This window comes from Ceratotherium simum, chromosome 33 (genome assembly GCF_057802395.1).
Source record: "Ceratotherium simum simum isolate JZ-2026a chromosome 33, ASM5780239v1, whole genome shotgun sequence".
In the NCBI taxonomy this organism is placed as follows: Eukaryota; Metazoa; Chordata; class Mammalia; order Perissodactyla; family Rhinocerotidae; genus Ceratotherium; species Ceratotherium simum.
Window position 1 is genome coordinate 12,886,658 of NC_141932.1, and position 66,471 is coordinate 12,953,128.

Here is a 66,471-nt window from a genome sequence, read left to right on the forward strand (position 1 = left end):
GGAATGGGAGAGACTGACTGTGTTGGTTTCCTGTTGCTGCTGTAACAAATTACCACAAACTTAGTGGCTTAAAACAACACACATTTATTATCATACAGTTCTGGAAGTCAGAAGTCCAAAATGAGTCCATAGGGCTGGTTCCTCCTGGAAGCTCTACAAGAGAATTCATTTCCTTGCCTTTTCCAGCTTCTAGAGCCCCCTGCATTCCTTGGCTCATGGCCCCGTCCTCCGTCTTCAAAGCCAGCAATGTAGCATCTTCTCTCCTCTCTGACCTCCACTTCAATCTTCACATCTTCTACGAATCTGAGCTTCCTACCTCTCTCTTATAAAGACCCTCATTGGGTCCCACCCAGATCGTACGGGATAATCTCCCCAACTCAAGAGCCTTAATTTAATCACATTCAGAAAGTCCCTTTTGTCATAGAAGGTAACATATTCAAAGGTTCCAGGGATTAGGAAGTGGACATCTTTGGGGGTGGGGGGCGATCATTCTGCCTCCCACACTGATGATACAAGAGAATTAGGAGTGATGACAGGAGCAGAGTCTGCGGGTGGAACCGGGAGATGGGATCCAGGACACAAGGCAAGATGTTGGGCTTGGACTGGGGGGGGGACAGATGAAAAGCAGAGCATCTAGGCAGATGATAGAATGGGCTGTTGGAAGGTGAAGCGTTCTCGTAGCTTTTATGTTTTGAGTGGAATGAGGAGTGAGGTCATCAGCTGACTGAAGGTGAGAAGGGCCAGGGTGCTGTGGAGGGTTTGAGGAGAATGAAGATGGGTAACAGCCATCTTGAGGAGGCGGCAGGGACATTGATGAGGGCCACGTAGCGGGATTGCAGGCAGGGCTGGGGTTTGGGGTCCGGCCCTGCTCAGGGCCCCCTGGGAAGGCACAGAGTAGGTGAGAGAAGGATTTACTAGGGTTAGGGTTTGGCCCCAACAGTGCCCTGGAGGGGGTCATAGGCAAGGGAGTTAAAGACACACGAAAGGGAATGATTTTACGGATGGACTGTGGAACAGCGGAAGCAGAGGAAAGAGTAAAGGGAGGACAAGGTGGGGGGAGTCGGAGATAATGAAGCGGTAACAGGATCCATGCATTGTATGTGCTGGTGGGCTTGACAGTTTTTAAAATTCGGTTGATAGGAAAAAGGAGGGCATGGACATTGTGTTGTACACTTTAAATGGGTGAATTGTATGGTAAGTGAATAGTAGCTCAATAAAACTTTAAAAAACAAAAAGAAAGAAAGTGGGTGGCCAGGGTAGGGTGGAGGGCAAAACAGATGGAAATGGAGCGGGCAAAATAGATGGGCTTAGAGTAGCGAGAAGTCCCGTTCTGGTTATCTATTCCCGCGGTGTTTGTAACATACCCAGAGACTGCATGGCTGAAAACCACAAAGATCATTTATTTCGCTCACAAGTTTACAATCTGGGGGGAAGGCTTATCTCTGCTCCAGGAGCATCAGTGGGGGTTGCCTGGCTGGCGCAGGATGTGCTTCCAGGATGGCTCACTCACGTGGCTGCAGGTTGGTGCTGGTGATCAGCTGTGCGTTTAGCCAGGGCCAAGGGCCAGTACCCTAGCGTCCTCTCCACATGGGCCTTGCCAACTGGCCTGCAAAAGTGTCCCAAGGAAGAGGGTGGGGCGGAAAGTTGCCTTTTATGACCCAACCTCAGAAATCACATGCCATTCCTTCCCAGGGGGTCTGTTAGTTGAGGGAGTCACCAAAAGCTGGGGACATGGACTCCATGAGATAGGGTGTGGTAAGGCTCGGGACCACCTCATAGGACAAGAAATGTGGTCTTTCTTGGAAAAGACAATCCAGTACAGGCTAGGTTTCAGCAGGATCATCTATGGGGATACTAAAATTACTAAGAACTACGACAGTAGTTTTAGAGTGATGGATAGGATCTAAAATCTTCCGTGAAAGAGCGGGAGTAGTCACAAGGGAAAGGGGTGAGTTCATTAGGGAAGGACGGGAAGAGCTGTCCACGGAGAGCTTGACCTTCAGAGGAGCTGCGGGAGGTAGAACTGTCTGGAAGTGGCAAAGGAGAAGCACCCACCTTCAGGCCCAGTGGGCGGAGAGTGTAAGAGGCGTGGCTGCAGGGAGGAGGAGGGCTCAGTTCACACACAGAGTTTCGAGATCCACGAAGAGGGGTGTCTTTGTGGTCTCCGAGAATGAGAGACAAGAGGAGACAGAGAAGAAAGGAGACAGAGACCAGAGAGAAGGGGGGAGAAAAGACTAGAGAGATAAGGGGGACAGAGACCCAGAGAGAGGAATACAGAAATCCAGAGGGATGGTGACATAGCATCCCAGAAAGAAATTGTAGAGCGCCAGAATTCTCAGGGAGTTATAACTTTTAGTGTCTCTCTCTAGTCCCCCAGCAGAGGGCGCCCGGGACCCCATTCCCTGGAGTCCGGGTAACCAATCCCCACCACTTCCCCCCAAGCCCATCCGATAGGCTAGATGGGGCTATTTTTACGCGGTGTCACTGGACACCGGTGGCTGGAAGGCCATCGTCTGTCTGTCCTTCGGTCCCTTCGAGTGACCCTGCGGCATCTCCACAGCCCACCCCCCACCTGTTCCTGGTAGGCCCTGCCTCCTTCTGCACTATTCAGGGCTACAGCTCAGGACTTGCTGGATTCTCAGACCGTCTGGCAGAGAATTCAGGTGGAGACCCCGGGGAAGACCCTGGCGAGGGGACCGGGTGAGGTGCGCACATGCTCATGGTTTGCAGCTGCTGGAGCTTCTCCAGGACCGAGCAACCACTAGGATAGGGTCGGAGCCGACCTAGAGCGCTAGTCAGAAGAGAGATTCAGAGATATGACTCCGGAGACCCTGAGGGCTCCAGAGGTCCTGAGACAGAGATTCACGGTAATTCAGAGATACAGGGAAAGAAAGAGACCCAAAGGGGCGCCCCAGAGAAATCCAGGGACAGAGACACAGAGGGCTAAGAGATAATAAGAGAGAAGAGACCCAGAGAGACAAGAAGCAGAGAGACCCAGACAGAGGGGAGAGACAGAGAGCAAGGGAGACAAGAGATAAATAGAGACAGATCCCCGAGAAACAAGAATCAAAACAAAGACGGAGATCCGGAGACACCCAGAGACACAGAGACTGACAGAGACCCCCAGAGACACAAAAGTCCTCTAGAACGGCAAAATTCAGAGGCAACTGACTCATAGAGATACTCAGAAATACATCCCTGGCAGACCCAAAGCGAAGCCAGACGCGGAAACATACAAGAGAACGAGAGAAAAGAGAGGTGGAAATTTGTGACTCCAACAGAGGGGCTCAGATATTCATAAAAAAGAGACAAGACACGCACATGGAAACCCAGAGACACGCAGGACAGCGATCCCGAGCGATAGAGAGACAGAGGGAAAGGGGGCCGGAAAGCGGGATAGACGCGGAGAAAGCGCAGCGCGGCGGCGGCCGGGGGGAAAGGCGGGCGCCCCGGCAGAGGGCGCGCGGCCGCCCTCTGCCCCGCCGGGGTCACGGCGCCCCCTCCCCCGCGCCCTGGCCGGACGGCTGGGCTATTTTTACGCGTGGACACCGGACACCAGGCTGGGGCGGCGGCGGCGGCGGCGGCGGCGGCCGAGGCGGGGCCGGGCCGGGTCGGGCGTCGGGGCCACACGTCCGTCCGCGGGTCGCCGGGGCTGCGCTCGCCATGGAGCCGCGGTGCCCGCCGCCGTGCGGCTGCTGCGAGCGGGTGGTGCTCAACGTGGCCGGGCTGCGCTTCGAGACGCGGGCGCGCACTCTGGGCCGCTTCCCGGACACGCTGCTCGGGGACCCGGTGCGCCGCAGCCGCTTCTACGACGGCGCGCGCCGCGAGTACTTCTTCGACCGGCACCGGCCCAGCTTCGACGCGGTGCTCTACTACTACCAGTCGGGCGGGCGGCTGCGGCGGCCGGCGCACGTGCCGCTCGACATCTTCCTGGAGGAGGTGGCCTTTTACGGGCTCGGCACGGCGGCGCTGGCGCGCCTGCGCGAGGACGAGGGCTGCCCCCTGCCGCCCGAGCGCCCCCTGCCCCGCCGCGCCTTCGCGCGCCAGCTCTGGCTGCTCTTCGAGTTCCCCGAGAGCTCGCAGGCCGCGCGCGTGCTCGCCGTCGTCTCCGTGCTCGTCATCCTCGTCTCCATCGTCGTCTTCTGCCTCGAGACGCTGCCCGACTTCCGCGACGACCGCGACAGCCCGGGGCTCGCCGCGGTGGCTGCCGCCGGCCCGGTGAGGGGGCGGGGCCCGGGTGGTGAGAGGCGGGGTTTGGGAGCAGCTGGGCGGGGTCCACGGGGACCTGGCCAATCAAAAGGCGGGGTAAGGGGCAGTGGGAGGCGGGGCCTCTCAGGAAGGTGGGGCTTGGCTGTGGGTGGGGCATTGGGGGCCTGGTAGGAGGACCTGGCCTATCATAGATGGGACAAGGGGCTGTGAGGAGTGGGTAACCCAGTGACAGGGCCTGATCAGGGGATTAAAACCTGGGGGTGGGGAGGGTATAGTTTAATGGAGGCGGGGCCTGAGGATCTGAATAGGAGGCCTATCAGAAGGCCAAGAGGACAGGTACATTAAGAAATAGAGCTGAGGTGCGGAGGAGAGCCTGACAATTCCGGGGTCTAGGCAACAACCAATGGGAAGGATGAGCTGGAGGTGGTGAGAGCAGGGGCCCGAAGAAAGCAGCTGAGGGAGCTGGAGACAGAGGGGTGGGGTCTGAGGGCTGGGGTGGGAGGAATCCGTCACAAAGAAAGCCGAGCTGAGGGCTGTGAGAGGAGGGGCCCAGGGTTTGGGGTACAGAAGGCTCTTGAGCCATTATAGTCTGGGCTGGGTTGGGGAGGGCAGGGCGAGGACCTTCCCTATCTGAAAAAATCAACGCTGGGGGCAGGACTTTGGGAGGGAAGAGGTTGAACCTCACTCTAGCGTCATTTCAGGAGGGACCGGAAAGTCAGCCACCCAGGGACCATCCCTGGGGTCCTGGGAAGGAGTCAGGACAGCTGGGTTACTGGGGGCCTGGGGGCAGCGGCTTTTGACCAATTTGTAGATAAGTAGTTGGATATTTAAACAACAAATATGGCCATTCCAGTGTGCCCCAGCCCTGGCGTGGTCCTCCCTGAACCCCTTCCTCCCTGCAGTTCCCTGCTCGGCTGAATGGCTCCAGCCAGCTGCCTGGACCCCCGCCTCGCTTAGATGACCCGTTCTTTGTGGTGGAGACGCTGTGCATCTGTTGGTTCTCCTTCGAGCTGCTGGTGCGCCTGGCGACCTGCCCGAGCAAGGCAGCCTTCTTCAAGAACGTGATGAACCTCATCGATTTCGTGGCCATCCTGCCCTACTTTGTGGCACTGGGCACTGAGCTGGCCCGGCAGCGGGGGGTCGGCCAGCCGGCCATGTCACTGGCCATCCTGCGAGTCATCCGACTGGTGCGCGTCTTCCGCATCTTCAAGCTGTCCCGGCACTCAAAGGGCCTGCAGATCTTGGGCCAGACACTACGAGCCTCCATGCGCGAGCTGGGCCTCCTCATCTTCTTTCTTTTCATCGGTGTGGTCCTCTTCTCCAGCGCAGTCTACTTTGCCGAGGTCGACCGGGCAGACTCCCATTTCACCAGCATCCCTGAGTCCTTCTGGTGGGCGGTGGTCACCATGACCACAGTCGGCTATGGAGATATGGCACCCGTTACTGTGGGTGGCAAGATAGTGGGCTCTCTGTGCGCCATTGCCGGCGTGTTGACCATTTCCCTGCCTGTGCCGGTCATTGTCTCCAACTTCAGCTACTTTTACCATCGGGAGACAGACGACGAAGAGGCCGCAATGTACAGCCACGTGGACACGCAGCCCTGTGGCCCACTGGAGGGCAAGGTCAATGGGGGGTTGGTGGATGGAGAGATGCCTGAGCTGCCACCTCCACTCTGGGCTCCGCCTGGGAAACACATGGTCACTGAAGTGTGAGGGACAGTCGAGGTCTGCAGGACCTCGCATTTCCCTGGAGGGAGGGAGGGGGTGGAGGGGAAGGTCAGGGGGAGGGGGTTGGGTTTAGGAAGAACTAGGTTAAGTGATAATGAGTTGGGGAACACTGAGTCTTTTTGGGTCTTCAGTTGTGTGGTTTGTTAGCTACTGTGGATACCTCCTTAGGTGGCAGTGAATGGCAATGGGTTATGCTGAGCTGACAGGGAGACTCCATTGGTTTGTGTTGCATTGGGTTGTGAAAGGCTTGTGAAGCCTTTAGGGGTAGTGTTGAGATAGGTTTGGTCACATAGTTTTGTGACTTTCTTACTTCCTTGTTGGGTTGGGTTGGGTTGCGAGTCTCTCTGAGTCTTGTCCAACTACATTGTGCACGGTTCGGTGGTTTGGTGAGTCCTCTAGGGCAATGTTGGGTCAAGTTAGGTGGCCACCCATGGCATTGTTGGGACTGATTGCGTATTCATGCATAGTGTTGTGGAGTTGAGTTGAGACATGTTGGAAATTGTGTGGCTTGGTGATTCTTCTAGGGCCATGTTATTTTAGGTTCTGTGAATTTGTCAGTCATGTAGAAATCCGAAGAGTCAAGTGATAGAATGTGAGCTTTCTAGATCACATTAGGTCAAGTTGGGTTGGAACGTATGACTGTATGTCTTTCAGGGTTCTGTTGGGTTGAATTGTGTCGAGTTATGTGGCTAGAAGTTTTTCGGGGCTACATTGAGTTGAGCTGTAATGAGTTTTATGACCTTGTGAGTCTCGTAGGGCCAGTTCAGTTGGGTGGTACAACTGTTTGAGTCTCGTAGGGCCATGCTGAGTTGAGTTACATCAGGTTATGTCATTGTGAGTCCTGTAGGAATGTTGGGTTGAGTTGGACTGTATGTATGAGTTCCCTAGGGCCATGTTGGTTTGTTTTGCATTTAGTAGTAGCAAAAGGACCCAAGGATTACAGCACTGGGGAGGAATCGTGTATCACAGAGTGAGTGTGGTGTTGTGGACTCTGGAGATGAACTGAACTGGTTTGCCCAGTGTCACTCACTATAATGGGTGGGGCTGGGTTCTGTATCTGTAGATTCAGTTGTTCTTGCATAAGGCCTCTGGGTGAACCAGGAAGATGTAGACATTCCTTCTGTTTACCCCACACCTGCTTCGTTTTTCTATTCAACCCCCTCTCTATCTGTCCTCCCCTACAGTTTTGCTTCCAGACATGGCAATCAGAGCCACACAGGAAGGGGAATGAGGGAGAAACTGTTCGTACCCTGTCCAGACATGATGGGGGGACAGAAACCCAAAGGAGGGAGACAGAGACCTGGGGAGGGATAGAGACCCAGAGAAAGGAAGAGATAGAAACCCAGAGAAGAGGGCACCAAGACCCAAAGAGAGAGGAACAGAGACTCAGAGAGGAGACAAAGACCCAGAGAGAGGGCGGAGACAGAGACCCAGACAGAGGGGGACAGAGACCAAGAGTGGTGGATAGAGACCCAGAGTGGGGGCGTCAGGCACCCAGAGAGAGAGGGACCGACACCCAGAGTTGGAGACAGACCACAGCGCCCCAGAGAAAGAGAATCAAGAAAGAAAAATGCAGAAAGTCAGTGCAAAAGGCAGAAAAATGCAGTACCCCTGAACCCGAGAGAGACACAGAGTCTCTATTCCACGGAATCACAAAAAGATCCCAAATCAGGCGTGCCACCCCATCCTCCCGCGGTCGGACAAACTGGGGGGTCCACTTTACTTTCCGGGGGAGAAAGCAGAGTCTTAGAGCATGGGAGTGGCTTCCCAAGGTCGTGTGGCCTGTCCCCCAGGGCCAGGGCTTGTGGCAGGCTGCCTGACCCCACATGTCCCCATCAGCCTGCTGGGATGCGCGGGACCTCTGCAGTCCAACAGCCTCATTTCTCACAAACAAGGAAACTGAGGCTCAGGGGGGAGCGTGTCACCCTCACAAAGCCAAAACGTTTCCAGAGGTCTTTCGGTACTAAAAGGGCATTTCGAGGAGGAGGAGGAGGCTGGTTATAATCACTAACACATATAGGGCTTCCTATGTGGCAGACATCATTCAAAGTACTTTATTGTATTAATTTATTAAAACCCATCCAGTGGTTTACAGAGTGGTGTTATTGTTATTTTTAGCTATAAACTCCCCCACCCCCTTTTTTTTTCTGGTTAAATGAAATCTTATTTAGAGCCACCGCTGTGGTGCATCAGAGGGGAACTGGTTTGAGGGGGACACTCCTCTTAGGGAGTCCCTCTTGGCAATTCAGATTGCAGCTAAGAAATTCAGTGTGGAAACCCCTGATTTAACCCAACCACCTTTTTATACAGAGAGAATAGGTACAGGTTGTGGGAAGAGTTTGATAAAGGTTGAAAATACTATAACCTTTAGGTGGTCACTTCTAACAGCAGCCTGGGAAGGGGTAAGAGACCCAGGGGTGAGGACAGGGACCCACAGAAGGGGGGAAGAGACCCAGAGAAGAGGGGTCAGAGATCCAGAGAGAGGAGGTCAGAGACCCAGAGTGAGGAAGTCAGAGACCCAGAGAGAGGGGGACAGAGACGAAGAGAGAGGGGGACAGAGACCCAGAGAGAGGGGGACAGAGACCCAGAGAGAGGGGGACAGAGACCCAGAGAGAAGAGGTCAGAGACCCAGAGAGAGAGGTACAGAGACTGCTTCCTCATTACTCTTCTTTGAAAACTCGCCTTGCTACCTCATCAGAGACTGGGTTACATCGAGTCCCTCTGTTTTGGGGGGACTCCCTGGGTGCTTAGGAATGGGGGTGTGTGTGGAGAGGTCAAGGACCTTGACCTCTGGGACCTTGAGTGGACACTCGGAGACTGGGAAGTGCCCCTTCCCCCCTCCCCCAATAAACAACTGTAGCCGCCTTCAGCCGCCTTCTATGTTGCTTTGGCTGGGCTGGGGAGGAGGAGAGGGGAACACCCTAATCTGGGGACACCCTTCCTGCCACCTTGCCATGCTATATTTAGACTGAAGGAGGGGTATGGGATGACCCCCCTCCCCAAGGCGGGTGTCAGTTTTCCTCCCGAAAATAGCTCCGGAGGAGGGGTGCAGGGCCCTGCAGTAGGACTGTCCTGGGACTCCAAGTCCCCTCTGATCTTCGTCTGTCTTAGGGTCTCTCTCTGGGTCTCTGGCCCTCTCTTTCTCTGGGACTCTTTCCCCTTTCTCTCTCCGTTTCTGTGCTTTTCCCCCGTCTCCCTTCATCTGTCACTATTTACTTTCTTTCTCTAAGCAGGTCATTCTGTTCCCAAATCATATCTTTTGTCTATCTCTGAGTCCTATAATACCTTGAATTTCTCTTCCCTGAGCTCAGGACAAGACCCTCTCCACAGTCCCCACCCAGGAAATTCCAGGAGAGGGGACTCTGTGGGAGAGCCCCCCACATCCACTGTCTCCCCCAGCCTTGGGTCTTATCACTGCCCAAGCCCAGCTGGTTAATGTCTGGCCTGGGGCTCCTGGGAAAGTGGGGATGAGAGCAGAGGGTGGGAATCTGCCCCGGGGTTGACACCGAATTGGCAAAAGAAGGCAAAGGAATCTCAGACCCAGACTCTCCGGTCTGAGAGAGGAGGAGGCTGGGGCCCTGGACTCCTGAGACTGAGGGATCAGGGGGATGGGGATCTGATTTACTGGGACCTGGGGGAAAGAGGCTGGGGGCCAGACTCCCGGGTGTGAGGGAGGAGGGGCTGGGGGGAGGGGCGGGGGCCTGGACTCCTGAGACTGAGGCATCAGGGGAAGGGGGATCTGATTTACTGGGATCTGGGTGAAAGGGACTGGGGGCCTGGACTCCTGGGTCTGGGGGAGGAGGGGCTGGGGGCCCGGAGTCCTGGGGCTGAGGGAAGAGGGGCTGGGGGACCGGACTCCCAGGTCTTGGGGTGGAGGGGTTGGGGGCCTGGACTCCTGAGACTGAGACATGAGGGGAATGGGGATCTGATTTACTGGGATCTGGGTGAAAGGGACTGGGGGCCTGGACTCCTGGGTCTGGGGGTGGAGGGGCCTGGCCCCCTCTCCTGGGACTGAGGCGGGCCGAGGGCTGCAGGAGCCGGGCCGGGCTTCCGAGGTCCCGGCCGGCGTGTGGAAGGCGGGATCCCCCGGCCCCTCCTCCGCCGTCGGGCGCCGCCCCGCCCCGCCCCGCCCGGCCCTCCAGAGCGCGAGCCGCCAGGAGCCGGCGGCGAGCGGGCGTCCCTGCAGCCAGCGAGCAGGAGGAGGAGCCGCCGCCGCGCCAGGGGCAGCCGGGGGAGCCGAGGAGGGCGCCCCAGGTGAGAGCCTCCGCGCCTCCTCCCCCGGGATTCCGGCGCCCGGGTCGCCCTGCCCCCGGGTAGGGAGGGACGGGGGCGGGGCTGGCGGGGGCGGGGCTTGGCGGAGGAAACTGAGGCAGGAGGGAAGTGTCCCAGACCCGCAGCCCGTTACCTCAGCGGGGTCTCAGGAGTCGGGACCCCCAGCCTAGGTCTTCTGGGGGAGGAGGGACCTGAGAGTCCGTATTTCTGAGTACCTGGGGAGGAGGGGCCTGAATCCAGAACTCCCGGGTCTGGGAGAAGAGGGCACTGGGGGTCCGGACTCCTGGGTCTGAAGGTAGAGGGATTTGGGGGCCTGGAGCCTGCATCTGAGGGAGGGAGCTGGGGGTCTGGACTCCCGAAGGAGGGGGCTGAGGCCCAGGGCCCTTGGGTCTGAGAGAGGAGGGGGCTGGCGCCTGGTCTCCTAAGGAAAGATGCAGCTGGGGACCAGGATTCCTGGTCTGAGAGGGGAGGCAGCTGGGGACCTAGACTCCTGGTCCTGGTTGGGTCAACATGCGCCCCTCTTCACAGCCCCCCTTCCCGTTTCCCCATCTCGCAGCCGGGGCCGCAGCCACTCCAGGTATGTGTAGTAGAAGTCTTGGGCGGGCCCTGGCCTGTCCTGTGAGCAGGGAACATTCCAGGAAGCAGCCTTGGGGACCCAGGGCTTCTTGAGTGTGGGCCCTCAGGGACCCGGGTGTCCAGGCCAGCCCCGCCCCCACTCTTTCTGGGAGATGAATGGGCTGAGGAGGATGTAATCTTTTCCAGCCGCCTCCATCCGCAGCCTCTCCCTGCCCCATCTGCTTCCCATCCCAGCCAGGAGCCATCACCTGGGCAGGGAAGGGGCCTCTGGGAAGGGGGCACAGCCTTGACTTTTGGGTCCCCTACATTTTAAGAGGAACACCGGGAAGGGCAGTGTTCAGGGGTTCAGGCCCCCTCCCCCACCTGCCTATATAACCTGCCCATTCACTTCTTCCCCTAGGTGGTTGCCCCCTCCCTCTCCTGAGATGTCAGGAAGGAGGGGGCCACCTCTGTCCCCCACAGGGGCCCCCCGGAGTCTGGGGGCCCCCAGCCCGGGAGCTCGCAGGTGGAGGAGGTGCTGACAGGTCTGGTAACCACACGCTGCTTCCCAGTCCCCTCTATGCCACCCTTTCCCAAAACCATAGACTTCTAGAATGTTCTAGAGAAACTGCAGTATTCACACCTCCACCAGTGTCTCCCAGCCCTGTGTCAATTTCATGGCTTTGCCTGGAAGAGGAAGTGTCTTGCCTTCTTAGGTGGCAGTTTTGAGCTGAACTTGTGTCTCCTTTCTCAGAATTTTGGAACCTCAAACTTCCTCCAGGCTGCAGGACTTAGGGTTCCTCGGGGTTGTAGAGGCAGGATGGCAGAGTGGAGTTGCTGGGACAGAGTTCGAGTCCCACCTCTGGCACTTATTTGCTGGCTGTGTGACCTGGTGCAAGTCACTAACCTCTCTGAGCCTGTATTTCCCCATTTGTTGGCTATGATTAGTAATAGTAGTAAAATAATTATGATTAATCTAGAAGTTGGACATTATCCAAGTCCTAGAATATAGGGTCCCCCAAGGTTCTACAACAAGGGCCTCCCAGTGGTTCTGGCACGCAGGTCCCCCTGGAGTGCTCCCCGTCCCCCACTAAGTTGTTACCCTCTTCTCTAACTCCAGCTTCTCTCTCTCCTCAGGTGCTCAGAGAGATGCTCCCCCACCCCTCATGCTCCCTCCCCATCCTCTTACTTTTCCTCCTCCCCAGCGTCCCAGTGGAGCCCCATCCCCCGCCCTTGCCACTGCCCCCATTTCCAGCCCCTGAGTGGGACCTCCTGTCCCCGCGAGTAGCCCTGTCCAGGGGCGCCCCCGCGGGCCCCCCTCTGCTCTTCCTGCTGGAGGCCGGGGCCTTCGGGGAGCCAGCAGGCAGCCCGGCCAACCGCAGTCGGCGGGGTGTGAGTGAGACAGCCCCAGCGAGTCGCCGGGGAGAGCTGGCCGTGTGCGATGCGGTCAGCGGCTGGGTGACAGACCGCCGGACGGCCGTGGACCTGCGTGGGCGCGAGGTGGAGGTGCTGGGCGAGGTGCCCGCGGCTGGTGGCAGTCCCCTTCGCCAGTACTTCTTCGAGACCCGCTGCAAGGCTGACAGCGCCGGGGAAGGCAGCCCCGGTGGGGGTGCAGGGGGCTGCCGGGGTGTGGACCGGAGGCACTGGGTGTCCGAGTGTAAGGCCAAGCAGTCCTATGTGCGGGCATTGACCACTGATGCCCAGGGCCGTGTGGGCTGGCGATGGATTCGAATTGACACTGCCTGTGTCTGCACGCTCCTCAGCCGGACTGGCCGAGCCTAGGCCCATGCCCGGGAACTGGGCAGGCAGAGGAAGAAAACTGGATGCTGAGGGACCTCAGGGGGGCACCTGTCTGCTCTGGGCCTCCATTTGGGAACTTATCAAATGGTCACAGAATCACAGCTCTCTGATTTTGAGAGCTCAATCTGGGCAAGACAGGTGGTGAAACCAAATGGGGTTTTGAAGGATGAATAGGAGTTCTCTTGGATGAACTTGAGGGTAATGATGATGATAATAATAGCCAATATTTTCTGAGTGCCTACTGTTTATCAGCTTTAATACACAACTCGTCAGATCAACTCTGGTGTATTTGACCATTGGAGGCCCTCAGCTTCTAAATCGCTGACCACACAATCTCAGAGGACATCACCTTGCCCACCCTGGAGAGAGGATATGACAAGAAGTGGGTGAGGGGGCATAAAAACTGGAACATATAAGCAATTAGCTGGGAGCAGGGTTCAAATGAGAAATCTTAATTGGTCAGATAGGGCAGATGTTGGCTTAGAATATTCTGTTTTGAGGTAGTGAGCTCTCTGTCACAGTAGGAGCACAAGCAGGGCTGAATGATAAGAGGTCAGGATGCTAGAGAGTTTGGCTCTGGTGGGGAGTTGGAGTCGGGTTTCCACCCCCCTTCCCTCTCTCAATCTTTAACCCACGTTGAGAATGAAATAGACCTTAAAATGGTCTAGCTTGAGTAGGGCATGAGATTCTGACCAAGTGGCCTGCCCCCAGGCTGGGATCAGGGGTTATTTGGACACTGATAGGCCTTGAGTGAGCCAGGAAAATGCAACAGAAGGGGCCCCAGAAGCCTGAATAGGGGGGTCAGTGGGACCCTGGGCCAGGCTGCAAAAGGCAGCCTCAGTTTTCCCTGTCTGAAGAATGGGTTGGTGGGATGAGATAATGTTAAAGAGGCAGATGCCTTGACCAAAAGGTCTTTAAAGTGTGGAAGTGACAAGGGAAGTCAGGGGTAGACCCCACACCCTCAGGACACCCCTTCCTGTATTACCACTCCGTAGCCTCACACCTGTTGCCAACACACACACACACACACACACACATTCTTTTAGGACCAGCTTTGGGCTAAGGACATAGACATCGCCCCGCCCCCACCAACACAGACTGTGTTCCTGCGAAGGATGGGGGTGGCAGGGCGGGGGTCTGGCTGCCCCCATCTTTGTGTTCCGGGTCTGTGGCTCCCACTCTTTCTCTCCGCCTCCCTCTCTGTCTCTCTGTCTCACTTCCTGTCTCTTGTCTCTGGGTCAATAGTTCTCTTTCTGTCTGTTTCTCACCGTCTCTCACCCATTCGAGTCTGTATTTCTTTCTCACTCATCAAAGCTGTTTCCGCACGCCGCCCTCTTTTTTGCTAAGTATTTCCCTGTGGGTCTCTCTCTCTTCGCCCACCCCCCATACCCAGGTGGAAGTTTTCAACCGAATCAAAGGCAGGCGGGACAGCCGAAGCCGATGCTGGCTCCTTCAGCACACACAGGGAGGGAGGGAGAGCCCCGGAGAAGTCTGGAAATCGTTACCCCCGAGGTGGGCAGTCGGGGCAGAGGGAGGAGGCGGCTGAGAAGGCTGGGACCCTGCAGGAAAGGGGGGTGCTTCTCATGGATTCCCCGATGTGCTGGGTGGTCTCTGGCCCCCCTTTCTGGATCTCTGAACCCCTCCCCCAGGTCTCTGTGCTGCCCCCTCGCTGGGTCTCTGTCCCCTCCCCCCCAGCCTCTATGTCTCTAAAACTTTAAAACACTGAAACTTTTATTTCCCCTTCTCCTCCCCCCTTTCTGCCCTCCTCTCTCTCCTCCCCATTTCTCTGAGTTTCTGTGCCCCTCTTGGGGTCTCTGTCCCCCTCTTGCAAAGTCCCTGTTCCTCTGTGCCTGGGTCTCTTTCTCCCTCTATCCATCCATCCACACGCCTGCAGGCCCTCCATTGGCTGGGTTCAGAGTGGGCGGGTTCTGTCGCCTGGGGCAACAGCAACAACAAGCCTGCTCCTGCTTGGCTAGGGGGAGGAGGTGGGACCATGGCCGGTCGGACCCTAGCTCTGCGCTATGGTCCCCCGTGGCCCGCAATCTCTGGGACCGAGGCGCCTGGATCCTGGCCCAACTGGCATCTCACCAGCAGTGGTGTCGCGCACCACATTATCCCATCCGTGCCCTTTCCCCCGCCCACTGTGCAGGTGAGAGGACCCTAGGCTCCTGGATATGAGGAGATTGGAGGCCTAGGTGTCTGAAGGAGTGGCCTGAGGATCCAGACACCTGGTGCTGAGAGAAAAGGGGACTGGGGGCTCCGGCTCCTGTCCAATTGAACGAGGAGCGTCTAGGAGTCCTGGGTCTGAGAGATGGGGCCAAGGAACCTGGACGGCTGAAACTGGAGGGAGGAGGGGGCTGGGGACTGACTGGGAGAAATCAGGACTAGCCGACCGGACTCCTGAGTCTTTTCAGCTGACGTCCCACGCCTTCTCCCCAGTCCACGGTCGCGGAGCCACTGCCCCCGGCCGCAAAGCAGGATTTGCACATCTGGCATTTCGATGAGGTCATCAGTAGATGGGAGACGACCTCCGGCTCGGCTTACGTGCCCAAGACCCATGGTGGGCCCTACGCGCAGCCCAGGGCCCCAGAGCCTGCGGACCCCACGCGGACTGTGGGGATCAAGGATTTAGGGGAAAAGGTAAGAATCTGGGATGCCGAGGTCCGCTGGGGACGGGGCTGGGGACCGCACTGGAGTCCCGTGCGCCCTCACGTTGGGTCTCCGCATCGCCTTCCGCAGCTCAGACACCGCGGCTGGCGCCTCCCTCTGATCACAAAGCACCAGTGCAGCGAGACGAGGGCGCAGTACACCGGCTGGCCCGGCCTGGACCAGCGCGCCACCTTCGGCGTCGGGCCCCAGCCCCTGGAGCTTGCGGACCACCACCGCGGGGGCCCCTCCCAGGTAGCGGGGTAGAAGGCCACGCTGGCGCGATGGGACTGACCTTGGGGCGCCTGGGGCGGGGTCGGAGGGGCTCTGAGGGTAGGGACAAGACTAGGAGACTCTGGGGCCGGGCCAGAAGGAATTTTGAGTCTGGGGGCGTGGCTAAAAGGTCTGGGGCGGAATCAAGAGGTTACATAGACTGGGGGAGGGCTTGAACCTTTTGCGGCGGGGCCAGAAGGAGGAGGGGACTGAAGACCCGAAATTCCAGCTCTGAGACTGGGGGCGCAACTAGTAAATCCCGGGGCGGGGCTAGGAGGGGATTCTGAGGCTGGGGGCGGAGCTAGGCAGCGGATATACGTGGGGGCGGGCCTTGAATATTCTTAGACGGGGTCGCGGCTGGGCAGCTCGCACTTGGGAGGAAGTAAGAATTGTTGCTTAAGGTGCTGCTGAATTCCAGTGGCCGGACCAGGAAAGTTTGCGTCTGGGGGCGGAGCCGGGAAGGTTTTTTGTGGCTGGGGGCTTGGCTTTGTGTTCGATGACGGACAGAAAGTGTTTGGATTTTGGAGGTGAGGCTGGTAAGGGTTCTGATTTGGGAGCGAAGCTCAAGTGCGCTGGCGTGCGATTGGTCAGGAAGGATTCTGATTCTGGGGGCGGGGGTGAGCGCCTGGTCCAGGAGGACTGACGAGGCTGAAGGAAGACGGATTCTGAATCTGGGACCCAGGACTTGGAACGGGGTATGAAACTTCTTTCTTGCTCACCCCTCCTCCCCCGATTCTCATCAGGCTGTAATCCCCTGGACGAAGAACCCGGACCTGGCCGGCCGGGCTTTCACAGTATCCGACCAGGGCGTCCTGGACCGCCTTGAGCTCTATCTGACCACCTCGGCCCGGGACTTCCGGGCCTACCCGAAGTGAGTCTGGGTCCTCGCTCGGCGCCGCCCCCTGCACAGCCCCCGTCTGGGCACGTGGGACGCCGACCCCTGGTGTCGGCTCCCTCTCTCTGACTCAGTAGTCTCAGCCTGCAGCTCCTGCTAGGGCAAGAACCGGAAGTTCAGACCCCAGCCCCTACCTCTTAGCGCCCAGGTATCCTTAGTGTCAACTCTCAGGAACATGAAGCCTGCGGACTGCCCAAGAGGGAGTTCTGGATCTGGGGGACCAGGGCGGGGCCTACTTTGATATTGGAGTCCCCAGATACTCCTTCCCAAGGATGCGAAAACCCCATATTCCAGACCCTTAAGTGCCTCGAGGACCCAGGAATCCAGGCTAGGAGTTCCCAGCCCCATCCTACCCAAAGGGTCCCCCACTCCTACAAATGTGTCCTCGCCTCGAAACGCAGGAGTTCGGGTCTGCAGCCTCCTCAGGACCCGAGGTCTGAACCTCACTCAGCCTCATCCCTAGGATCCAGCTGTGCCCTCCCCATCCTGCCTACTCCCCCCGCCCCCCAACAGGAAGGAGTTGTCTGCGTATCCCCGCAAGGACCCGCTGACCTACTGGAGCTTCGAGGATACGCCCCAGGCCTGGGGACCGCAGCGGCCACCCTGTACGCGCTGCTCTCGGCCGCCCCGGCCACCGGAGACCCGCGTGCCCCGTGTCCGCCCGGTGACGCCAGCCGTGCCGCACCGCGGGGCCTTGTCTCTGGCTCAGGAGTCCTATGGGGCCCCGCTGCACCCACTGCGCCGGCTCGACCGATTCTGCCCGCTGGAGCTGCCCTGGGGCGGCCCCCACTGGAAGCCCGTGGCGGGCATCCACAGCGTGCCGCAAGCCTACAGCACCGAAAACTCGGGCTACGGCAGCTTGAAGCCCGCGCTCTTCTGAGCCGGACGCGCCAGCCCCGCCCCGGACACACCCCCTGGGCGAGGAGAGGCTGGAAGACAGTGACTGGGGCGCACCGGGCAGGGCTAAGATCGGGAACCCCGCCCACCACGTGGGGGCGGGATAGAGCATGGGCCCCGCCCACCAGGCCCTGGGCGGGGCGCGCCCCACACACTCTCGCTCGACTGCGGGGGCGGGACTGAGCCAGGAAAAGACGTTTTGCGGCGGTGGGCCAGCGGGCGGGACGCGCCCCCTGCGGTAGACAGGGAGCGCTTATATTAGTCAATGACAGAGTTCAATGGCCTATAACCGCGCTCTCTGCTGGGCTGGGCTCCGGCATTCTGGCTTCTGGAGGCCTGAGCTTGGGGGAGATGGGGCTCCCGCTGAATCCCTTGGGCGGGGCGGGGGAGGGAGGTTGCGTCTGGGTGCAGGCGGACCCCCGCCTCTGAGCATAGAATCCAATATTGAAGCCATGCCCACCCTAAAGAGGTTGGACCCTGGCACAGGAATGGCTTTCAGTCCATGGCAGGGGAGCAGGGGAAGCTTCAGCCCACCTTCATTTGAGGGTCGTCGGAGGGGCGAGCTCCAGCCTCCCCTGGCTGCCTGCAGGATGGGCAGAGCCCCGGCTGCCTATACCCTGCTTCCTGTGCCCCAACACGACCTCTCTAGTACCTGCGGACTCAGTCTGTGAAGTCGCCTTCACCGTGGGTGTCTCCTATTTCTTGGTGCTGAGCCACTCAGGGAGTGGGGGGAGCCGGCGCTCCAGTGAGCCACTCGAGTCTGCACCTCCCTGACCTTGTCTGCCTCTCGCCCCCGGGAAGATTAGTGTCCAGGTTACCCCCATGCCGCCACCCCCAGTGGCCTTGCCGCCCCCACAGCCTGCAGGTATAAGACCAGGTAAACACAGTAGGGGAGGCACTGAGGATGGAGATGCTGCAGGTAAGACTGTAGGGCCCCTGGGCACCTTGCAGCTCCCTCCAGCCCACAGTTGGCATGAGTAGGGAGAGTCTTGTGACCTGGTGAAGGAGGCCTCTTTCTCCACGGTGTGGACAGCCAGCAGGCTTCCTGCCAGGAGGAGGGAAGTGGGTAGGACATGGCCTGAGGGGGCCTTCTGAGGTGTTGCGGTTATCTGGGGTCCCTGGGTGACAGGATGGGGGATCAAAGTGGAGGGGTGGGCCCTGATGGAAGATGTCAGCTGGGTCCCTGAATGTGTGTATGTGGGGGCTGGGAGGGTGAGGGCCCAGGGCAGAGGTCTCAGGCTGGCCCTGAGGCACTGGCCTTGTCCCAGGGGCTGCTGCTGTGGCTGCTGCTGAGCGTGGGCGGGGTGTGGGCGTCCAGGGGGCCACTGCGGCCACTGTGCCGGCCCATCAACGCCACCCTGGCGGCCGAGAACGAGGCCTGCCCCGTCTGCATCACCTTCACCACCAGCATCTGTGCCGGCTACTGCCCCAGCATGGTGAGCTGCCCGTGGCGGGTGGGCCAGCCCTGCTGGCCTGAGGATGGGTGCTGCCACCTCTGCTCCAGGTGGATGGCTCAGGGCAGGCCCACAGAAGACGGGAGGTGGCAGCGGGGGTGGAAGGGTGGCCTGCCCCCTGGGGCAGGGGCTGGGGAATTGGAGTCAGAGCTGGGCGTGTGGGGAGAACACAGGGTCCCCTGGACACCTGAGTCTGGGAGCTCTGGGGAGGATCTGGCCCCAGGCAGACACTCATGCCGCCCTCCGCCCCCCCACCTCCCCCCGGCCTCCAGGTGCGGGTGCTGCCGGCTGCCCTGCCGCCCGCACCCCAGCCGGTGTGCACCTACCATGAGCTGCGCTTTGCCTCCATCCGGCTCCCGGGCTGCCCGCCTGGTGTGGACCCGATGGTCTCCTTCCCCGTGGCCCTCAGCTGTCGCTGCGGGCCCTGCCGCCTCAGCAGCTCCGACTGCGGGGGTCCCAGGGCCCAGCCCTTGGCCTGTGACCGGCCCCCACTCCCAGGCCTCCTCTTCCTCTAAGGATCCCCCACCCCAACTTCCCAGGCCCACCTCCACTCCTGGAGCCAGCAGACGCTCCTCCCCTCCCCTCCCCTCCCTATAAAGGCACTCCCCTCCCCTCCCAATAAAGGCATCTCGAACCGTACTCTGGGGTTATCTTTCTTCGGGCTCAGGGTGCATGTGCACGTGTACACACACACACACACACACACACACACGCACACACGATGGGTCCAGTTTCAGAACCATTTTATACAAAGTCACAGTGTCAGAACTCGGGTAGAAAATGGGGGAGGTGGGGTGAGGGTGCCGTCAGCTCAGGAGGTGTCCATGGTTTCGCCTTCTGTGGGAAGAAGGAAGGCCACGTGGTCAGTGTGGCCAGAGGCAGGGCCTGAGCTCTGCAGGCCATCTCAGTGGGGCGGGCGACCCTGGGGGCAGGTGCAGCGGGGGCCACTCACTGAGCTCATTGAAGAGGAAGGCGTCCTGATACTCCTTCATATACTGCGTGGAGCGCGACTCGTCCAGAAAGAGCGAGTAGACCCGCTTGATGTCGTCGACCTGCACCTCTGTGCCCTGTGGGGGGTGGCGAGACCTCAGTGGGGCCCCAGGGTGGGGACTCTGGGGCCAGATCGCCTGGGTTCACATCCTGCCTCCTGGCTATGGGCCCAACTCTCCATCCCTCAGTTTCCTCATCTGTAAAGTGGACTTAACAGCATCAACTTGCAGTCAACATATTTACCAAGCACCTTCTATGTGTCAGGCCGGGAGATACAGAAATAAACCCTAGAGACCAAAGCTCCCTGCCTTTGAAAATGAATGTTCTAGGACTCCATGCAACAACCCACTGAAAGCCGCTGGAGTGGCGGGTCACTCGCTTGCTCCGCCTGGCCCCCCACGGGCTCCCTCAGCCGGCAGACCTTGCGTTTCCGGCAGACCAGGCTGGCGGCGGTGATGAGCTGGATGGCGTAGCGCAGCGAGGTCTCCAGCCCGATGCGCGTCAGCACCGTGTAGGCGTCCTCGCTCATCTCCACGTCCTCCTCCTCACACCTGTGGGCGGGTGGGCGGGGGTCTCAGCCGGGGCTGGGCCTCTGACCACAGCAACCCCACGACCCTTCCCCTGGGCGCTGCTGGACCTCCTGGTGGACATGTGGGGTCTGTGTCCTCAGAATCACAGAACACTGAGCAAGAAGGGCCCCTGAGGCACGGGCTGGGCCTAACCCTGGGCCTCCTGACCCTCCCCCGTCAGGGCTCTTTCCCCAGTCTCAGTCACCAGCACATCCCCTCCCGTCTCCACGAGGCCCCCACCCCCAGATCATAGCCCACTGCTTAGATGCCCAGCCCAGCCCAGCCCTACCTCTTGCAGGCCCAGAAACCTCCCCCTCAGACCTCAGTGTCCCTGTTGACACCACCCCGCCTCACAGGCCCGCAGCCTGGTCCTGCCCCGGAACATGAGGCGGCCCTGCCCGCACCGGATGCGGAGGATCTGCTTTGTGTCCTTCTCGCTGTAAGGAGAGGTGGAGACGATGAGCATTCGGTCCAGCAGGTCGATGGGGATGCCATGGGGGCTCTGGTAGCTGGTGCCCCGGATCCTGGGGAGGAGGGGGAAGGGAGGGCCATCAGGGTGACACTCCCAGAGCCTGGCTCTCCATTCCCTCTACTTGGAAACCCCCACCCACCTGCCACAGCCCACTCACCGGGCCAAATACCACTTAACCTTCAGCTCACGGCTGGCGTCACTGCCTGATTGCACAGCCGTCCCCCCACTGCGTCAATGCCCCGTAGAGCCGGTGGTTTTAGCTAGTTGTCTATGTCGGGGATTAGTGCCTCAAGGTCTCACTCCCCTGCCTGACACAGAGCTCCACAAGGAGGGACTGTGTGGTCCTGTTCCCTGCTGCACCTGGCCCAGCCCACGGCAGACGCTAGGAAATACAGTCACTTCTCATATGCGTGGCAGTTACATTCTAGAAAGTGGGGGCGAACACTCCATTAGCAAATACTGAACCACCGCTCCTGGGGAAATACAGGGTTAGGGTCTTGGGAGCCTTTGGTCACAATATTTTTGCCAACCAACCAACATATAACCTGGTTTACACGTTTCTGTGAAGACGCCCTATTTAATATATAGTACTGACCCATTCACCGTGAACTCAGGGCCAACAGCACGCTAACTGGGGCCTGAACGAAGCCCACCTAACACACGGATTTCCTCTGTAAGGAACATCCTAGCCTTCCTGCGCTTAGGGACGCTGGACAGCTGGGGGCCATTTTAATCATCGAAATCACCAACAAAAAGCATCAAATGTGGCACTAAATAGATCACGAAAAGGACACTTTACAGCACGAGAGCTGAAACAAGAAGGCAGTGTCTCTGTTTGACCTCAGTTAGGGGTGTCCACGTCGGGTGACTCAAATTTTTTGCCACTCTGCAGATGTCCGCGAATGACTGAAAAAGTGTTGCGAATATCAATTTAGAGGTTACAAATATAGTCATGTACTGCATAACGATGTTTCAGTCAACGACGGACCACATATATGACAGTGGTCCCATGAGATTAGTACCATGGACTCTAGGTGTGTAGCAGGCTACACCATCTAGGTTTGTGTAAGTGTACTCTGTGATGTTCGCACAAGCACGAAATCGCCTAACGATGCATTTCTTAGAACGAATCCCTGTTGTTAAGCGACGCCTAACTGTAAATTTTAGCGAGTAAGCAGATTCACAAATACAGCATCTGCCAATAATGAGGAGTGACGGGGTTTGCTGCCTCTCACAGGAGATGCCCCGTGTGCAGACCCCACGCCCCGATCTGCAGCTGCCACAAACGTGCTCTCAGCCCATCTCCTCTAATCCTTAGTCATTTGGAGATCGAATTCCGGCCCTGCCACCTTCTATGTGTGACCTCGGCAAGTCACTGGGCCTTGCTCTCCGCATCTGTAAAGTGGGGCTGAGACAGTATCTGTCTCCTGAGCTGCTTCTGAGGAGCCAAGCAGCTCCCCTGGGAAAGGGGGTGAGCACAGAGCCGGGGAAAAGCTGCCCGCTGTCCCCGCAGCCATGTCCCTTTCTTCCCTGGAGTGGTAACCAGCCCCACCAGCCAGTTTCAGCTGGCATGTGGCTACAGCGCTGGAGATGACCTCCCTCGGCCTCCTGCATGGCCAGCTGTAGCCACACACCCGAGTGGTAGCGGGCAATGGGTCGCAGTGGAGGTGTTGGGTACAGCCTCTGGGCCCCCGACTTCCTTCTCCCTTCTATGGGCTGAAACATAGATGAGGTGGGGAAGAGTGCCAGCTGGGACAACAGGGCACGGGGTGCTGGCGACACTGTAGGGCAGAGGTTCCCAAGCTTTATCAGAGCCTGGTGCCCTTCCTGTCTCAGGAATTTCTCCACAGCATCCTTAGGCCAAAAGAAATACTAAGAGTTCTATTTATTAACTAGTTGCAGTGTCCAACATATGTCACTGTGTCCCTCTCAAAAGCTTAAAATATCCCACAATTCTCTTGTGTGTTTTCTATAGCACCCTAGGGTGCCTCGGCACACAGTTTGGGAACTGTAGCCCTAGGGGTCACAGGAACAATAAAGCAGAAAGAACACGGTCCCTGGACTTCCTTGTGGAGTGGAGTTGCCTACCCACCCCAGACCACCTGCCAACCTTGTTTAAGGGAGAAGTACACCCTCTTGTCTGGGTTATAGCAGCTAAGCCCATCCCCTTCCTAATAATGTGCTCAACAAACGCGCTCCGTTTACCCTGGGGCTATACCCGCCGCCCAGAGCACCCCGTTTTCCCCAGGGGCCCTTGAGGGGGCCAGCAGCCGGCTCACCGGGTGATGCCGCGGTTGGTGGCCATGATGAGGACAGGCGCCATGTCACTCTCCAGGGCCCGGTTGAGGAAGGAGAAGCTCTCAATGTCCAGCATGTGGACCTCGTCAATAAACAGCACCTGGGAGCCATGGGGCATGTGTCAAACCCACCACCTGTGCCCCTCTTTGCCCATCCACTCCCCCCAACACCCTGGCTGTGCCCCAGCTCTCACCCCAGGGATGATCTCCGCCTTGCCCTCCTCACGCCACTCGGCCACCTTGGCATTGATCTGCTCGCGCACCTCTGACTTGATCTCCCCTGTGTCACCTGCAGGAGGCAAGGGTGGCATGGGGGGCGTCAGACAGTAGACAGGGATCCAGGGCCCGAGGGTGGATGAAGGTGGAAAAAGACGGGACACTGAGACAGAGGGCAGAGACACCAAGACTGGAGCGGCAAAGCGACAGGAGAGCCGGGAGGCTGCAACGTCCCCCAAGGGGAGGAACAGAGCCAGAGAACTCAGGAGGGAGAGGGCAGGGACCTGCCCCCATCAGACCACCTGAGAGAGGGCCTCAGATAGCAACGGGGGGGAGGGACGAACCACACTCACAGATGGAGAACAGGTGACAGCACACAGGGACTGAGGAAGTGGGTGCCGTGGTCGTGGGAGGGCCGTACTGGAGGACAGGGGAGGGAGGGAAGCCACAGGAACAGGGTGGGTCTGAGGGAAGCTGCCAGGAGGGGTGAGGGTGGGACGGGGTGGGACGGACGGGCCTCACCTGAGAAGAGAGCCAGGAAGCCCTGGGTGCGGGAGTTGATGACGTCGATCTCATGCAGGGACACAGTGTGCACCACCTCCTTGCGTTTCTGGAGCTCCCCGTCGGGGCACTGCACGAACTTGGTCTATGGGGCCAGGGGTCGGGGGGTGGAGACAAGGGCAGAGCAAAGCATGAAGGTGCGGCCCAAAGGGGCTCCGTCTGGGGGAGAATCTGGGGCTCCCTAGAATGAAGCTGGGAATCCAGACGGGGGTTGAGAAACCCCCGGCCCAAGAAGTAGTCAAGGCCAGGGCATTCAAGAGCGCTGAAAGATATGGGGGTTCCTGAAAGACCTTGGAAACCATGAACAAAGCGCCAAGCTGAGGGGCTCCAGCTGTCCCAGAGGGAACAGGGAAGGACCAGGAGTAGCAGGGACATGGGGTTAGGGTGACAGGACAATCCAGACCCTGTGGGCCATGGGGGTGATGGAGGAGATGGATACATCCAGTGCCCGGAGTGGGGGGCCCCCGAGCCCGGGCCCACCTGGGAACCCATGGCATCGTAGTCACGAGCGCGTGTGAAGGAGCGGCCCAGCTTAGAGATCTTGCCTGTCGCCTTGTCGATGGTGATCACATCCCTGCAGTGGGGGCAGGGTGGTAGTGAGGAAAGGAAGGGGCTGGAGCACCCTGCCCTGGCCGCCCAGTGCGGCCCCCACTGCTCACCCGGCCTGGACCTTGTCCTTGGTCAGGGACTCGATCATCTTGGTGCCCAGATCATAGATAGTCTCCATCTCTGTGGTCTTGAGGGTCAGCTTGCCCACCTTGGAGCCCTGAGAGGGGTGAGAGGCCAGGCAAGGGGCTTAGAGAGGGCCCTGAGGTCTCCCTGGCACAGCTTCAAAACGGTCACGACCCAGGGAAGCTTCTGGGGGTGATGGAGATACGCACCATCCTGACCGTGGTGATGCTTCGAGGGTGCACACGTCAGAACCTAACATTCTGCAAACTTTCAACGTAGGCGGCTTATCGTACGTCAATTGCCCCTTAATAAAGCTTTTACTAAAAACCCAGTAAAAACACAAAATCTAAAAGATAAAGTCTGTAAGAACAACAACACGGGCCTGAGGACCCACGAGATGGCCAAGGGGTCACACGCTAACATTCCTTTTTTATACCCAAATAAAAGGTGTTTCTGTCGACCACAAACCCAGAGAACAGAGCTAAGCTAAACACAGCTAAGAAAACAAAAATGCCATACCCCCTACCAAAACAGGCACAGTCAGCAGCTTCTAGGCTTCTCCCAGCATACCCAGCCGCCTGCTGCTTCCTTCACCTGTTGTCACGGTGAGTGTCCCTTTTATAGGGATGGGTGGCAGGATAAAGGGCTGGGATAGGGGAGGGAGTTAAAAGAAGTTTGGGTTTTAAATTTGTAAAGGGAGGCTGTATCCACGGATTTCTCCTGTAATCAAAATCTAACTTAAAGAACTCTCTTGCAAATAGCTTTCCCTATATTTAAATATTCTCCTACCATTTTTTTTAAACATCAGAATTTAATTCACAATAGATGGGACTAATTTAAGAGGCTGTTAACAGCTATTAAAAGTGCAAGTCGAGGGGCCGGCCCCGTGGCGTAGTGGTTAAGTGTGTGCGCTCTGCTGTTGGTGGCCCGGGTTCGGAGCCCAGGCGCGCACCAACACACCACTTGTCAGGCTACGCTGTGGCGTCATCCCACATAAAGTGGAGGAAGATGGGGACAGATGTTAGCCCAGGGCCAGTCTTCCTCAGCAAAAAGAGGAGGATTGGCATGGATGTTAGCTCAGGGCTGATCTTCCTCACACTACACAAAAAAAGTGCAAGTTGATGTAATTATGCACTTTAAATGTATTTCCATTAAAAATGAGGAGCAAATGAACAATGAGGAGGGTGTCAAGACAAGACAGAGAAACAGAAGGTGACTGTGTGTTAGGTCAATGCGCTTGAAGCACATGGAAGTTTTCTTTTTTTTTTTTTTTTGTGAGGAAGACCAGCCTGAGCTAACATCTGATGCCAATCCTCTTTTTGCCGAAGAAGATTGGCCCCGGGCCAACATCCGTGTCCATCTTCCTCTACTTTATATGAGATGCCGCCTCAGCATGGCTTGACAAGTGGTACGTTGGTGTGCGTCCGGGATCCGAACCTGCGAACCCCAGGCTGCCGCAGCGAAGTGAGAGCACTTAACTGCTACGCCACTGGGCCAGCCCCTGGAAGTTTTCTTTTATTTAGCATTTTATTCGCAGCTGTGACTTAGTATTTATTTATTTATTTATTTTTAATTTTATTTATTTATTTTCCCCCCCAAAAGCCCCAGTAGAAATAGTTGTATGTCATAGCTGCACATCCCTCTAGCTGCTGTATGTGGGACGCGGCCTCAGCATGGCCAGAGAAGCGGTGCGTCAGTACACGCCCGGGATCCGAACCCGGGCCGCCAGCAGTGGAGCGCGCCCACTTAATCGCCAAGCCACGGGGCCGGCCGTGTGACTTAGTATTTAAAAGAGAACTACAAGCAGGGATGAAACTCAAAAACACCATGCCAGGTGAACGAAACCAGACACAAAAAGTCCCATGTTCCAGGATTCCATTTACACAGGATGTCCAGAACAGGCAAGTCCATAGAGACAGAGAGATGAGTGGTTGCTGGGGGCTGAGGGCAGGGAGGGTGACCGCCTACTGGGTACGGGTTTCCTTTGGGGTGATGAAAATGTCCTGGAACTAGACAGAGGTGGTGTTTGCAGAGCCGTGTGAATGGCCTAAATGTCACTAACTGCTCACTTTAAAATGGCTGATGGCTAATTTGATGTTATGTGACTTTACTCAATTAAAAATTGAGAGAGATCTACCAATAAACTGTAACGTAGAGAGAGAGAAGAAGGGGAAACTAGACTATGAAATTTTAAAAACGCGCAGTACAAACTTCAGTGTCTAGGAATGCACAGTGGCTAAGAAACTAAAGACACTCAAAGGAGGGATAACGGGGGAGGGTGGCTACTTCTGTGGAGACTTAGGGGTGTTGTAGAAAGAGGTATGAGGAAGGGGCTTGGGGGGCTGGCAAAGTTCTAGTTTTTTATTTTGATGGTGGTCATAAGGATATTTACTTTATGATCATTTATTAGAAAACATACTTATTTTACATGTTTCTCTGTGCAGGCCTGCCCTGCATAACGATGTTTCGGTCAACAACAGACCACGTAAGCGACAGTGGTCCCCTAAGATTAGCACCATAGAGCCTAGGTGTGTAGGAGGCTCTACTATCTAGGTTTGTGTAAGTACACTCTATGATGTTCACAGAATGACGAAATCGCCTAATGACACATTTCTCAGAACGTAACCCCATCGTTAAGTGACGAATGACTGTTTCTGTTTTATTTTAGAACAAAAAGGTTAAAAGAAATTCTTTGCTTAAAAAAAGGGAGTGAATCACATCTATCACGTAAGCTGGATGGGAAATGCCTTTCAGTACTAAGCTGCATAAATTCCACAGAACAGGTTTTTAAGCCTGTTAGAAATTAACTGTGACAGGGACACAGGGATGGTTCAACATTCGCAAATCAATCAACGTGATACACCACATTAACAAAAGTAGGAGTAAAAACCACATGATCATGGGGCCAGCCCGGTGGCACAAGTGGTTAAGTGTGCGCGCTCTGCTGCGGCAGCCCGGGCTTCGCCAGTTCGGATCCCGGGTGCACACCGATGCACCCCTTGTTCAGGCCATGCTGTGGCAGCGTCCCACATAAAGTGGAGGAAGACAGGCACAGATGTTAGCCCAGGGCCAGTCTTCCTCAGCAAAAAAGAGAGGAGCTTTGGCAGATGTTAGCACAGAGCTGATCTCCTCACAAAAAAACAAACAAAAAAACCACATGATCATCTCAATAGATGCAGAGAAGGCATTTGACAAGATTCAACATGAATTTATGATAAAAACTCTCAACAAAATGGGTATAGAAGGAAAGTATCTCAACATAATAGAGACCATATATGAGAAATCCACAGCAAACATCATACTCAATGGGAAAAACTGAAAGCCATTCCCTTGAGAACAGGAACAAGGCAAGGAGGCCCACTCTCACCACTCTTATTCAACATAGTACTGGAGGTTTTGGCCAGAGCAATTAGGCAAGAAAAAGGAATAAAAGGAATCCAAATAGACAATGAAGAAGTGAAACTCTTGCTGTTTGCAGACGACATGATTTATGTATAGAAAACCCTAAAGAATCCATTGGAAAACTATTAGAAACAATCAACAACTACAGTAAAGTTGCAGGGTAAGAAATCAACCTACAAAAATCAGTTGCATTTCTTTCTTTCTTTTTTTTTTGTGAGGAAGATCAGCCCTGAGCCAACATCCATGCCAATCTTCCTCTTTTTGCCGAGGAAGGCTGGCCCTGGGCTAACATCTGTGCCTATCTTCCTCCACTTTATATGGGACGTCGCCACAGCATGGCCTGAACAAGGGGTGCCTTGGTGTGCACCCGGGATCCAAACCCAGGCTGCCAGCAGCGGAGTGAGCGCACTTAACCACTACACGCCATGGGGCCAGCCCTCAGTTGCATTTCTATACGCTAATAACGAACTAACAGAAAGGGAACTCAAAAAGACAATCTCATTTACAATCACAACAAAAAGAATCAAATATATAGGAATAAATTTAACCAAGGAGGTGAAAGACCTCTATAATGAAAACTATAAGATGATATTGAAAGAAATCGATGAAGGCATAAACAAATGGAAAAACATCCCATGCACATGGATTGGAAGAATAAACAGTTAAAATGTCTATATTACCTAAAGCAATCTACAGATTCAATGCAGTCCCAATCAGAATCCCAATGACATTCTTCACGGAAATAGAAAAAAGAATACTAAAATTCATAGGGGGCAACAAAAGACCCCAAACAGCTAAAGCAATCCTGAGAAAAAACAAACCTGGAGGCGTCACAATCCCTGACTTCAAAACATACTACAAAGCAATAGTAATCAAAACAGCATGGTACTGGTACAAAAACAGACACACAGATCAATGGAACAGAATTGAAAGCCCAGAAATAAAACCACACACCTACGGACAGCTAATCTTCAACAAAGGAGCTAAGAACATATAGTGGAGAAAGGAAAGTCTCTTCAACAAATGGTGCTGGGAAACCAGACAGCCACATGCAAAAGAACGAAAGTGGACCATCTGCTTTCGCCATACACAAAAATTAACTCAAAATGGATCCAAGACCTGAAGGTGAGACCTGAAACTATAAAACTCCTGGAAGAAAATATACACTATTTGTCATTGGTCATAAAGGGACCTTTTCATATTCCGTGTCTACTCAGACAAGAGAAATGAAAGAAAAAATAAACAAGTGAGGCTTCATCAGGCTAAAGAGCTTCTGCAAGGCAAATAAAACCAGGATCAAAATGAAAAGACAACCCACTAGCAGGGAGAAAATATCTGCAAATCATATATCCGACAAGGGGTTAATCTCCATAATATATAAAGAATTCACACAACTGAACAACAAAGAAACAAACAACCTGATCAAAAAATGGGCAGAGGATGTGAACAGACATTTTTCCAAGGAAGATATACAGATGGCCAATAGGCACAGGAAAAGATGTTCAACATCACTAATCATCAGGGAAATGAAAATCAAAACTACACTAAGATATCACCTTACACCCATTAGAATGGCTATAATCACCAAGACAAAAAACAACAAATGTTGGAGAGAATGTGGAGAAACAGGAACCCTCATTCACTGCTGGTGGGAATGCAAACTGGTGCAGCCTCTATGGAAAGCAGTATGGAGATTCCTCAAAAAAATAAAAATAGAAATACCATACGACCCAGCTATCCCACTATTGGGCATCTATCCAATGAACCTGAAATCAACAATCCAAAGAGGCTTATGCACTGCTAGGTTCATTGCAGCATTATTCACTATAGCCAAGACGTGGAAGTAACCTAAGTGTCCCTTGACTGATGAATGGATAAAGAAGATGTGGTATATATATACAATGGAACACTACTCAGCCATAAAAAAGACAAAATCGTCCCATTTGCAACAACCTGGATGGACCTGGAGGGTATTATGTTAAGTGAAATAAGTCAGAGAAAGACAAACACTGCGTGATTTCACTCATATGTGGAATATAAACTAACACAAGGACAGAGAGAACAGTTTGGTGGTTACCAGGGGCAAGGGGGTTGGCCGGGGGCATAAAGGGGGAAGGGATGCATGTATACAGTGACTGACGAACAATAATGTACAACTAAAATTTCACAATGTTATAAACTATTATGACACCAATAAAAAAATTAAAAAAAAAAGATTTAACTGTGAAAAACTTCCAGACCTTCTCTGTCATTTCACTACTTGGTTTTAACTGCTCAAGGTGTCTCCCACAAATGGATAAACCCCCTGACGTAGGCACAAAAATGGCTCCAGGGCCGGCCCCGTGGCTTGGTGGTTAAATGCGCGTGCTCCGACGCTGGTGGCCCGGGTTCGGATCCCGGGCGCGCACCGAGGCAACACTTCTCCGTCCATCTTGAGGCTGAGTCCCACATACAGCAACTAGAAGGATGTGCAGCTATGACATACAACTATCTACTGGGGCTTTGGGGGGAAAAAATAAATAAATAAAATCTTTAAAAAAAAAAAAAAAAAAATGGCTCCAATCTTCAGTTGGAATAGTCCATGGGATTCTGACCTCAGTATGGACCCAACACCCCCACCCTCCAGCCCTGGAGGTGGCCTAGACTCAGGAGCAGACTCACCGTCCCTGTCGCTGGTCGATCGATCTGGATCTCCACCACCTCGCCTTCGATGATCTCGGTCTCCTCCCTAGCCAGAGAGTAGACCTGAGGAGAAAGTCTGATGCCTGGGCCTCGGGAATTGCTAACTCCCATGAGCCTTTGGGCACAGGACAGCCGGCCAAGGCCGGGGGCCGTCTCAAGGCTGCTGGCAGCTGGCACCATCCCCTGTGCTGGGTCCCATGCTTACTTGATGCGGACACCGATGGAGCGCCGGAAGGCCTGCGTCAGCGCCTCTGTCTTGCTCATCTCCAGGGAGAAGATCTCGCTGCCTGCGATGGCTGTGAACGGGGTGTCAGGGCCCAGGGCCTGCGCCATGCCTGGGGAGGAGGCGGTCTGGGTAGGTGGGGGCGGCCCTGGTGCCAGGTCCCCAACACCCACTCTGCATCAAACCAGCTCTTCCCCTTCCTCAGGAAGGAGAGTACAGGAGAGGGGCTTACTGCCGTGGGGCAGACAGGGAGATAAGGAGAAAGCCAGGGACAGCGGGCTGCCCAGGGAGGCCTGGATTAGAAGCCAACACTGCCCGGAGGGCAAACTTTATGACCCTATAATCTCGCCAAGCCTACCTCCCCACCTCTAAGAGCTGTTTAGCCTCAGGGCTTGGGGGTGCCCAGCATGGGTAGAGGCCAAGGGGCTGAAAGGGCAGTTAAGAGTGATGGCTCTGGAGCCAGACTGCCTGGGTTCGAATCCCAGCTCCACCACTTAGCGCCGCGTGATCGTGAGAAGTCTCAGCTGCTCCCGAGCCCGTCTGCCCCTCTGTGCAATGGGGCAATAACAGAGCAAGTGCTGGCACAGGATGGCACCCTGTACAGAAGGGATTATGGGGGCAGGTGTGCATGCACTAGTGCTCAGCCGAGACCCTGTCACGTGGCCCAGAGCCAGCACAGGGACGGACCCTCCCTACGGCCTGGGACCTGGGCTTGGCTGGTGGACAGCAGGGTTGTTCCTGCAATCGCTCCAAGCACCGAGCCCCTCTCCCAGCCCCTTCCCAAGGGCTCCGCCCAGCTCTGAGCCAAGACTCCCAGACAGGAGGCCACTGAACCCTCGTGCCCAGCGTGAGGTGGGTTTCTTCCTTTTCAGATGTGGCCACCCCCTGCGCCCGCATACCCTGCTCCCTGCTGTCTGTTGCGGAGACAGCCAGACATCCTGCAAGTCTTCACTCGGGGACTGACTTACCTGGGAAGTCTTTCCTGACAACTTCCACCCCCGCATTAGGGTCAGGAGCCTCCCCTGTCCATTATAGCATACATCATCCTCCAAGGGACCGTGTCCCCAACCACCTCCCCCACACCAGAAACCCCTTACAGTCAGGGCTTCGGTCTTACTCATCTAAGTGTCCCCAGTGTCTGGTCCAGGGCCCGGCTCACCAGGGCACCCGAATGAGTGTGCTTTCTCTTAACTGAAGACCTGGTCGTTACCCCACTTCTCACTGCCTGGCCCCATAGCCTGAGCACAAAGGTGGGAGTGAGTGGAAAGAGACGGGGGTCAAGGAAAGCTTCACCAAGGAAGAGATGCCTGAGTAGGGTTTTGAAGGATGGATAGGAGTTCAACAAGGAGGATGAAAGACAGTTGTGAGTAAAAAGATCTTAAATTGCTAGTGGACTGCAAGAGACTCAATGCCCGCCTTCCCCTTCTTCCTTAATTCCAGAACCCCCATTTATTAAGATAGCAATGGTCCAAATTAGAATATAAAAAGGTTTTAATGTCTCAGCCTCCCTTGCAGCAGTGACCACATGATTAAGCTCTAGTCAACAAAATATAAGCAAAAGTGTGTGGGAGTCCCAAGACAGCTGCTTAAAGGGAGCTATGTGTAAAGGGAGGAAGGTATATGCTCACTGCAATTCCTCCTTCTCCTTCCTCCCACATGGAGTATGGGTGGGACGGCTGGCGCTTAGGCAACCCTCTTGGAACACGAGGTGACCCTGAGATGGAAGCAAGTGCAGAAGACGTTGAGGCAGGAAAGCAGAAGACTTCATGGAACTTTCAACAAGCCCTAATTGGCCTATGTTCAGATTCTTCTACATCAGAGAATAAACCCTGAGTGTTTAAGCCACTGCCATTTGGGGTTGTCTGTTAAACATAGCTGAATCTGACCCTGACTTACTGGGGAGGGATTATCTGGCAGAGAGAGCAGAAGGGCTCCTGCCTGGAGAGGTCTCTTACCCATGGCGATGGCTGTCTTCCCAGTACCCGGCTGGCCAGCGATGAGGACTGCCCGCCCGGCGATCTTCCCTTCCCGGATCATCTCCAGCACCACGCCAGCTGCCCGCCGGGCTGCCAGCTGCCCCACCATGCCCTGGGAAGCCTGCGGGGTGGGAGGTGAGAGAGCACACAGGGTGACTTCCTACTGGGCTACCACGGCGCTTCCCCCACCTCCTGGCTAGTGAGATGAAGGAGGACGCTGTTGGCTGGGACTTCGGGAAAAAGCTAAAAAAGCCTTTTTCACCCCATTTTAAGACAAATAAAACTCTACGTGTGGCTGACTTTTACAAATATGTAGCCAAAGGTCTGGGAGATCATAACACAGTCCCCACAGTCCCCAGGGCCCTGGGTACCCTCTGCCCGAGGCCTCCATGGAGCAGCCTTCCCCCTCCTCCCCCCTTGCTCTACCTGCCGCGGCTCCAACGCGTCGTCCAGCCCCAGTCCCCGGATGTGGGAGTGAGCGCCTGTGTGGGGGAAAAAAACAGAAGACGTGGTTAGTGGCCAGCTCGTGGCAATGTGTGGCTGGAGGTGAGGTGCTTCCCCTCCAAGCTCTGTTTTCCTCTTTGGTCAAATGGGGGGCCTGAATCTCCCCCTCATCAGGGGGATGGCTGGACACGGTAACTGCTCAGTAAACTGGTGCTGCCCTTAGGACCCATCACCGCAGGACCAACCCACTGAGACCTGGTTAACCACATAACCAGATCAGGAACTAACCACGAGGGCTAATGATCATAATTACTTTGTGTTTATGGCCTGAGAGGGCTTGCAGGTTCTAATTTTGTTCCACGTAACCCTGAGAAACCAGAGTCCCAGCTATTATCACCCTGGAGTGCTTCTGGGGTTCAACAACCACCCCAGGCCCTCACCGACATCGATGCAAGGAGGGAGCTCAGAGAGGTTAGGTCCTTTGCCCACGACCACACAGCCAGTGAGAGGTAAAGACTCAGGATTTCTTTCTTTTTTTTTTTTTTTGTGAGGAAGATCAGCCCTGAGCTAACATTCATGCCCATCCTCCTCTTTTTGCTGAGGAAGACTGGCCCTGGGCTAACATCTGTGCCCATTCTCTTCCACTTTATATGGGACGCCGCCACAGAGTGGCCTGACAAGCGGTGCATCGGTGCAGGCCCAGGATCCGAACCCAGGCCGCCAGCAGCAGAGCGCGCGCACTTAACCACTATGCCATGGGGCCGGCCCCAAGACTCAGGATTTCAATGCTTTACACTAAGACCAGGGCTGGGCAAACCACAGTCTCGGGGCCAGCCACTTGTTTTTGAAAATAAAGTTTTATTGGCACACAGCCACGCCCACTCACATACTGTGTGTGGCTGCTTCTGCAAAGCACCAGCAGAAGTGAATATTTTCGACAGGGAAAAGATTGATAATCTGGCCCTTTAAGAAAAGATCTGTTGACCCCGGACTAGATTGTGAGCACCCTGAGGGCAGGTACTGGGTGCAGCCAGTGTATACCAGGTCCCCAGCTGCAGCAGTGTCTGGTCTTTCACAGCTGAGACAGTGCTGGCATCTACACATGAAGTGTTTTTTTTTTTTTTTTTTTTTTGTGAGGAGATCAGCCCTGTGCTAACATCCGCCAATCCTCCTCTTTTTTTGCTGAGGAAGACGGCCCTGGGCTAACATCTGTGCCCATCTTCCTCCACTTTATATGGGACGCCACCACAGCATGGCTTGCCAAGCAGTGCGTCGGTGCGCGCCCGGGATCCGAACCAGCGAACCCCGGGCCGCCGCAGCGGAGCGCGCGCACTTAACCACTTGCGCCACCGGGCCGGCCCACGTGAAGTGTTTTATGCAGACTACCTTATGGAATCTTTTCTCAGCCAGTGAAGTGAACTATCCTAGCTCCATTTTGCAGATAAGGAAACGGAGGCACAGAGAGCAACTAGCCCCTCGCAACATGGCTTGGAAGTGGCACCCATCAGTATGCTTCCAGAACCCACGCTCACAGCCACAAGCTCTTTACTGCCTCTCTTGGAAGCACTGAATGAATGAATGTGAATGAATGAGTGTAGTCTCCTCCCTGCAAGTTAAGCTCCTTGTGAAGGCCGCATCCTGCTGGTCCCATGACACCCCAACTTCCTGCTTCTGGATTCACAGCACACTCGCTGTGTGAGCTGGGACCAGTGGCTTGACTGCTCTGAGTCTCGGTTTCCTCAGCTAAAAATGGGACGACAGTCACAATATGCACCTTGTGGGACTACTGGAAGGATTCAATGGGATGCAAACTCATGCATTCAATGGTCATGTGTTGAAGCGTCTCCTCTGCCAGGTCCTGTGCTGGGGACACAGCTGGAAATGAGCCAGACCCGGTCCCTGCCCTCAGGGACCTAATGCCCTGGTGTGGGCTGGGTGTACTGGACATTCAGTTCTGGGCCAACCTCAGCAAGCACTCAGCAAATATCCACTTTTAGGATTTCCAAGCAGGATGCTGGTACACCCAGGAGCCCAACCAGGGTAGCCAAGCCAGCGGCAGAGCAGCCTGGGGCTGGGGCCCGGCATGGTCTCCCATGCACCATCTGACCCCGTTCTGGAACTCAGGATCCTCCCCAACCAGACAGGAGGATGGTGTGCAGGCTGCCTCCCTCTCTCCCGGGGGGTCCTGGGCACAGGGGAGGCAGGGTTGGTCCCGTTCCTGATCCACACTCACTCACCGATACGCTCGATCCTCGTCACATCGCGGATCTCTGGGACCTTGGTTGTGGCTGCCTGGGGGTGGAGGAAGACGCATCAGAAGAGCCCTTGTGGTCCCTTGTGGTCACCAACTCCTCCTCTGTCCCTCCCGCCCACCTCCCATTAGACAGTCCTTTCCACTCCTTCTCCCCACAGGCAGGCTGACAGCCCAAACAACCATCACTCCCACCCATCTCGGTTGTCACCAACTAATGCTGGTTGGTTGAGTCCCAGGAAGACAAGGACCGTGTCTGTCTTGTTGACAGCCCCGTCCCCAGGGCCTAGCACATATTTGGTGCCCAATATCTGGCAAAGGAAGAAGTCCTCCCTGCCCCCCATAACCGTAAGCACAGAACCAACGCAAAGCAGGCATGACGCTCACGTGGTCTGGCCCCTGCTGACGTCCCAGTTCCCCTAGCACAGCGCTGTCCCACCTCTGTCACTAGGCCTTTGCACGTGCAGATCCCTGAGTTCAGCCTGTTCTCCCAGCCCCCATCAATGAATTAAGTTTTTTTTTCTTTTCTTTTTGTGAGGAAGATCAGCCCTGAGCTAACATCCATGCTAATCCTCCTCTTTTTGCTGAGGAAGACCGGCTCTGAGCTAACATCTATTGCCAATCCTCCTCTTTTTTTTTCCCCCAAAGCCCCAGTAGATAGCTGTATGTCATAGTTGCACATCCTTCTAGTTGCTGTGTGTGGGACGCGGCCTCAGCATGGCCGGAGAAGCGGTACGTCGGTGCGTGCCCGGGATCCGAACCCAGGCCGCCAGTAGTGGAGCGCACGCACTTAACCGCTAAGCCATGGGGCTGGCCCTCCCCTCACTGAATTAGACCCAGCGTCGCTCACTAAGGAAGGCCTTCACCGTCCTTCACCCTTGCTGGCCTACTTCCAGGGTCTCCGGAGGTCCAGACAGAAGGAAGGGCCTCCCTTGGGAGCCCGATGTCCCTGTGTAATCTCACGTTCAGGAGGGAGACTGTTGGACGAACGTTCTCAGCTCGAGGGGATGTGAGTTCCACAAAGGGCACGGCCCACATCTCTCTTGTTCACTCTGGGACCCAATGTTTGGGTTTGAATGAATGATGTACTGAAATGCTGGGTTCACTCAACAAGCTGATACTGAGGCCTCCTGTGTCCCAAGTTCTCTGAAGAGAGGAGCCGGCCATCATCCCTTCTCATATGGGGAGAGAGATGAGTAAACACCACCTGGGACAATCTGAGGACCTCCCAGGAGGTCCACACGAATGTTCACGGCATTATTCATAATAGCCAAAAGGTGGAAACAACATAAAATGTCCATCAACGGATAAATCGATAAACAAAATGTGGTCTGTCCATACAATGGAATATCATTCAGCCATAAAAAGGAACGCAGTTCTGATAGATGCTAAAAAACGGATGGCCCTTGAAAATATTATGCTAAGTGAAAGAAGCCAGACACCAAAGGTTGCATACTGTATGATACCATTTATATGAAATGTCCAGAAGAGGCAAATCCATTAAGACAGAAAGTACATTAGCGGTTGCCTTGGGTTAGGGGGGATGGGGGGATTGAAGGATGACAGCTAAAAAGGTACGGGGTTTCTTTGTAAAGTGATGAAAATGTTCTAAAATCAACTGAGAGAATGGTTGCACAATTCTGTGAATGTACTAAAAGCCATTGAACTGTACCCTTTAAAGGGGTAAATTGTATGGTATGCGAATTATATCTCAATAAAGCTGTTAAACAAAATCTGGGTGGTGGGTCCTTGAGTGTCTTTTAGATTCTCTTCTGACACTTTGGAGTATTTCAAAATTTCTAACAAGGAAAGGTACACCTAAGGAGCCAGCACGCTGACCCAGCCCCCTGGCCACCTGCCCCACCCTTCCTCCTTCCCCCAGGTCCCCTTCTTCCACCAGAATGAGAGGAGATGCAGACATCCAACCCAGTGGAAGGAAGTCTCCTCTCTCTGGAACCAAGCGTTTGGATTTCCTGGCCACCACACGGTCACAAGCGTCCTTCTTTGCTGTTTGAGACCCCTCCCACCTACTCTCTCCTCATAGGAGGCTGGAACCCAACAGCACTGGACACTGCCCACAAACCAGAAGACTGAGAACATACTCCACACACCCCTACACAGCTTACTCGAGGCAAAAAACTAGACATGGATCCAGGAATCCCAACGCTTAGCAATCCCAACGTCAATGGACCTGTCTCCGACAAGGCCTTTCCTTTCATCATAAGCCTCTCCTACCCCTTGCTGCCCTCTGACCACCCCTCAAGGCAACAGAGGTCATTTTAAAACTCAGCACCCACCATCCCCTCATACTCCCAATACTTCACCCGTGCCCATGGGATGGGTCTCAGGAGTGTGGACACCGCTCTTCTCTCTTCTGCTTCCCTATTCACCCTCTTTGCCAGGGTAGCAGCAAAAGACTCAAATTTCACGGCCCCAGGCACCAGTAACTCTCACCTCCACCGTTCCCCCATCTGCACTGGGGTCACCATGGGAACCGAGGCATCTGGAAGCCCAGTCCAACCCCCAAACTAAGGCCACATCCCTTCCTCATTCAGATGTTTCTCAAGCAAGTACTTGGTGCCAGGCCCAATGTACCTGGTCTTTGCTTTACGGAGTTCACACGCACTCATTCATTCAAACACTCAAGTAATAACTTATTGAAATTTTTAAAAAAAAATTTTTATTTATTTTCTTTTTTACCCCCAAAGCCCCAGTAGATAGTTGTATGTCACAGCTGCACATCCTTCTAGTTGGTGTATTTGGGACGCGGCCTCAGCATGGCCTGAGAAGCGGTGTGTTGGTACGCGCCCAGGATCCGAACCCGGGCCGCCAGTAGCGGAACGCGCGCACTCAACCGCTAAGCCACGGGGCCGGCCCATCAAGTAATAACTTATCGAGCATCCACACTAAGCATGCCCCGTATGAGGTGCTGGAAATATGAAAATGGCCAAAACAATCCCACGACAAGATCCCAAGCCTTTGGACTCCTAGTCCTTTGCTCCTCCCCACTAACCCCTTCTGAATTCTCAACACGCTCTCTTTTGGTTCAAGACTCACTAAGCGACTCTACGATCTCAACCACACAAGATAGGTCCCCGCCTGCGCTTCTCCCCGTACTCAGGTGCCATTCACACCATCAACAGCCCAAGGCTCCCGGATGGCTGGGAGCCCAAAACACTACAACCCTCATCAGATTTTAGGACAAACGACTGCAGAACCAGCCGTTGACTGCGCCCAGAGGATTGGAAGTTGGAGTGCCTATAGCATGACGGGGTCAGATCTGACCACTGACACCGTAAATATCCACTCAAACCCGGAATCTGGGATACCATCCCCTTTTCTCCTCCCCCAGACCCAGGAATCCAGACCCCAAGCCCTCCTCTCTCGGACCCAGGAGTCCAGGCCCCCGGCCCCTCCTCCCTCGGACTCAGGAGTGCCGGTCCCCTCCTCAGCCCTCCGCACGCCAGCACTCACCACGGTTGCCATGATGCTCACCAACCGCCAATATCCTAGCGGAAACGGAAATGCGCTAGGAACGAGGCGTTCTGGCCCCTCTAGACTGCCAGGTCCTCCAAAGATCTCGGTGTTTCCTCATAAATATGCAAACTCTCCTTGTGGGGGCGTGGCGTCACTTTTTAGGCCCCGCCCACCCGCCGGGGCTGAGCTGGAAGACGGGTGCCCGGAACTCCTGGGTCTGTTCCCAACGCCTTCTGGCTCCTCCTCCTTTTACCCAGGCCTCCTTGCTGAGGCCGATTGCAAAATTCTTAACACTTTGGGGAACCACACGTCCCTCACGCTGCCTTTCTTCCTTATTCCATCCTCTTCCCTCCTCCCACCCCCATTTTGGGACCTCAAGCTTTGGATTGACGGAGCTGAAGGCCAATCAGCTAGCGTAGCGACAAGCCCCGCCCCCTAGAGCTCGCAGGGACCGCTAAGGCTGTGGCGGGGCAGAGCAAACCCTATCCTGTCCACCAATCAGGAGACGCGGGCGCCCCCGCTCCCGGGCGCGGCTGGGGGCGGGCCCCGCCTCCTGGCGGCCGCGAGGTTACACTGCAGGGCCCCCGCTCTGCTCAGTGACGCTGCGGCCGCCTCTTGCCCAGATCCGAGCGCTCCAGGGCGGGGGTGCGGTCTCGAAAAAGGAAGCCGAGGGCGTTGCAAGCTTCCCGTCGGACACCAGCTACCTGGCCCCGCACCCTGCCCAGTGCATTCCCCAGACACCTCCGGGGACCCCATCCGTTGCCTCTGGAGCCCCCTTCCCGCGTCAGCCATGCCTCTAAACCGCACTTTGTCCATGTCCTCACTGCCAGGACTGGAGGATTGGGAGGATGAATTCGACCTGGAGAACACAGTGCTCTTTGAAGTTGCCTGGGAGGTGGCCAACAAGGGTGAGCACGCCAGGCGGGGGGCCCGGACGAGAAGGGCCGTCGGGGATGGGGACCCGGAACTCTTGAGTAATAGGGGGACGGGGCTACATGGCATGACTCTTGGGTCCTGGGCTAGGAGCCTATGACTCCTGTGTCCTTCAGGAGGGGTTGGGGTATGTCTCTGGGCCCTGGGGGGAGGGGATGAGTCGCCTGACTGTTAAGATGAAAAGAGGCTGGAAGCCCAGGTCCTGAGTTCTAGAGGAGAGGGGGCTGAAATGAAAGATTCCTAGGTCCGGGAGGGAGGATTCCGAGAGACCAGAGACCTGGGTCCTGAACAGGGAAGGAGATGGGGGGTTGGCACTTCTTAGTGTGGACCTGGGAAGTGGCAGGGTTTCAGAACTGGCCCTAGGGGAAGGGTCTAGGGATGTAACTCCGGATTTGGAAGAGAGCTGGCTGGGAGATAGGATGCATGAGTCGTGGTGGGAAAATCTGGGGAACTGGTTACTTGAGAGTAAAGATGGGAGGAGGCTGGAGACCCTAATTCTTAGATCCTAGGGTGAGAGAGGGTTGGGGCCTGGATGCCTAGACTTGGAAGCAGCCGAGGGCCTGGGTTATGGATTCCTAAGATTAGAGGAGCCTGTGGCCGCAGACACATGCGTACTGGAATCGGGGAAGGCTGGGAAGTCCTAAATTGGTCAGGGGCTGGGCCCTGGGATGGGAGTGGCTGGGGGCCTGGATTTCTGTGTCTGGGGCTCCAAAGGGCCTGAGGTTCTGGGTTTGGAGGAGGCTGGGACTGGAATCCCAGGAGCTGGGCAGTCTCGCTCCTCAGAAGGGAGAGAGCTAGCGTTTTGCTTTGCTGACTCTTGGGAGAGAAAGGGACTGGGTCTTAACACCCCACGGAGCCATGTGTCACCAGGGCCCAGGCTCCAGGAGGTAAGGGGGCTGGGGGCCCAGACTCCTGGGTCTGGAGTGGAGCCATGGAAGGGGCAGGGTCCTGCATGTCTGTGTCCTCAGTTGGGGAGAGGAGACTGCCCCCCAGAGTCCCTGGGGGACTCTGGGGGCAAGGAAGGACAATTCTGGCTTCTCTTGGGCAACTGTGGGACGTTAAATAGGGCCATGAAGAGGGATTCTCCCGTACCGTGTCCTAGAGCCTGAGTGAGACTTTAAACCCAGCTCCTGTAAGCCGGGAACTCAGGAACCTGGGTCCTGGTAATCCTTGTCCACTCTGTCATCCTTGGGGCCCCAGCCGCTAATTCCCTCTGACCCAGGAGTCCAGGCCCTCAGCCCTTTCTCTCAGTCTCAGAAGTCTAGTCTGAGCCCCCTCCTCCCTCAGAGTCCTAACCCTACCCCCTTAGGAGTACTGCCCTCCAGCCCCCTATCCTCTCTTCCCTCTGACTCTGAAGGATGGGCTGGCTCCCAGTGCCGTCTTCCCTCTAAGCCAGAGGTCTAGGGCCCCAGTGCCTCCCACAGCCCCCCACCCCACCCCAGGTCCCAGAGCTGTGGACCTCGGCTGGGGCCTGCCCTCACGCACTTGCACCCACAGTGGGTGGCATCTACACGGTGCTGCAAACAAAGGCGAAGGTGACAGGGGATGAGTGGGGTGACAACTACTACCTGGTGGGACCGTACACGGAGCAAGGCGTGAGGACCCAGGTGGAGCTGCTCGATCCCCCAACCCCGGCCCTGAAGAGGACGCTGGACTCCATGAACAGCAAGGGCTGCAAGGTGGGACATGCCCGGCCGAGAGCAGGGAGGCGGGTGCCCGAGGTCGGGGTGGGAGCACCAGAAGAAGGGGCGGAGGTGACAGCCACAGGGGGAGAGGGAGGCATGCACAGAAACACAGGTGGCTTGGTACTTTCCCAGGCAGACATAGACAAGGTAAGACTGACAGATGCTCAGCAAATGCAGGATCCCGGGAAGTGGGGGGTGAACCCCAAGTTCTAAGATGTTGATATAGACAGACAGCAGATACAAGACAGACTGAGAGATGGTCCCAAGACATCAAGATCCTCAGACCCAGAGAGAGAATAAGAGCTAGATGGAAAGACAGACAGCCAGACAGAACCCAGGGGAGGTGGACTTGGGGTGAGGCAGGGGGCCAGAATAGGGGTTCTGGAGCCTGAAGTTCAAATTCGGCTTCTGTACTTCCTGCCCATGTGACCTTGGCTGATGAACATGCTATGAACCCTAATAGGGTCGTTGGGAGGATGAGAGAGTTAATAAAGTCTTCAGTCCGGTTCCTGGCATGGAGTTAGTGCTGGGTGTGAGCTGTTATGTCATAGTTATCATCATCATCATCATTACTGTAAACAGCCAGAGCTTGCGGAGTGAGGCAGACAGGGAGACAAAGGGAGAGAGGTGGATGGGGAGAGACTGACTGTCCCAAGAGATGATGGTGGCCCCAGGGGCTACAGCAATAGGGAGATAGACAGAGTCAATATACAGAAGAGAGGCAGCCCCATGTTTCAGAGAGAAAGACCTAGAAGGAGAGAGGAAGATGGAATACTGCTGAAGAGAGGAGAGACCCAGGCGACCGAGTTTTGGTGGGCAGAGCCCGGGGTTAAAGAGAGAAGGGGAGAGTCCCAGGGCCTCTGATGAGGACTGAAGGATGAGTTGCCACCCAAGGAGAGGACCATGAGGGAGCAGGGCTGACGTACAGACAGGTTGGGATCTGGGAGCGAGAAGTCTGGTGGTTCCTTCATTCATTCACAGCCTCTGGTGTCGAGTAGGGTTTTGAGGCCGGTCAGGCTGGACTGTGTCCCTAAGGAACCTTAGGGCAGCACAGCCCTCCCCCATGGCAGCTGCTTCCCACGTGCTGGGGGCCTAAGAATAGCCCCCCCCAGCAAAAGGGCAGACAACAGCTGGGAGGGGGAGGGACATTGGGGTCAGGATCCCAAGGCTGGGAAAAGCCAGGTTAGGGAGGAGTGTGACTGTTTGTCAGCTGAATAGAGTTGTGGCAGCAGGCCCAGAACCCAGGCCATGGTCTCTGGAGGAAGGCAGCAGACCAGAGAAACGTGGCAGGGGCCGAAATGAGACAGCGAGGCTTAGAAACATGGCAGTGGGTAGAAAACTGCAGACCTGGGCAGGGAAAGAGGGCAGGCAATATTAGAATTGTGGCTGCAGAGTACAAAAGGGCAGAGGAAAGAGGCAGCAGGTAAAAAATATATGGTGAAAAGGTCAGAAACAAGGCAGCTGAGGCCAGCCTGGTGGCATAGCTGTTAAGTTCACGCGCTCCACTTTGGCGGCCCGGGGTTCGCAGGTTCGGATCCTAGGTGTGGACCTACGCACCGCTTATCAAGCCATGCTGTGGTGGTATCCCATATAAAGTAGAGGAAGATGGGCACAGATGTTAGCCCAGGGCCAATCTTCCTCAGCAAAAAAAGGAGAGGATTGGCAACAGATGTTAGCTCAGGGCTAATCTTCCTAAGAAAAAAAAAAAAAGAAAGAAAGAAAGAAAGAGGGCCGGCCCTGTGGCTTGGTGGTTAAGTGCGCGCGCTGCAATGCTGGTGGCCCGGGTTCGGATCCCGGGTGCGCATCGAGGCACCACTTCTCCATTCATCCTGGGGTCGGGTCCCACATACAGCAGCTAGAAGGATGTGCAGCTATGACATACAACTATCTGCTGGGGCTTTGGGGGGAAAAAAATAAAATAAATAAAATCTTTAAAAAAAAAAAAAAAAGAAAGAAAGAAAAAGAAACAAGGCAGTGGGTAGAAGAAATATGGCAGCGAGAACAGTAACAGAAGTATCCAGTGGAAGGAATTAGTAGCAGAAGGAAAAGATCATGGGAGAAAGCAACAGGGTGGTTGGTGAGAGAAATGTGGTGGAAAACACAGAAACAAGGCAGCAGGTCAGAAATGATTAGCAGGTGGAAAACAAGGCAGCGGGGGCGTAGAGACAGGACGTGTGGAATGTGCAGTTATAAGGCTAGAAAGGAGGGAGCGGGTGGACAAGAACAGCAGTTATAGAGACTAAGCAAGGGACAGGGCAATGTTGCAACAGAGATGGAAAAAGATGGTGGTGGGAATAACTAACAGCAGAAAGAGAAATCAGGTGGCGGGTGAGAAATTAGCAGCAGGTACAGAAACAGAAGGTGAAAGAACTGAGGCAGGAAACCCAGGCATCTGCCTGTGGATGGGAGAACCACAGGTGCTGTGCCCAGAGACGTCTGGCCAAAGTCCTGAGCCTCCCTCTGGCACCCCCAGGTGTATTTCGGGCGCTGGCTGATCGAGGGGAGCCCCCTGGTGGTGCTCCTGGACGTGGGGGCCTCAGCCTGGGCCCTGGAACGCTGGAAGGGGGAGCTTTGGGACACCTGCAACATCGGGGTGCCCTGGTACGACCGTGAGGCCAACGACGCCGTCCTTTTTGGCTTCCTCACCACCTGGTTCCTGGGTGAGGTAGGCCCCACCGCCAGTCCCCATGTCTCTCCTTTCGACCCCAGGCTCAAAACTACAATGGCCATCAGCCCCTGGCCAGAGGGTGGCTGGCTTCTCCCAGGGCATTCTGGGAGTTGTAGGTCCTTTAATCCAAGGATTAGCTCTGACCTCTGGGAACGTGGATATCCAGGGGCCCAGACTCTTCTTTCCTCAGAGACCCAAACTCCCAACCCCAGCTTCATTCACTCCAGTCTTCCAAATATAGGAATTCTGAGCCGTTAGCTCTTGGGGTGGCTGGCCAGGCTGGAGGGTTCACCCCCCGGGAAATTCTGGGAGTTGTAGTTCTCTAGTCTGATATTGGCCGGATTTAGCTCTCAGATGGGGCCTTGGATGTTTTGGAAACCCCAGCCTATCGGAGAACCGGGAATCCGGGTTCTGCCTCCCTTTTAGGTTTTAAAAGTCTCAAGAAACTTCATTTCCCATGCCCTGGGACAAAGTTAATGAACAGGCTGCTCCTTGAGCATTCTGGGAGTTGTAGTCCTCAGTATTGGGTACAGGTCTACTCTTGATTGAGACAAGAGTCTCCAGGAATTGTGTCCAGGACTTGGGAACACTAAAACTTCAGTCTTTCCAATTCAGCCCTGCTGGGATTTAGAAAACCCCCAGCTCCCCCAGTCAGCCTCTGGGGATGAGGTCAGCTGGTGGCTGCCTCAAGGATTTAGTTCCTCGTCCTATGGGGATTGCATGGGCCACCGCCCACTCTGTGCAGTGGTGGTGGCTTCTGTCTCCTCTGCTTCCTCGTCCACTTTGGGGCCAGCTGATCATCTTCACGACACATGTGGAGACACAGTGGCCCTGTCTCTGTTGCCCCACAGTTCCTGGCCCAGAGTGAGGAGAAGCCACATGTGGTCGCACACTTCCACGAGTGGTTGGCGGGCATCGGGCTCTGCCTGTGCCGTGCCCGGCGGCTGCCTGTGGCTACAATCTTCACCACCCACGCCACGCTGCTGGGGCGATACCTGTGTGCTGGTGCTGTGGACTTCTACAACAACCTGGAGAATGTGAGCCGGGACTGCGGCAGGTGGGGGCTGCCAGTATTTCAGGACAGCCCAAAGCTGTCTGCGGAGCCCAAGGGGATCAGGCTCCCTCTTCTCCCAGGACCCAGGAGTCCAAGTCCCCAGTCTCCTCCTCCCTCAGACCCAGGAGTCCAGCTTCCAGCTCCAGCCTCCCCCAGGACCCCAGTCTGGACCTCCAGTCTTCTACCCAATTCTCCTAACCTAACCGCCCTCCCTTCCTGCCCAGTTCAATGTGGACAAAGAAGCTGGTGAGAGGCAAATTTATCATCGCTACTGCATGGAGCGAGCAGCGGCCCACTGTACTCATGTCTTCACTACCGTGTCCCAGATCACTGCCATCGAGGCTCAGCACCTACTCAAGAGGAAACCAGGTAGGGCACAGGCTGGAGTCCCTAGACGTGAATGAGGTAGTTGTCTATGCCAAGGCCCGTAAAGAGCAAAAAACTACAACTCCCAGAAGGCCCTAGGGTGATGGCCTGCATATGAGGCTGCCGTAGAGGCTAATGGGAGGTGTAGTTTCTTTGCTATTAATTTCAGAAGGGGAAAATTCTTTTATTGGCTAATGTAGCTATTGGTCTTCTGAAAGAGGACGGAGGTTCACTGGATTTTGTTTTTGAGAAAAGCAGTGTTAGAACCAGTTATTCTTTCCAGGCTATAGCATCAATTCTCAGTGGATGTGAGAACTACAACTCCCAGAAGGCCTTTGGCTGGTCAGCTCCTTCTATTCTTGGAATTTCCTTCATTTATTCATTCAACCACATTGATCTGAATGAAGAAATGAAAAGTGGACCTTCTCCCCCATTCCTAGATATTGTGACCCCCAATGGACTGAATGTGAAGAAGTTCTCTGCCATGCATGAGTTCCAGAACCTCCACGCTCAGAGCAAGGCCCGAATCCAGGAGTTTGTGCGTGGCCATTTTTATGGGTACGTGGGCCAGATACCTAAGTCTCGAGGGAAGAGGGATTTGGGAGCCCAGACTCCTGGGTCTAAGAGAGCGGACAGCTGGGGGCTCAGCCTCGAGTTCCTGAGCGCCAGAACAGTGGCTGAGTATTGCAGAAGATCCCCATTTAAGGAGAAAAGAACTACAACTCCCAGGAGTCCCCATGATGCCTCCGCACTGTCTAAGACGTTCTTTGCCCCTGTAGCTTCTGGGATTTGTAGTTTCAAGGCCAGGGCTAGAGGGCGAGGGCCTTGGCTTCACCCTGCCTTGTGGCTTTTTAGGCACCTGGACTTCAACTTGGACAAGACCTTGTACTTCTTTATCGCTGGCCGCTACGAGTTCTCCAACAAGGGTGCTGACGTCTTCCTGGAGGCCTTGGCCCGGCTCAACTATTTGCTCAGAGTAAGGCCTGGGCTTCAAGGGGAAAAAGGAGGATGAGAAAGACAATAAGTACATAATTGGCGAGAACAGAGACCCCAGGAGGTGGGGATAGGGAACCCCCTGTGTGTGGGAGGGATGTAGAGACCCAGAAAGAAGATCAGAGTCTCAGTGGGGATAGTAACTCTGTCGCATAATTCTCCTTGACAGGAAGGGGCATGGCAGGGTCCTAGTGGTCTTGGGGGATGCGAAAGGGTGGGTGGCCTCAGCCTTCTCCCACGTGATCCTAACCTCCCCCACTTTTCCTCTGCTCCAGGTAAACGGCAGTGAGCAGACGGTGGTCGCCTTCTTCATCATGCCTGCTCGGACCAACAATTTCAACGTGGAAACCCTCAAGGGCCAAGCCGTGCGCAAGCAGCTTTGGTCAGCAGCCCTGGGCCCGGGATCCCTGCCGATCCCACTCCCAGCTCTGTGATTTGGGTCTAGTGTTTCTCCTTGAGTGCAAGTTTTGTCATCTGTAACATGATCAACCTGCCCCACGGATTCCTACTGAAGTCACTTGCTTAAGATGCCTCCAGGGCAGGGGGCAGTAAGAAGTCGCAGGCGGGACAAGCGTGACAGCACGACCAGGGCTCTGATATCAAACCAGCGAGGTGCCACTCATGCCTCTGACCCTCGCTGGCTTTATGACTTTAGGCAAACCACTCCCCCTCTCTGAGCCTCAGTTTCCTCATCCATAAAACCCATTCATTAGCCATCGGATATTCATTGAGCACCTCCTGTGTGCCAGGCACTGTTCCAGGCCCTGGGGACATAGCTGTGAACAATAAAGAAAAATCCTTGCCCTCATTGAGTTCCATGCTAGAAAATTCTAGAAAGTGTTCTGGCAAAAAAATAAAAGGACTGGACTATGAGACAAGGTTGTCAGGACAGGTGACACTGAGAAAGCGCCATTGGGTAGAGACCAATAGAGGAAATGAGGGAGGGAGGCCTGTGTGTATCTGGTGAACAGCAGAGGGAAGAACAAGTGCAAAGGTCCTGAGGCGTGTTTGAGAAACAGCAAAGAGGCCAGCGGGGCTGGAGCAGAGTGCCCTAGGGAGATGGGGTAGAAAATGGGGCCAGAGCTATGGGAGGGCTGTGAGCAGAGGGATGTCACTGGAGCTACAGGGTGGCACTATTTGCTAGCTTTATTTGTGTACATAAATTTTCCTCTCAGAACATAATTTTCCCTTTTTATAAAATGGGGCCAGGACTAGAAGTCCTAAGAATAGCTGACATTTCTGGAAGGCTCACTGTGTGTCGGGCACTGTGCACTTTTTGTCATGACCTCATCGAGTTCTCACTGCGAACCTCTGAGGTTGATTCTATTTTTATCCCCATTGGACAGATAAACCACTGTTTATCTGTCAGAGAGGGAAGGCCATCTGTCCCTGGCCACACAGCTGATGCAAGGCACAAGGGTCCCAGCCTTCCAGGGCCTGTTCCCTGGATCCCCATCCTCCAGCTCGGAATCCCCAGGCCTTCTCTGCTCAGACCTCAGTTTCCCAGTTGCCCCAGAAGCCTAACAATAAATGACTGGGGTGTATGTGATGTTGTCACTTTGCTCCTTCCAGGGATACGGCCAACACAGTGAAGGAGAAGTTCGGGAGGAAGCTTTACGAATCCTTGCTGGTGTGAGTGTCCCGCCCTCAGCCCTGCACCCTCCTGGACCCTAACCCCCCCCTTCACCCATTCTCAGATGCACACCCCTGCTCACTTTGCAGGGGGAGCCTCCCGGACATGAACAAGATGCTGGATAAGGAGGACTTCACTATGATGAAGAGAGCCATCTTTGCCACGCAGGTATGGTTTGGACCCCTGGGCAGAGAGATGACAGTTCCCAGCAGCCCCAGACGCAGCTTGCCTTGTTAGCTCTGACCCCAGAGATTGCTGGGAATTCTGCTTTATTGGGCGGCCCTTATTGCGGGAATTATCCTGAGGGCGTCAGAAAGGTGTGAGCTGACTGGTAGAATTTCAATTCCCAGAAGCCCTTAGGGCAGCCTGCTTTCCCAAGACTTACTCTGCCACAGGGGCTGCTGGGTGTTGTAGTTTCTTTGAGTCCCCATGGTCAATGGACAAAAGGTGAAAGGGAACTTTAGAAAGTCAAGATAGCCACAAAAGGAGAACTACAACTCCCAGCTATCCTTGGGCCTTGCTGTGTACTAGCTCCACCTCTGTCCCCAGAGATAGCTGGGAGTGGTAGTTTGGTTGGGCCTCTTTTGAGATAGAGCCAGCAGGACAGCTAAAACACTTATCTTTCCCTGGAGAACAGTGAAAACTCTCAGCAGCCACTGTTTCTTATCCCATTGCCTGTATCTTAGTCTCCAAACACTCCTGGGAGTTGCAGCTTCTTTAGATTACTGGAAGGTTACTGGAATTAGGTGGATGGGGATCCTTAGAGAAGATTGGCTGTCACTAAATGAGAACTACAATTCCCAGCAGCCTCTGGGTCTTTCTGCTACATTGACACTTCCCTTACCCCATAGACTTCTGGCAGTTAGAGTTCTTTTATTCTCTGGAGTCAAGAGTCTTTGGTGCCTATGGTCAGGGTTAGTGAGCCATTTCCTGGGGAATGGAAACCCAGACAGCCAAGTTGCACAAACAAGGTGTGAATTGGTTTTGCCAAACTATAATTTCCAATAGTCCCTAAGGTGGCCTGCCTTACGGAGCATGCTTCTGCCCTGGGGCTGCTGAGAGTTGTAGTTTCTGGGCCCCTGGAGTCAGTAGACGGAAGGCGTGTAGAACTTTTGCTAAAATGATGGAATATTTGCAAAGAACTATACATCCCAGCAGCCCCTGCACTTCTATCACACTACCTCTATCTTCCTCCAGTGACTCTTGGGAATTGTGCTTTCTCTGGGCCTCTGTTTGAGGTGGAGGTGGAGGGAATTACAAGATGGAGTGTAAAGGTTTGGAAAGAGATCCTGGAAAGAGATCCAGGATTTTCATAAGAAAACTACAACTTCCAGCAGCCCCTGAAGCTTGCTACCATATTGGCACAGTCTCTGCCACGGTCCACTGGGGCGAGTTCAAGTTCCTTTGAATTTGATGACAGAGCCAAGAATACAGAACAAGATAGCTACAACTCCCTGTAGTCGGTGGGGCATGTTAACCCTGGATCTGCCTCAAAGACAGCTGGGAATTGTAGTTTCTTTTCAGCTCATGGTGGTTAAGGGGAAAGGAGAACCTTTACAGATAGAGCCAAGCAGGAAATCTACAACTCCCGGGAATCTCTTGGGCTGGTTGCCCCACAACCTGGTGGGAATTGTAGTCTCCTTGGATCCCCAGAGTCAGCCTGTCCCTTCCCTGACCCCCACCCCACTTGTGGCCCCTACAGCGGCAGTCTTTCCCTCCTGTGTGCACCCACAATATGCTGGACGACTCCTCGGACCCCATCCTGACCACCATCCGTCGAATTGGCCTCTTCAATAGTAGTGCTGACAGGGTTAAGGTGAGGGCACTGGGCAGGGTGGGTTGGGCATGGGGTGGAGGGGTGCAGGGGGAAGCCTGGGCCTTACATTCCCCATCTCCCTAGTTTATCAAAGCATTGTTATGTTTAGTAAGAACCTTAGCTTCTGAGGCAGACAGACTTGGATTCAAAACTTTGTCCTGCCACTGACTTGTGCGACTTGGGACAGGTTTCTTACCCTCTCTGGGCCAACTCTGGGATCTCAGTAGTCGCTCCATAAGGTGCTTGGACTGAGTCCTTCTTTTTCACTGCCAGGTGATTTTCCACCCGGAGTTCCTCTCCTCCACCAGCCCCCTGCTCCCTGTGGACTATGAGGAGTTTGTCCGTGGCTGCCACCTTGGGGTCTTCCCCTCCTACTATGAGCCTTGGGGCTACACGCCGGGTGAGTGCAGCATGGCGGTGGGGTCCTGGTCAGATCTGGCACGATCCTGGGGCAAGACACTCTGCCTCTCTGAACCCCAGGCTCCTTCTTTGCAAAACAAGGCAATGGCAACTGTCTGTTCTGCTCCAGTGTGTGTTTTTGTAACACAGTAGCTCATGTAACGCATAACTGGAGGGGTGATGTCACAGGTCACATGCGATTTCCCCCACTTGGCTGATATTTGGCCCCCCAAATAACAGCAGCTGAATGCACAGTTCACTAACACAAGTGAATATGGCAGAGCCTCCCCGAGCTGTCCCCAGTGCCCATCGCCTCCACCTTCCTCCTGTTGGCTCCCTTTAGACATGAGCTCCAAGTTGGAACAGCTCATTTGCAGTTCTCCCTTGTTTGGGGACATTTTGCTGTGATCCAAACAACCCTTCCTCACACCCTTTTCAGTCAAGCTACTTTCATGTTTTTCAGGCTAAATAAATACCACATTTGATGTAATATTTCTTAATTTATGAGTAATTTAACAAGGCTTTTTTTAATATGTGTGAGGAAGACCAGCCCTGAGCTAACATCCATGCCAGTCCTCCTCTTTTTTTTTTTTTTTTTTTTTGCTGAGGAAGACTGACCCTGGGCTAACATCCATGCCCATCTTCCTCCACTTTATATGGGACTCTGCCACAGCATAGCCTGACAAGCGGGGCGTCGGTGCACGCCTGGGATCTGAACCGGGGCTGCCAGCAGTGGAGCGTGCACACTTAACCACCACACCACGGGGCCGGCCCCTAAGAAGTCTTTTAAACTGTGCTTGCATGATAGTTAGGAATTTTGCCAATTTTGTTTCATCTGTGGTTAAAATGGTGCATTGGTTTTGTGTGTTTTGCCCCAACCCTATTTTTCCGATAAGCCTTGTTACATTTAGTGCCTGCTTTTGCAGCTCACAGAGATTTTTAGAAACATATAAGAATTATAACAAACTCCTTGAACCATTTCTCAGCGTTGTTTAAGGTAGGAAACTAGACATAGTAGGTGCTCTGTAGACAGCAATAGTAACGATGAGAGACCTTTTCTTACCCCCTGTCAAAACAGACTGAAGCTGTGATAACCAGTACGGTCTGGCCCAAGAAAGTATCTTACAGGTTGTGAGGATTAAGTAAAATGGTAGACATTGGCCCAGAGTACATGTTCAATAAATTAGCATCCTTATCGCCCAGCTATAGACTTTTCCTCATCCCGAGGCCTTGGAGCAAGTGAATTCCCTTTCCTGAGCCTCTTAGCTTCCTCTATCAGACTATTATAGTCTAATGCACAGCCTGCTTTTTCGGATCCTGACTTCCTCGGCACAGCGCCCAGCACCTGGTAAAGGCGCCAGTAGAGGGCGCTGTTGAGGCGTTTATCGCGATTTAAGAGGTAAACGAGGGGAAAGCTAAGTGAGCCATCTCACGCCTTCCCGCAGCTGAATGCACGGTTATGGGCATCCCCAGTGTCTCCACCAACCTTTCCGGCTTCGGCTGCTTCATGGAGGAACACATCGCAGACCCCTCAGCTTACGGTCAGCGCCCAGACTGAGAGCCGGGACTCTTGGATCCTGGGGAGGAGGGGTGTGGACTCCTGGATCACTAAGAGAAAAGAGGAGCGGGTGGACTCCTGGGTCCCAGGGGGAGGAGGGGTCCTGGTGCCATAGAGTCCCAGGGAGAAGGAAGGTTTCCCCAGTCAGTTTTCTGAGCCCCCGTCCTGGCCCCTACAGGCATCTACATTCTGGACCGGCGGTTCCGCAGCCTGGATGATTCCTGCTCGCAGCTTACCTCCTTCCTCTACAGCTTCTGTCAGCAGAGCCGGCGGCAGCGCATCATCCAGCGGAACCGCACGGAGCGCCTCTCCGACCTTCTGGACTGGAAATACCTAGGCCGGGTATAACTCCCTTCCCTGTCCTCCGCGGGTGAATCAGCCGCTTCCGGCTCTGGGTCTCAGATTGCTCAGTCTCAAAGGCTGGCGCAGGGCGCACGGTCTCCTCCTACCTGTAACAGTTGCTGTCCCTTTAAGAAATTAACGTTTGCAGGGCCGGCCCCGTGGCTTAGTGGTTAAGTGCGTGCGCTCTGCTGCTGGCAGCCCGGGTTCGGATCCCGGGCGCGCACTGACACACCGCTTCTCCGGCCACGCTGAGGCCGCGTCCCACGTACAGCAACTAGAAGAATGTGCAGCTATGACATACAACTATCTACTGGGGATTTGGGGGGAAAAAATAAATAAATAAAATCTTAAAAAAAAAAAAAAAAAAAAAGAAATTAACGTTTGCAGGAAGACTTCACTGGGCAGAAGTGCTCCTATTTGCATAAGGGTGTGGCCCAAAGGTACCTGACTTGAGAATTCCGCCCTGTTCATGGGAATGTGGCTCAGAGACTGTCCAATCATAGCTCTGCTAATCTACATAAGGGGTGGAGCTAGAAAGATGGCTAATTGGCTTAGGGGCCAACTGGAGGCGCCTCAGAGTGTGCTCATCTGCATAAGAGATGTGGCCAGGGTTCGCCCTCCTCCACGTCTGGCGGGGGCGGGGGCCGTTTCCCGCCCCCTGACGCCCCCTGACGCCCCCTCCGCTTCTTTCCCCCAAGTATTATATGTCCGCGCGCCACATGGCGCTGGCCAAGGCGTTTCCAGACCACTTCACCTACGAGCCCCACGAGGCTGACGCGGTGAGTGGACCCGGGGTCTCTCTGGTGGGCCAGGAGATAGAGGGCTGGGGTGGGGGTAGGGGGGTAAGTGGGGGGGGGTCCCTCCCGGGATCGGAAGGCTTCGGGGGCGCTGGATGCCTGGGCAGGATTGTAGGGACCTCCGCCCACTCTGCGGTTTGTGCCCACACCCCGTACGCAGACCCAGGGCTACCGCTACCCACGGCCGGCCTCGGTGCCGCCATCGCCCTCGCTGTCGCGACACTCGAGCCCGCACCAAAGCGAGGACGAGGAGGAGCCCCGGGACTTGCCGCCGGATGAGGATGGTGAGCGCTACGACGAGGACGAGGAGGCCGCCAAGGACCGGCGCAACATCCGCGCCCCGGAGTGGCCGCGCCGCGCCTCCTGCACCTCTTCCACGAGCGGGAGCAAGCGCGGCTCGGTGGACACGGGGGCCTCCAGCTCCCTCAGCACCCCCAGCGAGCCCCTCAGCCCCGCCAGCTCCCTGGGTGAGGAGCGCAACTAAGTCCCCTGCCCCACACTCCCCGCCCGCACTGCCTCCCCCATCCAGAGGGTGGATGCAAAAAACCGCACTCCAGATCCGGAACCCTGTGTGCGGTCCACGGCACCGCCCCCTCTGCCGTACTGTCCGGCCCCTCTAGCTAGCTCTTGGAATCCCCATACTCCAGACCCCCCAACTCCGTGCCTTTCTTGGGTTCCAGAATGCACAGTCTGTGCCCTGGAGTCCGCCAGGCCTGGCCCGGGTCCCAGAGCCCGGGACTCGGCCATTATCCTGCCGTGGTGCCAGAGGTTTTACGAAACCTGGCTTATTGCCTTCCGGGCTCCTAGAGCCCTTTGTGGCTTGCAATTCTACAGCATGCTGAAAGTGCTGTTTTCAGGCCTGGCCTGGGGGCCACCAAGCTCTGGAAACCACGTGGCATCCCTGCTAATGGGACAATCAACTCCAGAACTGGGCACTTTCAGGGACTTCACTGAATGCAGAAGTTCCTCCATTTCAACTCCAGAACTTGGGCTTCAGGCCAGGGAGCTGGTGTTGACTCTGATCCAGCCCTCTCTGGGTTGTCTGGCTCTGCCTGGAGGATCCCTCATCCCCTGCTCCCCTCTTCCTCCACACTTTGGCCAAGCAAAGGGGAACAGAACCACTTGGCTTCTCATTCCTACTGGAGAACATACAGTCTTGGTCTAGATGCCTTTCTGGCCTTTTCTGGACCAGACCCTACTCCTTCCCTGAGTCTGAGCTCACCCTGATATCTCCAGGCTCCTTCTGTGTCCTCCAGGGAATCCCCCTGCTGAGGACAGACTGGCTCTTCCCCCTACAATCCCCAATCGCTAGACCCACCATGAAACCACTGGGTTCTAGGTCCCACGCCGAATCTAGAACCTTACCACTGTGCTGCATCCTGGTCCCATTCCCCTGATCTAGAACTGGGCCCACTGGGTTCTAGAACCTCCATATTTACCTCGAGGCTCTTCCACCCCCAAGCTGTGCCCTGCCCCCAGCTTTGGTGAAAGGGAGGGGCCCCTCACGTGTGCTGTGCTGTGTCAAATGCACTTGGTTTGCAGTTGGGGGGGTGGGGGCAGAAGGAGTGTGATTGAAGTGTGTCCAGAGATGAAAAAATACATCTATATTTAAGAATCTCAGGTCTGGTCCGACATGAGGGCTTGAATGAGGGCCTTGCTGCTGGCCCCTCTCTCCTCCTGGCCTCCTCTCTTTCCCTGCCCACCCCTGGGTCCCTGATCCCTTGTCTCATTCTGCTGTCTTGGAGAGACTTGGATTGCTGGTCTGGATTCCTGTCTTATTTCAAGAGAAGGCACCTCTGGCTTGTTTAGTTGTGACTTGACTTGCAAGCGGCAAAAACTTGGCTCATGCTCTCTTTGGCAGAAAGGGACTGTGTCGCTGCACAAAGGATCAGAAGGTAGCCCGGAGCCATGTGTAGCTATTTAAGTTAATTAATTTCCTCTGCAGCACTAGCCATATGCGCATGCTCAATAGCAACTGTGGCCACCTGTGGCTCATGGCTACCCTATTGGGCAGCACAGGTATAGAACATTTCCATCGTTGCAAAAAGTTCTGTTGGATAGCACTAGCTTAGAGTATGTTACCAGGACTGTGGCTCTGGTCTTTGGCCCTACTGTCCCCTAGATGGCTGTGTTTTCAGGAAAAATCTTTTTCCTTTCCGTTCTAGTCTTCACTAGGCTATACGTGCATCTCTGAACCAATTGCTTCTCAGGGGAGTAGAAACACCAGAGGTTTGGATTTGGGTGTGTGATCTTCCTTCCTGTTAGCCACTGTGTTTGTGACAGACATAGAAGCCCCCTCCCCCTAAAGTGCAGTGACAGCAGGAGGGGCACAGTGCTGAGTGGACAAAAGAATACGAGTCTAGCAGCCACTTCCTCTTAGATTCTTCTACCAAAAACAGGGAAGGGGTAGTGGGGTCAACAGTTGACAGTTTTGTAACAGCCCCAGCAGCTGCCTGCTAAGCCATCTTCAAGCTTCTTTAGTTCCCATGAGAATTTAGCCCCAAGTTTCACATTTCCGTTCTGCACTGAGTCCCAAGCCCCCACCCCCGCCCTGCCCCAGCACAGCATCTCTCGCACATCACGTGCTTCCAGCTGCTCAGATCCACTTGATGAGTTCTTATCTGCTCCTTGACCTGGAGAGCAGGTGTAGCAAGCAGCCCTGGGAGGTCAGACCTGGGTGTGTTTCCTGGTTGCCATGGGCAATTTCCATCCTAACAACCTCAACTCACCCATATAAAGGAGCTCATAATTCTACTTACCCTCCCAGGATTGAGCCAGAGACCTATTTCCCCAGCTTGGCGGTGCCTGGCACAGACCTGTTTCTGGTTACTATGTTATCTCCAACAGTGTCTGCTTTCAGCTACCAACCCCAGGTCTTAACAAAACTAGACTCTCCCTGGAGTCTGGGCTCTACCATCTAGGAAGGACAGTTAACAGCCTGGCAAAGCAGAGAACCTGCAACTGCAACACGCCCCACAGGTGAGATCAAGCCTTAGAACAGGGGGGGCCAGCCCCATGGCGTGGTGGTTAAGTTCACCCATTCTGCTTCAGCAGCCCAGGGTTCGCTGGTTCAGATCCTAGGTGTGATATACTCACCGCTCACCAAGCCATGCTGAGGCAGCGCCACACATAGAAGAGCTACAACTCTACAACTATGATATACAATTTTGTACTGGGGCTTTGGTGAGAAAAAAAAAAAAGAGGACAGGGGAGGGGGAGCGGGCAACAAATGTTAGCACAGGGCCAAACTTCCTCAAAGAAAAAAAAAACCACACAGGAGAGACATGGGAGACAGACCCAGCTTCTGTCCTTGCCAGCCCAGTACAGCTGTAAGCCTTGTGAAAACAGACCCCACCTCATTTCCCACACCACATACACACACACACACACAACTACCAGCTGCTGCAAAAAGCTTTATTGTTTCTATTTGGTCCACAGCTTGGGAGAGGGCTCCAGGGTGGTTAAAAAGCTACCTAGTGGCTGCAGGGAGAGGCTCAGGCAGAAACTCTGACACCAAGGGGCTGCCAGAAGAGCCCCTCAAAGGCTGCTGGACTGCGGAGGCTCCTAGTCATGCTTGAGGGTGAGCCTTTCGAAGAGATACTCGCCCAGGCCAGCCTGGGGGCCAGCGAGCCTGTGAATGTTGGTCAGGTGGTCGCCCATCTTCTTGATGAGTTTCACTTCCTCCTCTAGGAAGTGGTTCTCCAGGAAGTCACAAAGCTGGAATGACGAAAAAGAAGAAAATGTTGTCACTTACAGAGAACATTGTGACAGACAGGGAAAGAGGCTCAGAAGGACCGCTGCCCAGTCATATGAGACCAAGGCTTAGATGTAAGCTGCATTCCCGGGAACGTCTCAGAAGTAGATAGGGATGAAAGAAGGTACTTACATGGGGGTCTGAGTGGGCAGAACCCAGAGCATGCAGATCCAAGAGGGCCTTGTTCAGATTCTTCTCTAGGCCCATGGCAGCTTCCATAGCCTGCAGGGTGTTGCCCCACTCATCCTGGGACGGCTTCTATACAGAAAACAGAGACGGCTCAGAACGAGCCACATACCCTGCAAAGGACTAAAACTACATTTCCCAGCAGTTGCTGGGGTAAAGAAGCTAGCGCGCAAATCGGTCTAAAAGCTTGTATCTAACCCCCCTAGTCTCCTAAACTGCACGTCCCAGGAGACGACGCTGCGGTCTACACCGCCACGTGCTGGGGGAACTAGGTGCGCCTCCACAATAAACAACCCGCACAAGACCGGACTCAATCTCCCAAAAGCCCACGCGGTGCCTAAACCAACGGTGACGACTCCTCCCGCGCAAGGACTGCTGGGAGATGTAGTCCCCTGCCCGCACGCTGTTTACCTGCAAGTCCTGGAAGAGGGCGCGGCCGCCGCGCTGGTTTTGCATCTTCAAGAGACGCTCCGCGCCCTCGCGCTTCTCCTCCGCCAACTCGCGGAAGAAGTGGCACACGCCCTCCAGAGCCACATCGTCGCGGTCGAAATAGGAGCCCTGCGGGAAGAGATGGCGCGAACAACGGTTAGCGGGAGGCGAGGCCCGGCCCGCGGACTCCGCCCTCTGACTACTCGACGGGACAAAGAAGACCAGCGCGTGCGCAGAAAGCCGGAGGTACGCAGTTGAGGGAAACTTGGGCAGGGGGCGTCCTGGGGACCCTCACCAGAGAGAGGTAGGTGTACGAGGCCCGCAGATACATGTTGACCAGGCGGTTGACCGCGGCCTCCACTTCGGCAGAATAATTCTGACGAATCTGGGAGCTCATGGTTGATGGCAGTAAGGAGCTGAGCTCAAAAAATCGGTGTTGGTTGGTCCCGCCGGAGGTAGAGGATGGCTGAGCTGGTCCGAAGACTACAACTGGAAGAGAGGTTGGAAGGTGGTCGGAGGCTGGAAGAAGAGGGCGTCCCTGGGTCTGTTCCGTCCAAACACTGTTGAAGCAAGAGACAGATCCGGGAGACGCCGAGCGCGCTGCGAAGGGCTGTGGCGGAGGCGGCTTATTTTATAGCACGCGGGCCCCCGGGGTGGGGCGTTCAAAGAATGCGATCGGCCAATCTGCGGTGGGGGGAGGCGGGGCCTGGAGCCCGCGCGTGACCAATCGCGAGCCGATAGAAGTTCCGGACCCCCGCCCGGAGCTGGGGCAGTCACGCGCCTGTAGCGCGAGGGTGTTGTGAAATGGGGAATTGGGGGGTGGGGAGTTTCGCGGGAGGCAAAGGTCCTGGCGTGATTTGGGGAAGTCATGGGGTTCTGGGGGGGTCTCTCTTGTAGGTGGAAGGTAGGTGGAGACACGAGGAGCCCTGGAAAATTATGATCCTGGGGTCCTGGGGGTGTCTCAGGAAAGTATTTGGATTCTAGGGTTCTCTCCGAGAGCATGGACTTTTCTGGAACCTTGGGTGTTCGTTCCTCAGAGGTGCAGAGACCTCCAGATGACTGGTGTTTGTTCTGGGAGCTAGGGGTCCTCAGATCATTGGGAAGTTTGGAAGGCGATGAGATGATATTTCTGGAGCTCTCTTTGGGAGATGGGTTGGACGGGGGACCTGGAGCCCTGGGGTTAGCTGAAAGGTGGGGGCGTGTCTGTAGCCTTAGAGTTCACAGTGGAAGTCTTTGTTTTTCTGGAACCTTCCCAAAAGAGGTTTTTAGGTCTTTGAGGTGATCTGCAGGATCAAGAGAGTAGTTGTTCGAGAGCCTTAGGGTTCAGCCCTGGGAGTGGGGGAGACAGATGATTCTGGAAGCTTGGTGGGGCCTTTTTTTAAAGAAGTAGAGGGCCTTGGAGAGCCCTTTGGAGCCCTGGGAAGGTTGTCTCAGCCACGTGGAATGCCTTGGGGCTATTTCAGGGGCCCATTGTTTTTCTGGGAGCTGAGAAGGGGAGGGGTAAAATGACGCTGCAGCTTTGGGGGCTCTCTGAGGCCGAATTTCCTGGGAACTATTTTAAAGGCAGCCAGAGACTCTGGGAATTCTCTTTGGCTCTGTCTCTCTGAAGTTGTACATGTCTTGCCTGGCACATGCTCCTTCAAGGACGGAGAGCAGCCTGGGTCCTGGGGAAATAAGGAGGGTCTGGGGACTTGTGGATGTGTGTCTTCGACCGATGGACGTTTTTCAAGTGTGCCAGGTCCTGGCTGGTGTCTGGGGGCTGCTCAAACCAGGCCTCTGCTCTCAGGGAGCTCCCGGTAATTGGCGGGGAAAGCAGACACAAAGACAGGAACTTCACCCTATTAAGTGCCCTCATGGAAGCCACTCTTGGGCTGGGGCAGGGGGCTGAAGCCGCTAGGGGTGGGGGAGAGTTCAGGGCCTCCTTGGCAGAGGAGCCCCTCTGAGCAGCCCAGGCAGGGTACCCGCTGACCAAGGGGATATGGAGCCAGGCGGGTAACTGGGGTCCTCAAGGGGCGTCTGGGCTGGTGGCCAGGAGAGCAGGGTGCTGAGTCATGCTGAACTCAGCGAAGAAAGGGGCTCGGGCAGAGGGGCGGGGTGGGGGCTCATGACCTCATCTCGGCGGGGGGGCGGGGAGGGGGGGGCGGGGAGGGGGGGGCCCGGGCTGCAGTCTGGCCCTCTCCCCCAAGGTGCCGCCTCTTGAGGGCTTTGTCTGTGTGTCTTACTGTCTTTTTAGTTCCCTGGGTGTTTTCTCTGGGCTCCTGCCTGTGGCCATATTGTCCCCTCCCCTCACTGCTATCTTAGCTGTCTGACATCTCTCCTCGGACGGACTTGGTGTCTCTGGGCAGACTCTTGGGGAGGGGCAGTGGCCCTAGGCACGTAGTCACCTTGTGCCCGAGTTACTCTTTCACCAGATCTCACAGCCCAGCCTGAAGACCTTTAGCCTCAGGCAGGTCCCACAGGTGGAGAGGTGACTGTGAAGGTGCTCACAGGTGGAGGGAGGGGAACGAGTGCAGCAGATGATCTGAAGGACGGACAGAGATCATGGGGTTTGGGGGAGACCATGGGATATGGAGGACGACGAGAGACCCAGAGAGAAGAGGACAGAGACCCAGAGAGAGAGGGGGACAGAGACAGAGAGGGGGACAGAGACCCAGAGAGAGGGGGACAGAGATCCAGAGAGGGGGACAGAGACCCAGAGAGAGAGGGGGACAGAGACCCAGAGAGAGAGGGGGACAGAGACCCAGAGAGAGGGGGACAGAGACCCAGAGAGAGGGGGACAGAGACCCAGAGGGAGAGGGGGACAGAGACCCAGGGAGAGGGGGACAGAGATCCAGGGAGAAGGGACGACAGACTGACTCTTTCTGAGTGATCTCATTCTCAGTCCCCTTGTGTCTAAATCTGCGAGGCCCCTTTCTGAGTTCAGCATCTTCCTGGGGCCTCCCAGCCAGTTCCTGACCAGGCCCTAGAGCTCCTCCCCCCCACCCCCCACCCCCCACAGCCTGTCAGTCTCCAGCCACCTCTCCCATCTCCCCCCACACAGCATAGCCTCAGGTCTCCTCTTCTCCCTTGGACCCTCTGGTCCCAGCCTCCTCACCCGCAGACCTCCAGTAGCTTCCCCTCAAGTTCTTTAATAACCCTTTGACCCCAACTCTTCAGTACCTGTTCATGCCCTCTGACCCCTCTCCCTCGCTATCTGTGCCAGCTCCAGAGCCCTCCTCGGGTCCTCTCCCCACCCCTCTTCCCTCCTCCACTTCAGTAAATGTGCAGCTTCCTGTGGCCCCATACCGTGGAAGCTTCCAGGCCCTAGTTCCCCAGGCCCAGGAAGCCTGCTCTGCACCCTGCTGCCCTGTTCTCCCCACCACACCCCCAGGCTCGTCTAGCGGGGCTCAGGCCTTGCCCAGTGCTGCCTCCAACACAATGCCCTAGGGCTGCAACCCGTGATCTGAGTTGCTTCCGTTGTCCTCAGGACCAGGGCGGGGATGCAGCTCACCACTAACCCCCAGGGGGCACTGGGCACCCTCAGGAAAACGTGTCAGCACGTGAGGCCCGGTCTCCTGCCACAGTCAGGGGGTGGGCCCAGTGACTCAGACGCTCAAGTGTGGCCCGAAAGAGGTTTATTGCCCCCCCGAGACCACTCCGGTCCCCCCCCCATAATTACAAAAGTAAGAAAAACGCCCATGGTCCCCGATCCCCACCCCTCCCAGAAAAACGCCATAATTTATGCAGAAAAGACACAGTCCAAGGCAGCTGGTGGCCTCAGCCCATCTTCTTCCAGATCGTGAGCGAGGCGGTGAGCACTCCGGCCACGAAGATGGTCACTGTCTGCCACGTTGGTGTCCCAAAGTAGGAGAGGAGGCCATCCTGGGGACAGGGACATGAGTCACTTCAGCATCTTGGCCAAGGGGCAGCCCCTGGGCCAGCAGATGAGAGATCAGCGAGGGAGAGGGGTCAGAGGGCATGAACAGGTACCACAGAGTTGGGGTCAAAGGATTATCAAAGAACTTGAGGGATTCCAGAGGAAGTGGAGGCACCAAGGAGGGCAGAAGGCGCTAGTCAGGTCAGGGGGTCACTGGGAGGTCAGAGGTCACCAAGAGGTCAGGGGTCACAGAGAGGTCAGTGGGTACCAGAAGAATCAGGGGCTGACCACTTATGTGAGGAAACACATTATAGACCACATGATCCAAAAATGGGGCGGGGGCACCACTGTGGTGGGCTCAGGAAGGCCCAGGGGTCCCAGAGGCCTCACCCAACCACCCTGGTCCTGGATCCAGCCCAGCAGCCGCTCTCGAAGGAAGTCCAGTGTCCAGCCCATGATGGTCCTGATCAGCTCGGGCACCTTGGTGCACAGGGCCTGTGGGGAGTGGGGTGGGACTTAGGGACTCAGCCTTGTCCTCACTGCCTGGGGACAGTGGCCCCAAGCCTCCTTCCTCAAATCTGTTTCCTCTCTTGCCCCTGTATGGTCTCTTTTCCACTCACAGTCAGAATAAGCTTCATAAATTGTAAACTGGATCTTGTCACTGTCAACTGCCCTGCTCACAAACCTTCCACGGCTCCCCAGTAGCCCCGGGATAAAGACTAAAAGGCACAGCTCAGCCCACAAGGCACTCTGTGAAGGCTGTGACTCGATCGCATTTCAACTTTCTGCTGCTTTTCTGTGCCTCACGGACCTTCTTCCATGTCTTCATTTCCACCAGACTCTTCGCTGCCTCAGGACCTTTGCACATGCTGATTATTTTGCCCAAACAGGCCTGAACTAAGCGAACTTACACTCATTCCTCAAAGCTCAGGTCTTATGTCACTTCCCCAGAGAGGGCTTTTCTGACTCCAGACCAGGTAAGACCTGACACCTCCCTTACCCACGACCTGCTCTCCAACCCCCTGAACTTGCCCTTCCCACCCTTTATCTGGCTGCTTCTCCCCTGTTGTCCCCAGCTCCTTACAGCCCTACCATCACCCTGACAGCTGTCCCCCCTCACCTCCAACACGCAAGCCCCATCAGCTCAATTTTGCAAACACATCAAGAAACCTCCTTCGCCACCTCGACTGCCACCACCTGAGTCCAGGTCAGTCACTGTTCGCCAGGACTCTCATAGGGTTGCCCCCTCACTAGCTTCCCAGCTTTTGCCCTGGTGCCCTATCATCCCTTTTTCTACCCACAATGGCCAGAACAATTTGTTGAGCTTCCCATCCCCCAATGTTTTATCTTAAGAATCTTCAGAGAGAAAAGTTAAAAGAATTTCACAGTGAACAGCTATATACTGGCAACCTAGATTTTACAATTAACATTTTGCTATACTTGCTAGAATCATCATCGTTTGTTTTTAGGTGAGGAAGATGGGCCCTGAGCTAACATCTGTGCCCATCTTCCTCTATTTTGTATATGGGACGCCGCTACAGCATGGCTTGATGAGCCGTGCGTAGGTCCGCACCCGGGATCTGAACCTGCGAACCCGGGGCCGCCAAAACAGAGCACATGAACTTACCCACTATGCCACCGGGCTGGCCCCTAGAATAATCTTTTAAGTCAGGTGACATCACTCTCCCGGTAAAACCAGCCAGTCACTCCCGTCTCGCTCAGAGTAAAGCTGAAGTCTCTACAGTGGTCCACGAGACCCCTGGCCTTCTGCCCTCATCTCCTACCCTTTCTCCCTCCTCACTCTGTTCTAACCACACACGCCTCCTCACTGCCCTCAACACACTAGGCTTGGTCCCACCTCAGGGCCTTTGCACTTGCTGTGCCCTCTGCAGATGCCTTTCTCCCAATCCTTATATATCACTGCATCTTTTTTGTCATTCCAGCCTTGGCTTTGTCACCTCCTCTTAGAAGTCTTTTCTGAGCTTTGCACGATTACGTCACCCTAGTTTACTTCTCAGCATTCATCATACGACGTGAGCTCCATGAGAGCAGGGCCCTAGCCTGTTTTGTTCAGAGCTGCGTCCTGGGTGCTGAGTATAGATTGACTGGGCACATACATAGTAGACCCAATAAATGTTTCTTGAATGAATAAGTGAATGAAGGAGCAGACAGTCAGCCCGTAGCTGTCTCTCTCCATTCCCTCTGTGGTTCCTGGGCTGCCACAGGGGTTGATCTCAGGACTCCCAGGTCCTCAGGGGTCTGAGAGAAGCCTCCCTGGGCTCACGGCCCTGCAGCCGCCCACCTTGACCACCAGTTTGCTGGCAAAGTAGAAAAGGGCGACAACCCGGCCCCAGTTGAAGTTGCCGTCGGAAAACATCTCAGCTGCCACTCGGAAAAAGACCTCGCGAGGGGAGTCTGTGTCCACGGCTGCGATCATCCTGCAGGAAAGAGAGCCCGTGCTGGTGAGGCAGGATCAGGGGCAGTGTGGACACCCTGGCATCCACCCCTTACCAAAGATAGGGAAACTGAGGCCCAAGCCAGGATGAGATGAAAAGCAAGAGGCCAACGTGAGGCATAACAGACAGATGGACATTTAGGAAAGTGGGGAAAACGGCTCCCTGAAGGAGGGTTTCAGGATCCTGGGGGGTGGGGGTGGGGTGGGAGTCCAGAGTGCTGAGTTGAATAGTGGGGCCCGGGCCCCTGGTCTGAGGGAGAATGGGGCTGGGGGCCTGGCCCCTAGGGGATGAGTGGGCAGGGAGCTGGGACTCCTGGGCCCCGGGGCCACACACACCTCTGCAACTCCATGTTACTGTCCAGCTCATCTCCGATGCGCTTGAGACACTCACTAAGCTTCTTGGTGGATGCGTCCTGGGGCGCCTGCTCCAGGGCCAGCTCGGGGGTCTCGCCCCCCATTCGCCCGGCGCGATCCTGGATGAAACTAGAGTGGGAGTGGAGAGGGGGAGGGTGCAGAATCAGAATGGGGCGTCACGCCTCCGCTCCGCTCCGCAATAACCAGACTCAGACTCACCCCTGAAGCAGAAGGGCCCCTGTCTTCATGATCTGCTCAGAGCTGGTGGGCCCTAGAGGAGAGAGGAGGGGAAGGGTGCCTGGACTCCTGGGTCCTGGGGAACCAGGGAACTGGGGTGGCTCATGATCCCTGAGGAGGACAACGCTAGGGGCCCTGGATTTCTGGGTCCCTGGTAGATAAAGTGACTGAGGGTCCAGACAACTGAGTCCGTGATGGAGGAAGAGGCAGGAAGCCTGCGCCTGTGACCTACATTCTTCCGGGGGAGGAGGCTCAGGGAACACTTACTTCATGCATCCAGACCCCTGGCCTGAGGGGGCAGAGGGGAGGACCCGCCCCTCCCACCAGGAAGTGGTGCCGGCGACAAGCCCGGGCCTGCCCGGGGGCTTGGTTTCTGGGGTCTCCGGCTTCTCGGGGGTCCGAGAGAGCCAGGCCGGAAGGGATCGGGGCGCGGAGGCCAGAAAGCCGGGGACCCCCGGGGAGGGAGGGGGCTGCTGGCTGGCAGCACCGGATCCGGGAGTTTCTCCCCGGAGTGCTTGGAGATCGCAGGGCCCCGGACCGGCAGGAGGGATCGCCGGGCCGGCCGGCGAGGGGGCTCGCCCTCCTCCCGCCCGTGTGCCTCCCGCCTCACCCCCGCCTCTGGGTTGCTCCCCGGACCCGTCCATCACCGCCGCTCCCGCCGCCGCCTCTCGCCGGGTCCGCCCGGGCGGCCGCAGCACGCCCCCGGTCACGTGAGCGCCCCGCTGAACGTGCGCCTCTCACGTGACCGCCCCGCAAGATGGCCGCGCCCCGCAGGGCCGAGGGTCACGTGACCACACCTGGCTCACCTGCTTGGGGAGGCGCGGCCTCTATCACGTGACTGTCCCATCAGCACTTCCATTTAGGAACTGATCGTGGTGCCATTCCGATGGCCATCCATTCTATCTCAGCTATAACTTTCATTCATTCCTTCCTTCCTTCCTTCATTCATTCATGCAATATTTTTAGAAGTTTTTGGTGGGACTTGAGCCCTCCCAGGACGGAAGGAACATGGAGTGCACATCAAAGAAGAACATTAGAGGCCAAAAATAGCATTCATTGGGGCAAGACGTTTGCGATGGCTAAAGCCTATGAATATTTATGTATATTTGTGTGAAAATAAAAGGAATCTTAAGTTCAAAAGGTGGGGAAACTAATCTATGGTGATAGATTGGCAAAGTATGGACAGGGAGGGGGCCCAAGAGAGGCTCCTGGGGTGCCTGAGATGTGCTATATCTTGATCTGGGTGGTGTTTACTTGGGTATACTTGTGTTTAAAAACTCATTGAGTGGGCCAGCCCAGTGGTGTAGTGGTTAAGTTCGCACATTCTGCTTTGGCAGCCTGGCGTTCGCCGATTTGGATCTTGGGTGTGGACCTATGCACCGCTCATCACGCCATGCTGTGGTGGTGTCCCATATACAAAACTGAGGAAGATTGACATGGATGTTAGCTCAGGGACAATCTTCCTCAAGCAACAAGAGGAAAGATAGGCAACAGATGTTAGCTCAGGACTAATCTTCCTTACACACACAAAAAACAACTCGTTGAGCTGTACACATAAGACGTACACTTTACTGTATGGAAATTAGTATGTCTCCTTTTAAAAAGAAAATAATAAGAAGAAAGAATTCAGATTAGAAAAATAGGCTGGTGTCAGACGATGAAGTGCTGGGACATAGAGAATGGATCTATGTCCCATGGGTGGCTGGGAGCCACAGCAATTGAAGATTATAGGTGTCTGAGTCCATCAGCATAACACTACCAGGACAAAGTCAAGTTTATTGACCCATGGCGATGATGGACACCACACAACAGAGAAACCATAGGGCATCTTGACAAACAAAGATAAAGATAGAGTTATTATAGGATTTGGGGGAAGAGTGGAGTTTAACTGACAGCTGAATGATAGGCTGGAAGCAAAGCAGGGTCAACATCAAGTGTGGACTGTGAAGAGGAACCAGGGTCCTGTATTCTTGGAAACTACAAGATGAAGATGTGG

At 55.4% G+C, this 66,471-nt stretch overlaps 8 protein-coding genes across 10 annotated transcripts; 5 read left to right on the forward strand and 3 right to left on the reverse strand.

The window, feature by feature from the left end:
- The first annotated feature begins 2,543 nt into the window (after window positions 1-2,543).
- Window positions 2,544-5,957, forward strand: KCNA7 (potassium voltage-gated channel subfamily A member 7). Its single transcript, XM_004440255.3, has 2 exons — window positions 2,544-4,218; window positions 5,112-5,957. Exons 1-2 carry the CDS (start codon window positions 3,322-3,324, stop codon window positions 5,919-5,921), a joined length of 1,707 nt encoding a protein of 568 aa, XP_004440312.2. The 5' UTR covers window positions 2,544-3,321; the 3' UTR covers window positions 5,922-5,957.
- Window positions 5,958-10,100: 4,143 nt separating this feature from the next.
- Window positions 10,101-13,594, forward strand: NTF4 (neurotrophin 4). 2 transcript variants are annotated; one of them, XM_087421394.1, is made up of 4 exons: window positions 10,101-10,190; window positions 10,737-10,785; window positions 11,185-11,308; window positions 11,901-13,594. In XM_087421394.1, the coding sequence occupies exon 4, from the start codon at window positions 11,913-11,915 to the stop codon at window positions 12,543-12,545; it is 633 nt and encodes a 210-aa protein (XP_087277520.1). In that variant the 5' UTR covers window positions 10,101-10,190; window positions 10,737-10,785; window positions 11,185-11,308; window positions 11,901-11,912; the 3' UTR covers window positions 12,546-13,594. The 2 variants fall into 2 exon arrangements, with proteins under 2 accessions (XP_087277520.1, XP_087277521.1); XM_087421395.1 differs by lacking the exon at window positions 10,101-10,190 and having other exon boundaries at window positions 10,578-10,785.
- A 750-nt stretch (window positions 13,595-14,344) lies between these two features.
- Window positions 14,345-17,457, forward strand: SAXO3 (stabilizer of axonemal microtubules 3). The gene is given in 6 exon segments (XM_087421393.1): window positions 14,345-14,712; window positions 15,003-15,203; window positions 15,303-15,464; window positions 16,226-16,353; window positions 16,891-17,245; window positions 17,248-17,457. Coding segments are annotated over 6 exon segments (1,212 nt in total). The 5' UTR covers window positions 14,345-14,556.
- Window positions 17,458-18,424: 967 nt separating this feature from the next.
- LHB (luteinizing hormone subunit beta) lies at window positions 18,425-19,335 on the forward strand. Its single transcript, XM_087421396.1, is given in 3 exon segments — window positions 18,425-18,477; window positions 18,480-18,710; window positions 19,001-19,335. Coding segments are annotated over 3 exon segments (516 nt in total). The 5' UTR covers window positions 18,425-18,435; the 3' UTR covers window positions 19,244-19,335.
- A 119-nt stretch (window positions 19,336-19,454) lies between these two features.
- On the reverse strand, window positions 19,455-39,172 carry RUVBL2 (RuvB like AAA ATPase 2). The gene is made up of 15 exons (XM_004440253.2): window positions 38,958-39,172; window positions 35,470-35,524; window positions 33,215-33,270; window positions 32,768-32,909; window positions 30,795-30,924; window positions 30,569-30,635; window positions 24,493-24,599; window positions 24,314-24,407; window positions 23,795-23,918; window positions 23,251-23,345; window positions 23,039-23,157; window positions 20,692-20,811; window positions 20,140-20,269; window positions 19,681-19,795; window positions 19,455-19,565 (listed from the first exon to the last, which is right to left on the reverse strand). Exons 1-15 carry the CDS (start codon window positions 38,967-38,969, stop codon window positions 19,540-19,542), a joined length of 1,392 nt encoding a protein of 463 aa, XP_004440310.1. The 5' UTR covers window positions 38,970-39,172; the 3' UTR covers window positions 19,455-19,539.
- Window positions 39,173-39,534: 362 nt separating this feature from the next.
- Window positions 39,535-54,824, forward strand: GYS1 (glycogen synthase 1). The gene is made up of 16 exons (XM_004440251.3): window positions 39,535-39,868; window positions 41,391-41,572; window positions 44,052-44,243; window positions 45,098-45,283; window positions 45,525-45,669; window positions 46,107-46,224; window positions 46,522-46,642; window positions 46,935-47,041; window positions 48,232-48,291; window positions 48,382-48,460; window positions 49,995-50,108; window positions 50,382-50,508; window positions 51,953-52,048; window positions 52,244-52,407; window positions 53,106-53,186; window positions 53,365-54,824. Exons 1-16 carry the CDS (start codon window positions 39,751-39,753, stop codon window positions 53,686-53,688), a joined length of 2,214 nt encoding a protein of 737 aa, XP_004440308.1. The 5' UTR covers window positions 39,535-39,750; the 3' UTR covers window positions 53,689-54,824.
- A 1,773-nt stretch (window positions 54,825-56,597) lies between these two features.
- On the reverse strand, window positions 56,598-58,186 carry FTL (ferritin light chain). The gene is made up of 4 exons (XM_004440249.3): window positions 57,869-58,186; window positions 57,556-57,702; window positions 57,091-57,216; window positions 56,598-56,921 (listed from the first exon to the last, which is right to left on the reverse strand). The coding sequence occupies exons 1-4, from the start codon at window positions 57,968-57,970 to the stop codon at window positions 56,769-56,771; spliced, it is 528 nt and encodes a 175-aa protein (XP_004440306.1). The 5' UTR covers window positions 57,971-58,186; the 3' UTR covers window positions 56,598-56,768.
- A 3,054-nt stretch (window positions 58,187-61,240) lies between these two features.
- On the reverse strand, window positions 61,241-65,190 carry BAX (BCL2 associated X, apoptosis regulator). 2 transcript variants are annotated; one of them, XM_004440246.3, is made up of 6 exons: window positions 65,086-65,190; window positions 64,458-64,509; window positions 64,221-64,367; window positions 63,732-63,867; window positions 61,820-61,924; window positions 61,241-61,434 (listed from the first exon to the last, which is right to left on the reverse strand). In XM_004440246.3, the coding sequence occupies exons 1-6, from the start codon at window positions 65,117-65,119 to the stop codon at window positions 61,330-61,332; spliced, it is 579 nt and encodes a 192-aa protein (XP_004440303.1). In that variant the 5' UTR covers window positions 65,120-65,190; the 3' UTR covers window positions 61,241-61,329. The 2 variants fall into 2 exon arrangements, with proteins under 2 accessions (XP_004440303.1, XP_087277523.1); XM_087421397.1 differs by lacking the exon at window positions 65,086-65,190 and adding an exon at window positions 64,743-65,027 and having other exon boundaries at window positions 61,242-61,434.
- Window positions 65,191-66,471: the final 1,281 nt, after the last annotated feature.

Excerpts from the sequence above, each read along its gene's own strand:
- KCNA7 (XM_004440255.3), top strand. The coding sequence starts at position 3,322 with ATGGAAACCCAGAGACACGCAGGACAGCGATCCCGAGCGATAGAGAGA. Across the intron at positions 4,219-5,111 it reads CGGTGGCTGCCGCCGGCCCG|TTCCCTGCTCGGCTGAATGG; the intron begins GTGAGGGGGCGG and ends TCCTCCCTGCAG.
- NTF4 (XM_087421394.1), top strand. The coding sequence starts at position 11,913 with ATGCTCCCCCACCCCTCATGCTCCCTCCCCATCCTCTTACTTTTCCTC.
- RUVBL2 (XM_004440253.2), bottom strand. Across the intron at positions 30,925-32,767 it reads GAAGACAGCCATCGCCATGG|GCATGGCGCAGGCCCTGGGC; the intron begins GTAAGAGACCTC and ends CCTCCTCCCCAG. Across the intron at positions 23,158-23,250 it reads AGGCGGAGATCATCCCTGGG|GTGCTGTTTATTGACGAGGT; the intron begins GTGAGAGCTGGG and ends CATGGCTCCCAG.
- GYS1 (XM_004440251.3), top strand. The coding sequence starts at position 39,751 with ATGCCTCTAAACCGCACTTTGTCCATGTCCTCACTGCCAGGACTGGAG. Across the intron at positions 45,284-45,524 it reads TCTACAACAACCTGGAGAAT|TTCAATGTGGACAAAGAAGC; the intron begins GTGAGCCGGGAC and ends CTTCCTGCCCAG. Across the intron at positions 50,109-50,381 it reads GTAGTGCTGACAGGGTTAAG|GTGATTTTCCACCCGGAGTT; the intron begins GTGAGGGCACTG and ends TTTCACTGCCAG.
- FTL (XM_004440249.3), bottom strand. The coding sequence starts at position 57,970 with ATGAGCTCCCAGATTCGTCAGAATTATTCTGCCGAAGTGGAGGCCGCG. Across the intron at positions 57,217-57,555 it reads CCCTCTTCCAGGACTTGCAG|AAGCCGTCCCAGGATGAGTG; the intron begins GTAAACAGCGTG and ends TTTTCTGTATAG. Across the intron at positions 56,922-57,090 it reads CTGCCCACTCAGACCCCCAT|CTTTGTGACTTCCTGGAGAA; the intron begins GTAAGTACCTTC and ends TCGTCATTCCAG.
- BAX (XM_004440246.3), bottom strand. The coding sequence starts at position 65,119 with ATGGACGGGTCCGGGGAGCAACCCAGAGGCGGGG. Across the intron at positions 63,868-64,220 it reads AGTAACATGGAGTTGCAGAG|GATGATCGCAGCCGTGGACA; the intron begins GTGTGTGTGGCC and ends TCTTTCCTGCAG. Across the intron at positions 61,435-61,819 it reads TCCAGGACCAGGGTGGTTGG|GATGGCCTCCTCTCCTACTT; the intron begins GTGAGGCCTCTG and ends CCCTGTCCCCAG.